Source organism: Schistocerca gregaria, chromosome 10 (assembly GCF_023897955.1).
Source record: "Schistocerca gregaria isolate iqSchGreg1 chromosome 10, iqSchGreg1.2, whole genome shotgun sequence".
Taxonomy (NCBI): Eukaryota; Metazoa; Arthropoda; class Insecta; order Orthoptera; family Acrididae; genus Schistocerca; species Schistocerca gregaria.
This window is the reverse complement of record NC_064929.1, coordinates 216,003,425-216,057,619: the sequence shown is the minus strand read 5'-3', so window position 1 is coordinate 216,057,619 and position 54,195 is coordinate 216,003,425. Positions and strand designations below refer to the sequence as shown.

Genomic DNA, 54,195 nt, shown 5'->3' with positions numbered 1-54,195 from the left:
CATTTAGAAGCTCTTGACTCATAACTTGTATACAGACAAAATGTTGTCAGATTGTTACTACAAATCCTCCCATCATAAATACTACATAAAGAAGAATGTGTGGCGAACCTTTCGTCTGACGTCTTCCCTCTCACCTGCTCACAGAATCGTGCAGCTGAACCCCATGTCGGACCCTACCATAGTGGACGTCGTGCAGCGACATGGCAAGACTCCCGCCCAGGTGCTGCTGCGCCACCGCGTGCAGCAAGGGATAGTTGTTATCCCGAAGAGTGTCAACCCAGAGCATATCCGACAGAACTTTGATGTAAGTACACACGCTGGGTCATTGTTTCATTAGTGATACAAATAACAATTTTTGTATAAAAAGCTGAGTTGTGTTCACCTGTTTCCCTCAGTATTAACAATTATTACCCTTATTTTGTTATTTATTTCCATTTGTGTAATATAAATGACACAGTCCACACAAGAACAAAGGTTGTGGGGTGACCTGACAATACTGATTGACTTAATTATGACAAAATTCTCTTTGGTAACATACTTAAGTAGTAAAATACTCCGCAATTTGGATTTCTGGACAAAGACTTATCAGGAGGATGTTGTCACTGGGAAAGAAAGACTGGCATTAGAGAAGTCAAGAGCAGGTAAATGAAGCAGGCAAATGAGAGAAAATGAAAAATGGTAGGTTTAAGAGAGGTATTAGTGAAATGAGAAATTATTGAAGTGCAGTGGCTGGAGGAACAAGATTTCTGGGTAGGTAAGGACACAAAATCAAACTCGTATTACACAGACGTGGGTCTAATAGTGAATAAGAGAATATGAATGTGGATGAGCTGCTATGAACCACATGATGTATGCATTATTGTAGTCAAGATAGATGCATAACCAACACAAAACATAGTAACGTAAGTTTATATCCCTACTACATCTGCAGATGATTGAGAGATTGAAATAATGCATGATGAGACAAAAGAAATTACTCATATAGTCAAGGGAGACAAAACTAATGAGCACGTGATAAAGTGAAGTGAGCTGAAATCTGCAACTGAAATTAAAATTAATTTTCTTATAGATGGCAAAGGACATGAAAGAGGAACTGAATGGAATGGGTAGTGTTTTGAAGATAGGTTATAAGATGAGCATCAAAAAATCAAAATAAGATTAATGGAATGTAGTTGAATTAAATCAGTAATTATGAAAGTGAATTTAAAAATGCTGGTAAGCATCATAAGCAATACACGTCCAGATGGTACTGAATCCTTTTCTGTACCTCATGATGTATTTTGGGCATCAGATAATCAGATAACCTGATGAAAAATAATAAAGAGAACTGCAAATAATGATATTACACAAGAAATGAGATCTCAATTGAAAAAAATTGTGCACGATTTTGGAAAACATAAGTACATACCATCCACGACGATTACATTCATTGACAAGGACACTGAATAATATTTGTGCAAAGGTCAAGCAAAACATGTGCTGTCGTATACAAAAAATAGACCTAATCAGCAGCTGATTACAGTTATAGTGTCAGATCACCACTAACAATGTCATAATGTAAGCTTGTATGGCTAGAGGGCAGCACTCCTGAAGACGTGTACAACAGAAATATTAATATCAAATAACAACAACTCAGTCAGCACTAATGTGCAAGAATGTCATTTGTAAAGTACAGTACAATAGTACAAGAAATACTATTTACAACACCATCATACAGAACCACATTCGATGTGATTTGTTCATAGTTTCAGCTGAGTGCATCACACTTAATGCAATGTTAATTAAAATAATTATTTTTCGATAAAACAAAATTAATTAAAATAATTAATTTGTTTTTACTAGCACAACTGTGAAAGAGGTTCAACAGTAAAACACAGTGCAACAGTATAGGTTTCATCAAACAAAAATACTGTTAATGTCATCTTTGCATTTGCAAATATGACTTATGAAAAACAATTCACTAACAAAATTACATATGGTCATTAAGAATTCCATAAAAGATACAAAGTTGAACAAAAGATTGGCCAGATTGGGTTTTCTTTCTTTCTTTCTTTCCTTTTTTTTTTTTTTTTTTTACCCGCAAGTAGATCATTGAAAAAATCAAAGAAACACCAATGACCACTTGACATCTGCTCATTTTTTATAAGTCCTGGGTCACCTTGATAACTCACATATATTTCAATTTCTTTGAAAATGTCCAGCACCATTCTTTTAATACCAACAGGCAAAACGGACATGTCACCTTCAATGTTTGTAACCTGATATCAGTTCTCCTTCAAATGATATCCCAATGCACATCCACTACTTACAAACTGCATCCATGTTCATGAAATAGTTCTAAGCCTTGTTGCACCAATTTAACCAGTTTATTTTTCATTCAAAACCCCATCATAATGTTATATTTGCACAAATATAACATTTTCAGTTCTCTTTATTGTTTGTCACCAGATCATCTGATGATGGTCTATGCCGGAAGCGTGTTATGAAATTTTTTTTTGTCATCAGTCTACTGACTGGTTTGATGCGGCCTGCCGCGAATTCCTTTCCTGTGCCAACCTCTTCATCTCAGAGTAGCACTTGCAACCTACGTCCTCAATTATTTGCTTGACGTATTCCAATCTCTGTCTTCCTCTACAGTTTTTGCCCTCTACAGCTCCCTCTAGTACCATGGAAGTCATTCCCTCATGTCTTAGCAGATGTCCTATCATCCTGTCCCTTCTCCTTATCACTGTTTTCCACATATTCCTTTCCTCTCCGATTCTTCGTAAAACCTCCTCATCCCTTACCTTATCAGTCCACCTAATTTTCAACATTCATCTATAGCACCACATCTCAAATGCTTCGATTCTCTTCTGTTCCAGTTTTCCCACAGTCCATGTTTCACTACCATACAATGCTGTACTCCAGACGTACATCCTCAGAAATTTCTTCCTCAAATTAAGACCGGTATTTGATATTAGTAGACTTCTCTTGGCCAGAAAAGCCTTTTTTGCCATAGCGAGTCTGCTTTTGATGTCCTCCTTGCTCCGTCCATCACTGGTTATTTTACTGCCTAGGTAGCAGAATTCCTTAACTTCATTCACTTCATGACCATCAATCCTGATGTTAAGTTTCTCGCTGTTCTCATTTCTGCTACTTCTCATTACCTTCGTCTTTCTCCGATTTACTCTCAAACTATACTGTGTACTCATTAAACCGTTCATTCCGTTCAGCAGATCATTGAATTCTTCTTCACTTTCACTCAGGATAGCAATGTCATCAGCGAATCGTATCATTGATATCGTTTCACCTTGTATTTTAATTCCACACCTGAACCTTTCTTTTATTTCCATCATTGCTTCCTCGATGTACAGATTGAAGAGTAGGGGCGAAAGGCTACAGCCTTGTCTTACACCCTTATTAATATGAGCACTTCATTCTTGATCGTCCACTCTTATTATTCCCTCTTGGTTGTTGTACATATTGTATATGACCCGTCTCTCCCTATAGCTTTCCCCTACTTTTTTCAGAATCTCGAACAGCTTGCACCATTTTATATTGTCGAACGCTTTTTCCAGGTCGACAAATCCTATGAACGCGTCTTGATTTTTCTTTAGCCTTGCTTCCATTATTAGCGGTAACGTCAGAATTGCCTCTCTCGTGCCTTTACTTTTCCTAAAGCCAAACTGATCGTCACCTAGTGCATTCTCAATTTTCTTTTCCATTCTTCTGTATATTATTCTTGTAAGCAGCTTCGATGCATGAGCTGTTAAGCTGATTGTGCGATAATTCTCGCACTTGTCAGCTCTTGCCATCTTCGGAATTGTGTGGATGATACTTTTCCGAAAGTCAGATGGTATGTCGCCAGACTCATATATTCTACACACCAACGTGAATAGTCGTTTTGTTGCCACTTCCCCTAATGATTTTAGAAATTCTGATGGAATGTTATCTATCCCTTCTCTCTTATTTGACCGTAAGTTCTCCAAAGCTCTTTTAAATTCCGATTCTAATACTGGATCCCCTATCTCTTCTAAATCGACTCCTGTTTCTTCTTCTATCACATCAGACAAATCTTCACCCTCATAGAGGCTTTCAATGTATTCTTTCCACCTATCTGCTCTCTCCTCTGCATTTAACAGTGGAATTCCTGTTGCACTCTTAATGTTACCACTGTTGCTTTTAATGTCACCAAAGGTTGTTTTGACTTTCCTGTATGCAGAGTCTGTCCTTCTGACAATCATATCTTTTTCGATGTCTTGACATTTTCCTGCAGCCATTTCATCTTAGCTTCCCTGCACTTCCTATACATTTCATTCCTCAGCAACTTGTATTTCTGTATTCCTGATTTTCCCGGAACATGTTTGTGCTCCCTCCTTTCATCAATCAACTGAAGTATTTCTTCTGTTACCTATGGTTTCTTCACAGCTACCTTCTTTATACCTATGTTTTCCTTCCCAACTTCTGTGATGGCCCTTTTTAGAGATGTACATTCCTCATCAACTGTGCTACCTACTGCGCTATTCCTTATTGCTGTATCTATAAAGTTAGAGAATTTCAAATGTATCTCGTCATTCCTTAGAACTTCCATATCCCACTTCTTTGCATATTGATCCTTCCTGACTAATGTCTTGAACTTCAGCCTACTCTTCATCACTACTATGTTGTGATCTGAGTCTATATCTGCTCCTGGGTATGCCTTACAATCCAATATCTGATTTCGGAATCTCTGTCTGACCATGATATAATCTAATTGAAATCTTCCCGTATCTCGCGGCCTTTTCCAAGTATACCTCCTCCTCTTGTGATTCTTGAACAGGGTATTTGCTATTACTAGCTGAAACTTGTTACAGAACTCAATTAGTCTTTCTCCTCTTTCATTCCTTGTCCCAAGCCCATATTCTCCTGTAACCTTTTCTTCTACTCCTTCCCCTACAACTGCATTCCAGTCGCCCATGACTATTAGATTTTCGTCCCCCTTTACATACTGCATTACCCTTTCAATATCCTCATACACTTTCTCTATCTGTTCATCTTCAGCTTGGGACGTTGGCACGTATACCTGAACTATCATTGTCGGTGTTGGTCTGCTGTCAATTCTGATTAGAACAACACGGTCACTGAACTGTTCACAGTAACACACCCTCTGCCCTACCTTCCTATTCATAACGAATCCTACACCTGTTATACCATTTTCTGCTGCTGTTGATATTACCCGATACTCATCTGACCAGAAATCCTTGTCTTCCTTCCACTTCACTGACCCCTACTATATCTAGATTGAGCCATTCCATTTCCCTTTTCAGATTTTCTAGTTTCCCTACCACGTTCAAGCATCTGACATTCCACGCCCCGAATCGTAGAACATTATGCATTCGTTGATTATTCAATCTTTTTCTCATGGTAACCTCCCCCTTGGCAGTCCCCTCCTGGAGATCCGAATGGGGGACTATTCCAAATCTTTTGCCAATGGAGAGATCATCATGACACTTCTTCAACTACAGGCCACATGTCCTATGGATACACGTTACGTGTCTTTAATGCAGTGGTTTCCATTGCCTTCTGCATCCTCATGTCGTTGATCATTGCTGATTCTTCCGCCTTTAGGGGCAATTTCCCACCCCTAGGACAAGAGAGTGCCCTGAACCTCTATCCGCTCCTCCGCCCTCTTTGACAAGGCCGTTAGCAGAATGAGGAAGTCTTCGGCCGCCAATGCTGATTATTTATCAAAATTTAGGCAGTGGCGGGGATCGAACCCGGGACCGAAGACGTTTTTGATTATGAATCAAAGACGCTACCCCTAGACCACAGGTGAACGTAACAATGGATTTGATACCACCTGAATCTATATTACTTATGTGACTTACCAGCATTTTTAAATTCACTTTCATAGTCACTATAATTATGGTCCACAACTCCAACAGGACTTCAGGTCTAATTTACATTGAACTGAATCAGGAAATGGTGAAAGAATTACTTTAGTAAATGAGACACTAAAAGTAATTGATGAGTTCAGCAATTTGGGGATCAAAACAACTGATGATGGCCAAAGTTGAGAGTATGTAAAATGCAGGCTGGCAATAGAAAAAAGTGTGTTTCTGACAGACAATAAGTTACTAACCTAAGATATAATTTACGATGTTACAAAACCTTTTCCAAAGGTATCTGCTTGGAGTGTAGCCTCACAGGGAAGTGAAATTTGGACATTAAACAGTTCAGGTGTCAAGAGAATAAAAGCTTTTAAAATGTATTGCTACAGAAGAAAGCTGAATATTACATGGGTAGATTGAATAATTAATTAATTGAGGAAAAAAGTAAATTTATGGCACAGCTTCACTAATGGTCGGTTGAGGTTGATACAACATATCCCGACTCATTGAGGAATCGCCAGTTTAACAATGGTGGGAAGTGCAGAGGGGCAAAAGCCCATTCCTGGAATCTGTGGAAGACTTTTACAATTTCAAAATTCACAAACGTTTCTAGAACCAACTCCCTCTTATTCTGCTCAGCTGCATGCAGGAGTAAACAATGGCTTTAGTAAATACTACGCTGTTTGGTAATAAAGCTGTACACAGGCAGTTAGACCACGGTCTTATCACGGCAGTGGTTTTGGCACCATTTCACAGTCCTGGGGGGGATGTGAACCTTTGGAGAACAGCGCCAAAATGAAATAACTGATCTTTCCGCTGTCCCTTTCTCATACAGCACTTAAGGAGCGACAGAAAGGGCTAGTTCCAACACCTAGCATTTGGTTGGATTATATCTGTGTTCTCAATTCCTTCAAGAACGGCTCTTTTGCTTCCACACACATTAATCTCAACAGTAAGTTTGTGCTTTCCCTGTCGCAGCTTGCTGAGACTTCACTGAGTGTTTCACAATAGAGCTACGGTGTACAATAAGAACAACACATTCATGCTCTTATGTACGTGTATTCACCTATACTTCATCTGCAGGCCCAAATACAGAAAAAATAAAATTTCTGTACTCAACATGAGGAAAAAATGGTGAAAAATTGAGGTAAAAAGGGTAATTGGACCTATGTTTTTACTACACACTTCTGAAGTTATGTGGGGTGCAACCCTGTGCAACATCTGGCCACAGAATTATCAGTTCTGTGGTCCAGTTGCCACATCTACAGAATAATGTGGCAAACCGAAGAGGCAAAGGCTATTTTGGTTGAGTCCTTGATGGTTTTCTACCAACCAATCTGATAGTTGTTTCTGACATTTCCTACATCCATATTCATATTAGTAATATAAAAAATGAATCTACCAATAAAATACTAACTAGATCACTTAATTGATTGACCCCTTAATCTACAACCAAATGTGAGACTCATAGTTAAGTACTCAGGTAAAAGGTGGTTATTATGAGCCTGACCCGTGGTACGTCAGTCAGGCGAAATGTAAACTTAATGGGCTTGGCCCACAGTTTGATAGTCGTGACTTGCAATGTGGCCCGCCACACACAGCACAGATCAAGCTAGTGAAATTATCATTATATCTTTGTATCTCACTTAGTTACACATTATTCTCAGTTACTTTGCAAGCTGAAATATATTTCTTAAATATTAGGAATGTATCACCACTAGATGTTTTCAAAATGTAAATGTCACGACGAGAACAGTGAGCATTATGTTGATACTTCTGTTGCCGACAGCGGCGGTGGTGACATCAAGCAACCTGTACGACAAGAGTGTGGGCAATTAGTTATTGAGGATGACACTGCTGATTAAGATCGACTATCAGAGCCTTGAATTTGGGAAGGAATACAAATCAATTCAAAAATCTGTAACCATACAATGACTCCTGGCATAATAAAAAGCAACCTTATGTCAGGTACGTGTAAATAAAAGAGAACTAAATGTACTTAATATAATATTTGATAATATGTTCTGGGACTAATAGCTGAATCATTAATCAAGAATATATCAAAACTAGATTATAAAGAATGAGGACTAGTACTGTACAGAGATTTTCCAGAGAGACAGCAAGCATAACACTGTGCCCAAAGAACCGTGTTGTCCATTATTTAGGAAACTTAAACTATTAACTCTGCCATTCCTATACATATATAAGATTATTATATTTTTGTGCACCAACATGAATTATTTGAGGGGAACCATTTTGTCCACACACATAACACAGAAACAATGAAAATTTTTTGCTTCTCACCCACCACCTCAGATTCTATGCCCAGGGACCTCAATATATGCAAATGAAAATTTGTAAAAATTAAAAGGGGACAAGTTGATGCAGCTGAATTTGAGTCTACTTAAAAGAAAGCTATATGAAGTACTGACACTGAAATGTTACTACTCAGTGGATAAATTCATACAGGGCAAACTGGAAATTTGAGCTGGATGCAATGTGTTACATATTCCAATAAATATCCTTATAGTGTTATTACTTACTGTAGTGCTATTATTTATTCATGTAAAAATCATTGTAGCTGTACAGGGTGTTTATAAATTTATATTGGGGTTTTAAAGCTTTATAATATTTATTACATTAAACTTACAGTTATAAATTATATGTCAAATGACCAAGAGCAACTCAAACCGTTTTACCAAGAACCTTATAAATGTTCACTGGCATAGCAAAGTACGCGATTGGTCGAACATAACTGTACCCGAGCACTGGATAGGCCACAAGGTGCCCAATGACAGGGCACCCACATTCACCCGATCTAACACCGTGCAATTTTTTCTTCGGTGCTTCATCGAACATCGTGTGTACGTGCCTCTGCTACCAGCAGACCTCCATGAATTAAGAAACCAGATTGAAGCAGCTGTTGCTACAATCACTAAAGACACACTTATCAACATTTGGGAAGAACTTGGCTATACACTTGATGTGTCCCGTGTGACAAATGGTACTCACATTGAACATTTATAAAGTTCTTGGTAAAACTGTTTGAGTTGCTCTTTCATTTGACATATCATTTATAATTGTAAGTTTAATATAATAAATATTATAAAGCATTAAATCCCCAATATTCATTTATAAACACCATGTATTGTAAATTTTTGACATGTCTCCTGTATGCAAACCAATTGGATTGCAAATGTACGTCATGAGATGAATAAAACACAATTCACACGTTTTCCTAACATATTGATCCAACACCTTCAAAATTGAGGCTACTGAATCTCCATAAAATTTGCACAAAAAATAAAAAAAAACATAGTGAAACAATGTGGGAGTGCAAGAGATACGAAGTTTCATTACACGTGGCTGTATGTTTCAAACAGTATCACACCATTTAGGATTATTGATTTGTATTGTTGTGTTTTGTAAAAGTGCTAATTAAGTGAATTGTGAACGTATTCAGAAATCAGACTTAAACGATATAGATTTATAGTACACTGTACTGATTGATAATAAACATTTTGTGGCATTTCTAACACAATTATTACACAAGGTTGCAATTAGTTATCAAATATTTCATAAAATTAAACCAACTAGATGTTACACACGTACTTACATTCCATAACTCACGCACAACTGGTACAATGTTGGACCCATTTGCCAAATCACGGAATGGCTCGAAGGTGGGAGATCGTGTTTACATTTTGAGCCCAGGCTGTCAGAACTTAAACCGCAGATCAAGGGGACAAGGTCCAATAAGTTTGTGTACTTCCTGTCGCTTTTATTTCTTGGTGCATGGCATGATCTCAAGCACAATTCATCAGTCCTATGAAAAACTGAACTTTTGGAATCCAGATCCCTTTCTGATGGATTTCTGTGGATTCACACAGCATGGGGAGGTAAAACTGTAGAGCGAGACTGCGGGGTGAATACAGTAAGCAGACTCAAGTGGATATAGGTTGCATCAAATTATTTGGAGATGAGGCTTGCACAGATAGAGCAGAGTGAAAAGAGCCATCAAACCAGTCTTTGGACTGAAGGCTACAACAAATCTCACAGTTGTACTTTTAATACTGTCATTTGCCAAAATGCTGCTACAAGTGCCATCTTAATGTATATGCGCATTTGAAAAATAGTCTCTCAAATCAGATGCATTCCAGATATCTAGTGGTTCGAAGGGAACTGGTTTGGAAGGTTTTGTTCATCTTAATGATGTTTGTGTGAGTCTATGGCTGAAATAATACAGGAAGACAATGAATGATTCTCTCACACCACATTTGGTTCTTTTTTATTAGTCAAAATGACCAGTTTTGAGGTTGTCAATTACATTACCAAATGTTACATTAACTATTATGTTTGATAGTCAAAAATCATACAGACATATACAATGAAGTTGGTTGTGGTTTATTTGTATGTCAGGATGTTGTGTCACCCAGAACCCTCACTGACGGCTACAGGCGGCCTCATTCAGTTGTTAATTGCACTCTAGCAAATGAGAGAGTAGGCAAAACCCAATTGAAGGCCAAGGGACTACATTCACTGTTTGTCGTTTCCTTCTCAGTTTTCAATATTGTTCTCCATTTTTCTTTCCTCCTCTCCAGTGAGTACTCACTGTCCTGTCCATCTCCCAGCTGTTACAGGTAGCACACTCGCTCAGACTGAATGAGAATTTTCTGAGAGACCTCGCCCAGAATTAGACTAGAGTAATTAATAGAAATCTGAACTCACCGCTGCTCGGCACGAGTCCTGTGCCTCGAAAACTTTGCTTCCAGTGCACCTGTTGCTAAAATTGTTCCCAGTTTTCTATAACAGTTGGCTCCTTTCATCATTTGTGCTTCTCGGTCAAATTTCAGATAATATAAAACTTTCAGGTGTTCGATTTCGAGCTGACACCGGAGGACATGGAGAAACTGGACGTGCTCGACAGGGGCCCGAAGGGACGGATGTTCGGCACTGTTGCTGATCCAGAGTAAGTGTTTTTCTTCACTCTGAATAGACTGGCAGATTCGTAAATGCATCATTATCAATTGTCTGTTACCCGTGTTTCAGCAGAATGAGACATCCAGAATACCCTTACAAGGAGCGCTATTAGAACAACAGAGGTTGCTTTACACTATTTACATTTGAGACTTGGACAAGATGTAGGTGATAGTAAGTCTGTACAGTCATCTTTGAGTGGTACCCATAAACACATTATTTACTATTACACTTTTATAATTCATCTGAATACATAATAATTATTTAACGGTAAAAAGACAGGAACAAGAAATACCCTTTGCTTCATTTTCCGTGTAGTAACTGCACTTTTTGATGGGAATAGAATGAAGGAAACCTAGATGCTTTTCAGTACATTAATCCTGGTGCATATATTCGATCCCTGTGCTAAAACTGATACTGAAGGATACTGTTGCGTATCTTTTTTGCTTTACCAGTTAGATTCTTGGGGTAAGTCATCTACTGAAATTGTGTAGGATGCAATATTTAATTTCCTTTTAAAGAAACTAGTCTTCTTTCTCTGCTGTATCAGAAATTTCTGCCAGAAAATGGCACGGTTAGTTCCCCATCTGTCATTCAGCTTTAACTCACTGCAATTAATCGACGCGGCAGAGACTCGACCGAAGATTGCGATACTCGATTTACCAGTTACAGAGTGTGACAGTGGACAATGCCTATGAAGTGTTGTGTGTCGCACGTGGTATTTGTTTGACTGCTGTTGCTCAATGGTTTCGTCATCAGAAATAGTAATAGGTTTTAAAGTACACTGGATTTTGTGTATGATCAACTAATACATTTCTTAGTTTTATTTGGAAATTGATGCATATCACTTTCCTTTGTACATTTGTCAGGTTTATTATTATCAAACCAGGTGTTTCAGATATAATATTGTGATTTTAAAACTATGTAATAGTTGTTTGCTCAAAATTCACATTTGTAAAAAATACAAAAAATGAAAAAGCAAATAAAAACTTTGTTCTACAACTGTTCAATATAAACACAATTTGCCAGTTGATATATGACAGTTATTTCCAGACATTCATCAGTGTGTGTGACAGTAAATGGTGCAGCAAATGTCTCAATAGTTTCCCTAAGGGCAGGTAGGTCAGCTAGTGACGGAGGCACGCACACACATACCCATGAAAGTATCTCTAAAAATCCTCAGACTGGAATGACACATCAGATTTTATGAAAACAGTGACAAAAGAGCTGAGTCACCCAGTCCCCTCCAACTGTGGGAAATAATGTAATTCACTTAATGACATATGGGGTGTAGTGTAACAGTATGGAACTATACAATTTGATTGCTTGTAAAATTCTCCAGTTTGTGTTGCTGTCAAAGAAGACCCACAGCTGTAAGACATCAAGATAGACAATTTGAGTCACATTTGCTACAGTGAATATGAATGGCTCAAAAATTTCTCTCTACGATATGGAACAAAATGCATTAAAATTGGGAAGTTTCATTTGCATTACAATACCACATTGGACTGTGGCTGTGACCTCACCCGAAATCTCAGTTGTGGGGACTGACTGATGTGTGGTGGTGCTGGGAATGTAAGGCTGGAAGGTGTAAATCTGGTTGTGAGTGATGGTTAACCAAATGAATACGACTATGAAATAAAGGTAAGGGCAACAGACTGATGTACACTACAGAATAAGACAAATCAGTGGCAAGTATTTTTGTGTGTATTAAATATGAGGGTGAGTCAAATGAAACATTAAAGATGATTGCACTCCTATCTCTAAGGCATGCACTTCAGAACCTATGTTTACTTGACTTTTTCCCCTTTTTTGTTTTTGTCCATACTACCATCTCTCTAAATATGAGAGGCCAAGAGCCTTCAGTAAAAGGGATTTGTTTCCCAGTATCGGAGATGAAGAAGTGCACATCGCTTCTAAGATATGCATTTTAGAGCCCACGTTTACTAGACTGTTTCCCTTTGAATGATCGTTCCTCCTGGGATACGCTGTCTGTATTGGCATGCACATGTATGAATTCCTGAAGCCTCTTCTGCAAGATGTTAGGTCATCACATGGAAACAATATTCTTATTGTACCATTCTGAACCTAGAAATTTTTTTTCACCTTAGTTGCAGTCCAGAAGATTATGCTGCTGCAGGGCAGAACTGAATGAAAGTATGGAAATATATTGGAAAAGTTGAGATCTGCTTATATCAAACATTAGAAACATTAGAGTTATGCAGAATTTACATCCCCGAGTCCAGATATTCTGACTAATTGTGGAAGGAGTGGTTAATGTGGAATTCTTTCACTTTGATTTTCAATATTTGGGGTTTCCAATTTTCTGCCAGTTTACCAGAAACCTGTATGGATTTTTGCATCAGAGTATGAAACTCAGTTCTGCAGCAGAGAGGAATGCACAGTCTTTCACTTGCAGTACTGTGATTGTGGATTTCAGAGTACAGACTTATGTGGTCATAGGAAGGCCCTGTACACGTTGTCTATATTGTGCGCACACAAAATACCAGTCGAATACCCTCCGTAAAGACTTATTACTCAAAGGCTCGAGTTTTTCGATTTCATTCTGATATGCATTGAATAAAACTTTATTCGAGAACTCAGAACAAATGATTTTTGGAGATATTTTTTCTGAACGTTTTCTCCTTGTTATGATGTACCAAATGTTGGCTGAAAAACAGTATAAATACTTCTTCCACGACCTTAATGTTTGCTAACAGAGGCTGTCTGATGACCATCTCTCTAGTGTGGTATACCAAAATGTAATGTGTAAAAGAAACGAAGAAAGAATACTGAACTGTATTACGCAGTATTGTGCTTATCACCAAATTAGTGATTCTAAGCTTATCACAGGGTAATTCTGTTACTACTCTATCAGTAGTGGAGTGGTGTGATAAAGATAGCATGAAGTGCCTTCTTATCTAGCTGTGAGCTGTGCTTATTTATACAGTCAGACAGGGTGCTTGTAGCTGCTAGGTGCTATTTTATTACTTTATTTTGCTGCATCACTGAAGCTAAGAAAATGACACACAAGCTGGAATACGTCACATTCTTTAATGGCCACAAGATGCCAATTGTCGGCCTGGGAACGTGGCAGGTAAGAGCAGATGACACTGCTAGGTTAATACTGATCAATACTGCAATGTTTCTCCTATTCCAGGGTCCAGACTGAAATTCCCGTATAGCTCTTTTAAACTTATTTAATCCTTTCATCGTCTGTTACTCTCAGTGTGAAGGAGCACCTGGTTCGTACAGATTGAAATTCATTTTAATTTTGTCCATCTCAGTTGCATTAATATACAATTTCTGCTGCAGTGGCTACCGGTTTCATGCTGACACGGCCATTCTCAAACCGTGCACCTTCTTATTAATCGTAACTAGTCATAGGATATGGTGCTAAGAGGCACAAACAGCTTCTGTACAGAAAGTCAAACTGTGGGCAACAAGCACTCTCATAGATGTGAGCCTAAGTGTCTACTGTTGTCCCTGACTGACACATCACTTTCACTTCTCACTATAGGGGTCCTTGCACTGTGTAAGAAGCTCAGTCTCTTTCTACAACCTTCACATATTTCTGTACTTCTTCCAGGCACAACATATCCCAACAGAATCTCCCTGTGTTGCCTTTGTACATTACAGTATCAGCTTTTGTTTTTCTTTCCCTCCTCCTGTAGTCACCGAATGGGGAGGTGGGTCAGGCTGTGGACGCAGCACTGGAGGCTGGCTACCGCCACATAGACACTGCCTACGCCTACGGGAATGAGGCGGAGATAGGCCAGACCCTGAAGAAGTGGTTCGATTCTGGGAGACTGAAGAGGGAGGATGTTTTCATTGTGACGAAGGTAAGTGAATCGTACCATTCACACTGTAAGAGAAGTGTTGTTTGTAACATTAACAATGTCACTGACCTAAGTGGACGACGGGAACAGAGTTAAACTATAAATTACTGGAATGTTTCATTAGACTACGTTTCCACCAGTACTGAAATAAAACCCCAGTGAACTGTCACAGGAACATCACTGTTCATTTTTTTAAAAATATGTATTGTGCCCTCACATGATAGTAATTGTTTTAATTTTTATTACAATGCAATTATCTATGGGTAAGTGTTAAGCAATGAAACATATTGCACTATCCAGTCAGATGTTTCAAACTACAAACTTGGTACAAAGGATGGAAAATAGTTCTTTCTACAGACACCTGTGAAGTTATGCACTTCACAGAAGAGTGAAACACAATAGCCTTTGAGCACAAGGTTAACGCGTAACAATTAGAATCAGTTCCACCATAGAAATAGTAACAGTGTGTGGAAACATTAACTGAAACTACAATGTATCCTCAGTCATGGCCAAAGCAAAAGTATGACTTAAATTCATTGCTACGCTAGGAACAAATGCTCATTCTCAGTTGAAGTGAAGTGAACACACAAACGTACTTGCAAACAGAATGCCATCAGCATCCTTAGAGTCCTGTGTCTAATGGTTGGTGTCTTCTAATTACACAACTTTCATATGTACACTCCATTCTTAGCTACGACATTCTTTTCTGAGGATCAAGTGCACACGATACAAACAATTTTCAAACCATAGAAAAGGGCCACTAGAATAATAAACAAAAATAGTAGTTGAACTTATTGTGAAAATCTCTTCAAAACCCTGCAATTTTCAACTGATTGTGTGAATACATTTATTGCCAGTTGAACACATCAAAAATAATACTGATAATTACTGCATGAACACCTCTGGCTACAAGCATGAAACAAAATCTGTACTGAAGTTACACTTACCAAGAAAAAATAAACACAAAACTTAAAACAGCATTTCTCTACCAGGGAATAAAACTGTACAATATATTGTCAAAGGAGATAAAGAAATTGCTCAAACAAACTTATTTAAAAAGGAATTTGGTAAAAAGTTTAACACAGATAAATAATACATGTATTATAAAAGATCTAGCAGTCTACCTAACATTTTCACACTAAATTTTTTCCTCCTTTTTTTCCTTTTCTGAAAAACCTGTCCACAAAGCTATACAATATGCCATACTAACACCACATCCTCTCCACGAGCTCAACATATCACAAATTACAGAGGAATCTTGAGTCAGTTTTTAGGCTAGCAGATTGGAAACTGCAGTACACAGAATGGTCCGGAAGTCAGCTGGTGGTGAGTGTAGTGTTATGAACCAATGTACGTGGTGTGTGCAGTGACTGGGAGTGAGAAAGAAGGAACATTTTAGCATTAGCCTTTTATCATTATTTAATAATTTATTTGTACAATAGTATTGTTCACTAGGGATAAACTGAAAGAGGCAGCAATGTTTTATAAAGAGTGGCCTTACATTTGGGAGTTCCAAAGCTCCAATATTCGTCCCACTATCCCAATGTAGGTTTTCTGTGGTTCCCTAAATTATTTCAGGCAAATGATGGGATGGTTTCTATTATAAGGCCACAGCTGACTACTCGTGCCATCCTTGTTGTACTAGACCTGTATGTGTGTTAATTTCAGTATATGTGAATTAATTTATTTTTATCATTCTTAAATACCAATACACATTCAATATACTACACGCATTAATGCGAATGCTTCTGGTACAGGGAGGTACACCGGCCCAAGATCGAATGTGACTGGCAGATTAACATTGGTGGGTTGGTGTACCAGTCAGCCTGGATGTGGTTTTTAGGTTTCCCCTCATCCCACTAAGTGAATACTGGGCTGGTTCTCACATTCCACCTGAGATATACACAATGTAAACATTCTGAACACATTCCCAGAGTTGTGGATAGAATTTACTCTAGACATACAGGTTGGATACATTGCTTATGTCCTGGTAGTGGTGGATGAGTAGAAGACTAATGAACTTCACTGTTTGGCCTCCTTAAATACTCAAATCAGAATCAGAACATATCCAACATCCTGTTAAAAGAGATCTACAGATGGATAAAACTACTACTACTACTACTAGTAGTAGTAGTAGTAGTAGTAGTAGTAGTGGGGCACTACAATTTGATTATAAAAGAGATTATATACAAGGTCCTTATACATTCCAGACTACTTCTCAAGTGTGTCCACAATATAACATATAATGGCTTCATACACAAGGCATGCGCAGAAATTAATATTATTCAGTTGTTTAAAAATGTGAAAGGCAATATATTTATGAAAAGGCACAAAGGAATTAAAGACATTAGCTGCCAGTGGGCACTCATTTGTATCAATGAGGAAAGCTGAAAATTCACAGCAGACCAGGATTCGACCCTGGGTCTCCCACTCAGCAGCCAGATGTGGTGACCACTATGCTGCCCGGATACAGTGACCACCACAAGCACGACCGCACAGACTACCCTAGCGTGCCTCCCGCCAGATCCAGACTCTCAACTTGTTCCACACACTACTGATGCACCTCCTCATTAGCCTCACTACTCGTGTTCCTGCAAGAGTAATGAGGTTAACGGGCAGAGTCGCTAAATCAGTAGTGTGCGGTGTAAGTTGAGAGTCCGCGTCTGACGAGAGGCGAGCTGCGGTATCTGTGCGGTCGTGGTGGTCGCCGTGTCCGGACTGCATTGTGGTCACCGCATCTGGCCGGTAAGCGAGAGACCCGGGTTCGAACTCCCGGTCTGGCACGAATTTTGAAATTGTTCCGTCAACATAAATCCTTGTCCATTGGCAGCTACTGTAGTTAATTCCTTTTTGTCTCGATTTATAGTGGCTGCAGAATTAAAATTGTATCTGTTCTTTTGAAAATGCCTCTAGAAGCAGAAACCACATATATATTTATGAAAAATGAACACCAAACACTATTGTGCAACACAGTCATCTGCATTCTCGGTGCACTTTGTGGAGTGAGGAACGAGCTTCTTGATATCTCTGACAAAAAGTCTCCTGCCACCTGTACGGCCCACTGTTTGACGGCACTCTGGACCTCGTCGTCAACAGAAAACCTCTTTCCACTCGTAAACAACTTCGGAGAGGTGTAAAGGTGAAAATCTGAAGGTGCTAAATCGGCACTCTGAGTGGGCTGTTTGATGAAGTCCCAACCGAAGGAATCCGACAGTTGCTATGTTGCTGTGTGGGGACGTGCAATGTTATCCAACAAGCACACTCCTTTCGTTAAAATCCCCTCCTTTTGTTCTGTACCACCCTCTGTAGTATTTTTAGGGTTTCACAGTACTGCGCGGCATTACTTCTTTCCCCTTAGGGCAAAAATTCAATAAGGAGACTCTCATTATAGCCCAAATGACAGAAGACACGAATTTTCATGTCGAAACAAAGGTTTTGAATTTAGGTGACGGTGTGGATTCATGTCACCACAACACCATCCTTTTGGGGGTGTAACAGGCCACTCATCACCAGTCACAACAGAGTCAAAGAACTGTTCACCTCACAGTCATGTCACTCCCATGAGCGAGTCTGCTGACTTTGTGTTGATCTGTAATTTGTTCTATTAACAACCTCACAAAGAATCTTCAAATACCAGGTGTTTCATTAATGACTTTGTGTGAAAGAGAGCTGGCTATTTCTGCAAACATTGCATCGATCTGGCCCAGAATCAATCAATAGTGGTCACAAATCATTTCTTCGTTCTCGTTCACCTTCTCGTCAGTCACAAATGCCCACTTCTCTGTTCACTGTCGACATTCCTTCTGCCATCTTTAAAGGCACGGTATCACTTGCACACATTAGTGCAACTCCTCGTACTACTCCCGTAAACAGTTGTGACAGCATTACAAAAATCTGAAATTGCAAGTTTCTCTTTGCAAGAAAAAACTGGATTATTTTTCTCAACTCACAGCTGTCAGGACTCGGAACAGTGCCACTCATTTCAGCATAACACTACAACAAGAATTTTCAGCTGACTGAGACAAACGAAAGTGCATTCTACAGCTGACACTTCAAATGCAGAGCATTCACTAAAAAGAAGGAAACCTCTTTGAGCAGCAGAGACTCAGCAGTCTCCCTTTGTAAGTCTGTCAAAATACAAATTTCTGGAGCATTGCTCTTCTTTAGAAAATCTACTCTACAGTTTATTTGTGATGCAACAACCAATGCCAATGTCAGCTGCTGATGTAGTAGTTTTGTAGCCACTCACTATCAGAAATTTGTGAGATTAAAAACGTATGGTGTCATGTCACTAATTCTGACTATTGTTATCCATAAGCTTTGGATGATCTGTCTTTAATCACTTCTCAATCCTTTATTATTCTTCAGATTATTCAGTAGCCTAAATACAATTTAGTACATTATAATGAGCCACATTTTTATCTATTTTCAGCTTCCATTCAATGGAAACAGAGCGGAGTCTGTGGAGAAGTACCTCAAGAAATCCCTCGAGGCACTGCAGCTGGAATATGTTGACCTGTACCTCATTCACCATCCTGTAGGTCACCTAGATGTGGATGGCTCCGTTTTTCCAAGAGACAAGGACGGAAAACTTCTTATCGATATGAATACTGATCACATCAGCCTGTGGAAGGTACCAACTTACTATTAACAGCCGGTACTGGTTAAGGTCGAGACGACCAGCCTTGAGCATGGAGTTTCAACGAAGCTCACAATGTGCAGCACTGTCCCCAGAACTGTTTGTGGCCCTACAGTTCTGAGTCGAGTGGAATGTCTGAACCGGAGACTTCAAAAGTTCTCTGATGAGCTAGGGTGCTACTTTCTGGATTTCCACCATAGGGCCAAAAACTGCACGGTCCCCATAAACAGGTCAGGTGTGCACTACACATCAGAGGCTGCTACTCAGGACTGTGTATCGGATGCTCACAAGGGGTTTCTAGATTAGGCAACCCTCCATCCAATTCAGATAATGGTAGCTGTAGGAAACCCAGAAGTATCAGTGTTAGATAGAAAGAAATGTATCCCACAGGTGAGAGTAATAAAATCTTAACAGTAAACTGCTGAACCACTCGCAACAAAGTGGCAGTGTTTGAAGAACTCATGAAAAGCAGTGAAGCTCACATAATAATAGGCACAGAAAGCTGGCTGAAATCTAAAATTGATAGCAATGAGATTTTTGGGGGAAATTTAAATGTATATCAAAAGGATAGGTAAATGGGAAATGGAGGTGGTGTATTTGTCACACTAGACAACGAACTCAAATTCACTGAGGCAGAGATTGATACACTCAGTATCAAGGGTGGGCATAAAATGATAACTGGATCCTTCTATCGCCCACCAGAATCGTCTCCTGATGTAACAGAAAACTTTAGAGAAAACCACAGTTCACTTGTATGTAAGCTCCTCAACCATACTGCAATCACTGGTGGAGATTTTAATCATCCAACAATTAATTGGGAAAATTGTTAGTTATGGGCACGGTAAGACGTCCTATGAAACAATGCTAAATGCCTTCTCTGAAAACTACCTAGAATGGATAGTTCAGAAGCCCATCTGTGATGGAAAGATGCTGGATCTAATGGCAACAAGTAGACCTGACTTCTTTGAGGATGTCCACATCGAAACTGGTATCAGTTACCATGATACAATTGTGGCAACAATGATTATCAAAGAACTAAGGACAACTAAAACAAGCAGAAAGATATATATATATTCAATAAACTAGATAAAAAAATCAACTGGGACCACAGTCGTGTGAGACTGCACTCGTGTGTGCAAGTTGCATTTGCACGAGTGTGTGGATTTTCCATTGCTTGATTTTTACCTATAAATATTTTACTTCTTATTCATACAGAAGGCTTCCGTTTTTTGCTACCTAACTTCTAAGTATGTAAAAGGTTTTGCTAGTTGTGATATATTTGTCACCACAGATATTTTGACAGAACCTTCTTCTTTGCCAATTCTCATTCCTATATTTATCCTCACTCCATACTTTCCTCCCACTTCTACAATCCTCTCCACCGTAAATTCTATTTCATCCTCTGATTCAGTGAACATTCTTTGATCATCCACATACTTAATTGCCTTTATGCTTTCTCCTCCTAGTATTATGCTTATCTTTTTCTTACGCTTTCAACGGGAATTTCCTCTTCGTAAACATTAATAAGAGCTGCAGAAAACCACACTCTTACTTAATACCTCTTCAAATATCCGTCTAACACTGAAATCCTTGGAAAGCTACATTAAAGTAAGTTGATGACTACATAATGTTTCTCTCTCTCTGGAAAATGAAACATTTAGTTCGTACTGAACATTCATATTCAAAAGTCCTAGAATATGTAGCTGTGTGTGTGTTTCTGAATGTGCACATGTGTCAGTGGCCAGTGATTGGTGGCGTGTGAAGGAGGATCGTCTTCAGTCAAAATGTTTAATTAGCTTTTTATATATATTTTTTGCCTTAAGCCTTCAGGCTAGGGAAGAATGGTTGCATGTCACCTGATATTCTGAAGAGAGAGGGAAGCTCCCAAACTGTCTGGTGCATTTGGATGACAAAGATATGGTTCTGTAGTGCTCATACAACAACGAATGCAGATATTTCAATTATAAGCACAACTACCGTGTTCTTTTATTCGGTCTCCTTGGTGCAAACTAGTTACGAATGAAAGTGGCACGTAAAGGGACCGGGACGACTTCGACACATCAAGGGTCCCAGTATCGGCCCCCTTCTCAAATCTGTATTTGTCTAAAGTATGAACAAAGACTTTTTATTTTGTTCAGGTATGCCAGTTTTGTTTCAGGGTTTTTTTCACTAGTCAGAAACTGTAGACAGTCACTTCATTTCACCGTCTTAAAGATCAGTAGAATTAACTGGCCAGGTAACACACTTCAAATTCTGTGTGTTTCTTACCACCCAACTTGGCCAAAATTTTAACACAAAACCAAATTCAAATGTGTGTGAACAACTGAATGTTTTAACAGTGGCACATTGTTAAACAAAGCACCAAACAGACAGAACTGTGGACAACAGCGGAACATGTTGTCAACAACAAGATATGAAACATTGCAAAAGCCACACTCTTTCCCCCCAAAGCCACACCATATATTACGAAAACTCATAACAAACACTTCGTACAAAAAATACATACAAAATTCACTGGTGTCTCTACTGTGCACAGTACCTGCCATACAATAATCTCAATCTGAGAACCTTAATATACAATAGCGACAACAGAACCACCCTCCGCAAACCTCTTTGCGGTCGCCACCTTCTCCGGCCACTGTATAAATAAGTGTCCACCCTCCAGGTAGACCCCGGCTAGGAAGCTCGGCCACACTGCACCTCAACTGTCGACTGCACAGTCTGCCGGGCTCATCGACACATGGCATTCCGTATCAACTTTCGGCCAAATTGATGGCCACCGTCCAATTCCTATCGCCTGCAAATGTGTGTTGCAGTGACAACACTGGCTCACCACACTGCACCCAAAACTAGTCCAGACAGAACCACCTACCAGGGCCGACACAGCTCAGCAAAATGTACGTCACCAGATGCCGCGACTTCCGGCAGTGGCTGAAGTCGTCACAGCCGCTTCTCCCCATCCCACCAGACATGTCCGGACTCGGCCCACAGATATGGACGGCCTCAGCTGCCGTGTCAATCCCGAGCCCTGATGACCCGCCGCAGGCTGGTCCGGCACTGGCCTCTGGACGGTGTCGTTATTGTTGTCACTCGGTACAGCTATATTGCTTCTTCCATCTCGTGCCACCCCAGCTAAGCTCAGAGCATCTCTTCTGCTGCTCAGAGCATCTCTTCTGCTGCTCAGACGCACTAACTGCAGCCTATCACCAGATAGCTAGTGCCAGAGCAGCACTACCACAGCTGGCTTTGTAGGAAGGAATGAATGGAGTTCCAAAATTCAATTTCGTGGTACAAAACATCAAACTGAAAAGAATCATATTTTTTATTTCTAGAGACTGAATGGTATTACTGATGTATACAATTTTTTTCCATTTAAAAATATGTCTATCAAATTTTAATTTATCTTCATGTTATCAGTAATTAATAATAAAATGATGATGTATGTACTAAAAATTTTGATGCACTATTTGTCAATTATCATTCAAAGTTGACAATACATAGATAATTTGCATAAAAGAAAAAAAAAGTTTGCTACCAGAGATAATCGAATTGGTGACTTTCAAATTACGAGCACATACGCTATGCAGTTATCTACCAGTGAGCCTTGCAAAATTGTGGAAATATTTTGCATTTAACAGTGCTCCAAAATCTTTTGAGCTTTAAAGGGGTCTTCTTTAACACTTTACCTTCAAGTCCTGTACGGGTCGGGTCGGGTCGGGGGAATAGGTCAAACAGCGAGGTCATCGGTCTCATCAGACTAGGGAAGGACGGGGAAGGAAGTTCGCCGTGCCCTTTCAAAGGAACTATCCTGGCATTTTCCTGGAGCAATTTAGGGAAATCACCTAAACTGTGATGGCCAGACGCGGGCATTTATGTTCGTATACTGAAACAGGGTAATAGCCTGAGTAACAATTTCAATAAATTTAACAATTGTGATAAAATAAAATTGATGCAAGAGAAGTGTACTGAGGGACAGCTTAAATTTTCAAACTGCTGATAGAATAAATTAATAATGTCCGCACTTTTCACGTGCAAATATGAAGTCGTTCTAGCGAGATGCAATCTTATAACCAGTTAACGTGAAAAAAATATAAATTGTTATATAGGCTATTACACTGTTCCAGTATATGAACATATACTATTTTGTTGAGTGTAATTCTTCCCTTCCACATCACCTTCGTGTGTGGTTGCACAATTATTTTGCTTATTTATTTATATTTTATATGGCAATGTTTTTCTAGTTTGTTTCCTTTGCCATCACAGTTAACATTTACAATTATGTTAGCACTGCACTATCACAGTTGGCATTTACTCCATGTTTGTACTTTACTCTTGACATATAACACCTATTTCAGTATTGACACAAACAGTGTACACACTTTGACATTGATGAACTGTTAAAATCTGATGGTACCATTGTACAACAAAAGCCAGTTAATGAAGAATTTAATGCTGTGGACTATCCACAATACTGTGTGTTTAGTTTACGTTACTTTTTGTTTTTTATTTTTCCTGTCCAGGCCATGGAAGCCCAAGTGGACTCGGGCAGAGCGCGCTCCATTGGGCTATCCAACTTCAACTCCAGACAGGTGAAGCGCATCTGGCAGGCGGCGCGCATCCCCCCGGCCAACCTGCAGGTGGAGCTACACGTCTACTTCCAGCAGCGCGAGCTGGCCGCCTTCTGCCGCGCCCTCGACATCACCATCTGCGCGTACGGCCCCCTCGGTTCTCCGGGGATGGTCGATTTTGTCCGCAGACGGGGTGGTGACACCAGCAAGTGAGACTGCTACATCACAAATTCCTAGCACTTTTCCTGCAGCTCACAGTATATTTTAAAAGCTATCTGTACCACTCGCGTGTTAACTAAATACGTTTGACAGAGTAGAAGCACGCTTTGGAAATTTTCTATCTGTGAAATACGTCCTCCAGTACAATAAACGTGAAATTTTATGCCCCACCATTTGTTATGATAATGCTCACCTGAAGACAAACCGAACCTAATACATACTGATGCTGTGAAGTATCAGTCACCTACAGGGGTTTGACAGAAATATGGACACACTCCAAGAAATGCACGCTTTACCAGAAGTACAGTCCAAAGGTCCTCAATACATTGCAGGTGTCAGTCGAGCTCAGAACAGTATCCTGTATGTTTGTGAGTGCATTGTCAGTGCTTGGTTTTCAAGAGGCAGAGGATGCAGTAAAACCTCATCTTTTAAACCAGAGTGTGGACAAAAGTATGTGTCGAGTAAACATACAAACGGTCATCGAAAAATAAGAGAAGGAAATTATTACTCTGCAGCAGAGTGTGCACTGTTATGAAACTTCCTGTCAGATTAAAACTGTGTGCCGGATCGAGACTCGAAACTGGGAACTTTGCCTTCTGCGGACAAATGCTCTACCATCTGAGACCCCCGAGCACAACTCACGACCCATCGTCACAATCTCGTCTCCTACTTTTCAAATATCACAGAAGCTCTCCTCCGAACTGTGCGAGTCTAGCACTCCTGGAAAAAAAAAAGGATAATGTGGAGATGTGGCTTAGCCACAGACTGGAGGATGTTTCCAGAATGAAATTTTCATTCTGCAGCGGAGTGTGTGCTGTAACGAAACTTCCTGGCATGTCATTTTGGAAATGACCCACAGCTGTGGCTAAGCCGTGTCATCGCTATATCCTTTCTTCCGGAAGTGCTACTCTCGCAATGTTCACAGGAGAGCTTCTGTGAAGTCCGGTAGGTAGGAGACGAGGTACTGGTGGAAGTAAAACTGTGAGGATAGTTCACGAGTCGTGCTCGGGTATCTCACACAGCAGAGCAGTTGCTCGCAGAAGGCAAAGTTCCCGACTGATTCTCGGTCCGGCACACAGTTTTAATCTGCCAGGAAGTTTGAAAAATAAGATGACAATGACTGTAAAAGACATTGCAGAACTGAACATCACCCTCCTGAACCCTGTCAGCACCTGACAACACAAATGGAGCTCCAGAAGCAGGGATTACAAAGCAGGCTGGAATTCAAAAACAACTCGTCAATGATTCGGATACCCGTCAACAGGAAAACATGGTGCTGAGGCCATAAAACTCTGACCATGGACCAATGGAGAAAAGTAATTTGGTCGGATGGGGTCTCATTTCATACTGTTTCCAACTTCTGTCCAAGTTTACATTCCGAGAGTGAAACACGACTGGAGTTATTGATCATTTAGGCAGCCATATTGTGGTATTCTGTGGTTCCGTGGACCCTGTGATTACTAAGGTCACACCCTCCCCCTCCCCCAAAATGGTGAAGCCGTGTTTGAAGGCGATGGGGTCCCTGTTCTCATAGTCCACATCATCAAGCGCTGGTTTTGTGAGCAGGAGGATGAATGCTCACATCTCTGCTGGCTACAGCAGTCAGCGGATATCAGTATTATTGAGCCTTTGCTGGTCACTTTGGAGAGAAGGGTGCATGACCGCTATCCCCTCCAATATCACTGCCTCAAATTGTCAATATTTTCCAGAAAGAAAGGTGTAAGATTCCATTGAAAACCAATAAGATCCATATTTATGTATCCCACAATGACTGGAAGCTGTTTTGAATGCCAACTATTTTCCTGCACTGTATTAGGTACAGTAAAGTGTGTGTTTGTGGTGTTTCCAGATTCTTGTCCACCCCCTGTACCATTAAAAATGTTAACACCTGGCTGTGACCAACAACGTTTGCTGAATTAACACACTGTCATTTTTTTCCCTTTGTAATTCCTGTCCATTTTTAATCTTGTGCCTCACAACTTGTATGTAGACAACATGTTGTCAGATTTTTACTACAAATGCTTGCAGCAGAAATACTGTACAAAGAAGAATGTGTGGTAACTCTTTCCTCTAGCGTCTTCCCTCCCATCTGCTCGCAGAATCGTGCAGCTGAGCCCCATGTCAGACCCCGTCGTGGTGGACATCGCGCAGCGGCACGGTAAGACTCCCGCTCAGGTGCTGCTGCGCCACCTCGTGCAGCACAGGATAGTTGTCATCCCGAAGAGTGTCAAGCCGGAGCGTATCCGGCAGAATTTTGATGTAAGTATGTGTGCAGGGGCACGGTTCACAACACCATTTACTAGTCAAGACACAATGGAATTAAAGATATTAGGTGCCAGTGGGCACTGATCTACAGGGTGGTCCATCTGAGGTTTCAGATGAGATTATCTCAGAAACTATATATTGGGTAAATATAGTGGGAAGTCAAGTTCGTAAGCTCAAAGGGGGACATCAAATGATACTACACGTGACCCCCAGACCCTGCCACCTAGGGTGGAGCAAGGGGGGCAACTCTTAAATGGAAACCCCATTTTTTATTGCTCATTCGGATTCTCCATAAAAAAGTAATCATGTTTTGTCCGAAACATTTTTTAAACTACTTACACAGAGCGCTGAAATTGAGAAAAATTAAAATTGGGGAAGAACTCCAATTTATTTAGAATGATTCGAGAAGGACGCATAAAATCGATGCAAAATGTGCACCAATTCTTTCATTATGCCAAATTAAGCTTTTTTTTTTTTTTTTTTTTTTTTTTTTTTTTTTTTTTTTTTTTTTTTTTTTTTACAAAAAGCATCCTACCTGCCACAGTTTTTGATGGAGGGAGGCGGAACTGTATTAAAATCTCGTTAGGGAACTCTTCACAATTGCATTACTCACCCGACCGTGGCGCTACTGTGGCCAAATAGCAAACTATGGGTCAGTATAAAGGTCAGTCCAATGCAATCAGACGTCACTTCATTTTCAGATTGTGAAACGTAAACATCAACTGATGAAAGTAAATTATTCTTTAGTGAAACATGGCGCACTATCTTCCTACAGAGATTGTTGATATTATGTTAATTTTAGGTGAATGCCATAACAATTATGCTGCAGCTACGCAGTTGTATGTGGATCGTTTCCCAAATAGATGACATCCAAGCAAAAACATTATTCAAAATTGCACTCAATGAGCTCGAAATGGATACATGCACCGTCCACCTCGTCATCGCGAATACAATGAAAATGATGCTTGTACCCTTACCGTTCTTGCCCGTGTTCAACTGGATCCTGAAATGAGTAGTCGTGAGATTCAGAGAAAAACTAGAATACCGAAAACAACTGTTTTGAGGATTTTTAAGGAACATAAATATCATGAGTATCATATCACACTGGCACAGGCATTAACGCCGAAAGATATGCAAATACATGTGCTTTTCTGCCAATGGACCTTGGAAATGATAAGAGGCCACTATGACTTTTTCAGATACGTTATGTTCACCGATGAAGCCACATTCAAAAACAATGGCAAATTAAATCGTCATGATTGGTCCCCTGTCAATCCACACTGGCATTTTTTTTAACCGAAATGTTAATGGGGAATCTTATTAACAACTTCTCCATGATGATTTGTTGGAGCTAATGGAAGATGTTGATTTAGTAACTAGCCAATGAATGTGGTTCCAGTAGGACAGAGAAGCTTCCCATTATGCTAAAAATGTGCAGAACATTTTAAATTTACAGTATCCTGGTCAGTGGACAGGACACAGTGGACCAATTCAGTGGCTTCCACGTTCACCAGACCTAACATCTCCTGATATTTTCATGTAGGGTTATTTAAAAAATATTGTTTATGACAGACAGCCCACAACCTGAAACAATATGGAGGAACACATTCGAACAGCATGTGCAGCCATACCACGGGATGTGCTGTTCAAAACTGTGGACAACTTTCACAGACGATTGACTTCGTGCATTGAAGCAAATGGGGATAATTTAGAACAATTTCTTCATGGCTAATTTCATTAATTAAGCACCCCAAATTGTGACAGGCAAGGGGACTGACACTAATAAAGCACCCCAACATGTCAGAAGCAAGGGGACTCTCACTAATGAAGCACCCCATGGGAACATCATTCTACTAGTCCACATCGTCGTTCCTGGGTAACGGTAGAAGTAGGATACAGTACATTTTGTACAAATATAGCTTAATCTGGCATAACAAAAGATTTGGTGCACCTTTTTTCTTGATTTGATCCGTCTTTCTTGGACAATTCTAAATAAATCTGAGTTCTTCCCCAACTTTACTTTTTTCCTTGATTTCTGCGACATTTGTCAATGGCTTAAAAAAATGTTTCAGACAAAACTTGATTACTTTTTTATGGAGAATCCGAATCTGCAATAAACTATGGGTGTTTCCATCAAGATTTAAAAGTTGCTGGAGGTCACGTGTAATATCATTTGATGTCCCACTTTGAACTTACGAACCTGTCTTACCCACTATTTTTACCCGATCTATAGTTTTCGAGATAATCTCATCCAAAACTTCAGATGAACTACCCTGTATGTCAGTGGGGAAAGTTGCAAATTTAGGGCGGATTAGGATCTGAAACCGGGTCTTCTGATTACTAGACAGATGCACTGACCACTGCGCTATCTGAACACAATTCTCACCACAACCGCACGGGCTACACTAGCACACCTACCGTCAGACCCAATACTCAACTTACACCACACACTACTTATGTAGTGCCCCTGCTCATTAGCCTCATTCAGACACGTACAAAAGAAGAGACACCGCATATATATAATTACAGCAAAGACGGAAAATGGCCCCTTCAGTGCAGATGTGCACCAAACTCAAATTCGTACAGGAATCGGCAAGATGCTGCGAGTAATGAGCCTAATGAACAGGGGCACTACGTTGGTTGTGTGTGGTATAAGTTGAGAATTTGGACCCAACAGGAGGCACGCTAGGATAGTTCGTGCAGTTCTGGTAACCACTGTGTCCAGATGGTGTAGTGGTCAGCACATCTGCCTAGGAAGCAAGAGCCTGCGATCGAATTCCAGTCTGGCACAAATTTTCAACAAGCCCCATTCATATAAATCAGTCTCACTGGCAGCTAATGTCTAATTCCTTTGTATCTCGATACATAGTGGCTGGAAGATATGTTTCATTAGTGATACAAGTAACAACTTCAGTGTCTGAAAAACTGAGCAGTACTCATTGATTTTCCACGATATTGGCAATTACTGCCTTAGTTTTATTTAATTTCTTTTTGTGAAATATGTGAAGTGCAGTCAAATGAAAACAAGACAGATGGAAACAAAGCAAGTAAACTTTATTATTTCAAAAGCAGTCGCCATAACTGTCAATTCATTTGTCTCTGTGGGAGACATGACAGTCAATGCCTTCACGGAAAATGTTTGCGGTTGCCTACGGAACCACGATTCCACCTCTTTTTCCAAAGCAAATCGACGGTCAAAAATGTCTTTCTCGGTGACTCCAAAAATGTGGAAATCGCATGGGGAGAGTGCGAGACTGTACGGAGGACGTATAAGGGCTTTGCAGCAAAGCTTCTGCACCGCAGTCGAAACAACCTCGACAACATGTAGGCCTACCCACAGCTGTGCACCTGGGCACAATCGTGGTTCTGTAGACAAACACAAACATGAAGGCATTGATTATCTTGTCTCACAGCTGGATGTGTGTATTAACAGTTACAGCAATTACTTTTGAAATAATAAACAGTTAACTTAATCTTTTTCATGTGTCTCGCTTTCATTTGACTGCCTACTATAACTATCACAGTCCACAAAGAACAAAGGGTTTTGTGACAAAGGGCAGACTCGACAATAATGTATGGCTTAACGATTGTGAAATCCTATTGGGTAACATACTCAGGAGGAAACTACTCCCATATATGGATTTCCAGGCAGGGACTATTCAGAATAATATCACTGGGAAAGACAGCACTGTCACTCTACAGCTCAGAGTGTGGAACGTTCATCCGTTAATTGGGAGTAAATGAGATAAAACAAGAATGGGTAGGTTTAAGTGAGATATAGTGGAAATTACTGAATTGCAAAGGGCAGCAGAAACAAGATTTCTGGTCAGGAAAGTACACAAAATCAAACAGGGGTGACGCAGATGTATGTCTAATAGTGAATAAAAACATAGAGACATGGACAAGATACTATGAATAGCATAGTGAATGCTTCATTATATCCAAGAAAGATGCAAAACCATCACCAACCATGGTAGTAAAAATTTATATGCCTACTAACTTTGCAGATAAAGAAGAGATTGAAGAGAATTATTCACATAGTTAGGGGAGACAAAAGTTTAATTGTGATGTGTCACTGGAATTTGATGGAAGGAAAAGAAAGAGGAGGAAAAATAACAGGAAGACAGGCTCAGACAGAGGAATGAAAGGGGGAAGCTGCATGATACAATTTTTCACAGAACACAATGTAAACATTGTCAACAACCAGTTTGAGCATCATGAGAGAAAGCTGGACATTTCAAAAAGACCTGGAGGCAAGGGGATGTTTCCAATGGATTACATAATTGTAAGACAATTTCAAAACCAGATTTTAACATGCTAAACATTTTCAGGGCCCCATGTTGGCCCCTATCATTATTTATTGATTATTAGATGCAGATCAAAACTCAAGAAATTGCAAAAAGATTTGAAATTATGGAGACAGGACACGGATAAATTGAAAGCACTACAGACTGTTGATTGTTTCAAAGGGGGCATTAGGCAATGATTGACTAAACAGTGGCAAGGAATACAATAGACTGCAAGTGGCTATAACTGAGATCAAACAGTGAAGGCAGCAAAGAACAAAATAAACAAAATGACAAGTCCCAAAAGAAATCTGTTTGAAACACACAAGATATTGAATTTCATTACCAAAGGGACAAAATATAAACAATGAAGCAGACAAAATAGACTACAAGTGTTTAAAAAATTAGATTGACAAAATGCGAAATGGCACAGTACAAATAGCTCGAGAAGAAATGCCAAGTTGTAGGAGCATACAAGATTATGGGAAAAATTCTGCTTACAGGAAAATAAAAGAGAGCTTTGGAGGAAAGAGAAACAGCTGTGTGAGTACCAAGAGCTCAAATAGGTAAGCAATGAAGAGAAAGCTGAGAGGAGAAACAGACATATGGATAGGCTATACAAGAGAAATGAACTTGAAAGTAGTGTTACAGAAAGGGAAAAGGAAGCAGATGAAGATGAGGTGGTAGTTACGGTATAAGAGAAGAATTTGTCACTGCACTGAAAGACAAGTTAAAAAAGGCACCTGGAGTACATGACATTCTCAGAATCACCGAGATCCTTGTGAGAGTCACCCCTGAAAAATCTATTCCATCTGATAAAGAATAGATACCATCTTTTGAGACAGTAATAAATCTCGTATAACTGTGATCACAGAAAAAAAAAAAGAGGCTGATAAACAAAGAAGACAATAGGCATATTCCGTGCAATATATATGACTAGAGAAATACTGTCCCACTTTTGAGAGGAATGCAATAATCCCAGTTGTAAAAGAAGATGGGTGATGACAGGTGTGAATATTACCAAATTGTCAGTTTAATCATTTGTGACTGCAAACAACTGACACAAATTATTTACGCAAAAATGGAACACTAGTAGCAGCTGACCTCTGACAAGATCAGTTTGGGTTCCAGAGAAGTTTAGGAGCACGTGAGGCAATACTGATCCTACGACTTATTTTACAACTACAAGACAGGTTGAAGAAAAACAAACCAATATTTATAGCTTTTATATATTTGGAGAAAGCTATTGATAATTTTAACTGTAACACATTCTACACAACAAAATTAACATCAAAGGAAAGCTATAATTGAAAAGGGCGAGAGGCAGGATTCTAGCCTATCCCCAATGTAATTTAATCTGCATGTTGAGCAAGTAGTAAAGAAAACTGACAGTAAATTTGGAAAAAGAAGAGAAGAAAAAGACGGAGAAGGAAAAAGACTGTTAGGTTTTCCACTGACACAATTCTCTCACAGGTGGTAAAGGACTCTGAAGACCAGCTGAACGAAATCAATAGTGTCTAGAAAAGGGGTTATAAGCTGAACATCAACAAAACTAAAACAATGGTAATGGAGTGTAGTTGAAATGATTCAGGTATTTACGGAGAGAAATAATTATAATGGCTAAAGTAGTGAGGATATAAAATGCAGAGTCTCTCAAAAAGAGAAAAAACTGTGGGTAGGTGACATAACTAATTCAAGAGGTGCTGAATACAACTGGGGAGAAAAGAAATTTATTGTAAAACTTCACTAAAGGAAGATTTAGATCGATAGAACACATCCGAAGGCATCGAGTATCTATCAGTTTGGCGACGGAGTGGTGTACGGGAGTGTCAGAACTGCAGAGGGGGAACACGTCTTGACTACAGTTTACAGGTTCACGTGGATGTAGGCTGCAGTAGCAGGGGTGACACAACTTGCACACGATGGACTCGCACGGAGAGCTGCACGAAACCAGTCTTTGAACTAAAGACAGCAACAACAAATCTCACAGTTTTAGTTATAATACTGTTCTTTGGCAACAGTAATGTCATTACATGTGTTGTTTTTCCCCAAATATTTGTATCTCTGAATTATCTTTGAGCAGATCTGAAAAATAATTCTACGTCTGTGAGGTGTGTTCAAAAAGTAAGGTGACTTTATATTATTATGAAAAAATATGCACATTGTCCCCTTCAAAGTAATCCCATTCGGACACAATACACTTGTGCCAATGCTTGTTCCGATCCTCGAAGCACTTCTCATACGCACTTTTTGGTACAGCCTAGAGTACTTTAAGTGATGCAGTTTTCATTTCCTCAATCGTTGAAAACTTCATCCTTTCATATGTCTCTTCAGTTTTGGAAACAGAAAAAGTCGCAGCAGGTGGCCAAATCTGGTAACTGTGGTGTCAAGGCATGATTGTCGTGTTGTTTTTGGCCAAAAAATCTCTCACGAGCAATGACGAATAAGCAGGTGTGTCGTCGTGATTCGAAAGCCACGAACTGTTCCGGATATTTTTTGTGTACTGCTTCTCACAAACGACGTATAGAGGTAATACTCCTTATTGACCGTACAACCTCGAGGCAAAAATTCGTGATGCATTATGGTACAGTAATTCGATTGTACTTGGCGTGCTTTTTCGGCGTCGGCTCTCCGAGATGCTTCCATTAAGATTACTGGGCTTCGATTTTGACGTCATAACTGTAAACCCGTGTTCTGTCACCAGTTACAACCCTTTGAGCAAGTCAGGATCATCACTGACACCATTCGAGAGATGAGCGATGCTCGTCCGACAGTTCTTCTGATCAAAATTGAGAACTTTTGGAACAAACTTTGCTCACACACGTCTCGTGCCCAAAATTTCCGAAAAAAATTGTATACCTATACTCTACAAATCACTATAATGTGCACAGAAGAGGGTACATCTCTCTTTACCAATCGTTAGGGTTTCTTTCAGTTCTATTCACATACAATGTGTGGGAAGAATGATTTTTGAATGCTCTGTGCATCCAGTAATTATTCGAATCTTATCTTCACAATCCCTAAGTGGGCGATATGTAGGGGGTTGTAATATATTCCTGGAGTAACCATTTAAAGCCAGTTCTTGAAAATTTGTCAATAGACTTTCTCTGGATATTTTACATCTGTCTTCCAGTACGTCTGTGACACTCTCCCACCGATCAAACAACCCTGTGACCATTTGTGCTGCCCTCCTCTATATACATTCAATATCCCCCGTTAGTCCTATTTGGTACGGGTTCCACACACTCGAGCAATATTGTAGAATGGGTTGCACTAATGATTTGTAAACACTCTCCTTTGTAGACAGATCACACTTCCCCAGTATTCTACCAACAAACCAAAGTCAACCCCATGCTTTACCCACAACTGAGCCTATGTGACCAGTCTATTTCTACAAATTGTTACACCAAGGTATTTGTAAGAGCTGGTCAATTCCAACTCATTGATACTAAGAGTCAAAGGATTTTATGCTTTTTGTTTTCATTTTGTAAAGTGCAAAATTTTACATTTCTGAACATTTAAAGCAAGTTGCCAATCTTTGCATCACTTTGAAATCTTATCAAGATCTGACAGACTATTATGCAGCTTGTTTCAGTCTGTACTTCATTATTTATAACTGCATAATCTGCAAAAAGCCTGAGTTTACTATTAATATTGTCTGACAGGTCATTAATATACAACACTAACAGCAGGAGTCCAATCACACTTCCCGGGGCACATCTGAAATTAATTCTACATCTTACCATGAATCTCCATTCGAGATTTGTTCTCCCTGCCAAAAAATCCTCAATCCAGTCACAAATTTGATATGATTGTACTTTTGACAATAAGTGTAGATGTGGTACTGAGTCAAATGCTTTTAACACATCAAGGAATACTGCATTTACCCGACAGCCTTGATCCAAAGCTTTCATATGTCATATAAGAAAAGTGTGAGTTAGGTTTTTGCATTATCGATGTTCCGAGATTCCTTGCTGGTTGGCATTGCGTGGTCATTCAGTTAAAGGTACCTCATTATTTTTCAGCTCAGAATATGATCTAAGACTCAACAACAAATCGATGTCAAGAATACTAGTAGTTTTGTGGCTCACTTTTACTACCCTTCCCACAGATGGGCGAGATCTGTGCTTTCTTTGAACTATTGTTTGAATGACCTACAATCGACCGTAGTTAGAAGAGGTGCAAAGAAAGCCACAAATTCAGTATAGAATCAAATCAGGATTCAACCGGGGCCTGGAGCTCAGTACAATTATAATGATTTCAGCTGTTTCTCAACACCACTGACACTAATACTAATTTCACTCATCTTTTCAATGTCAAAGTTCATCAAATTGCTTGCGTTATTGACATTTTTTGGTTCAAAGTGAAATCATTTGCAAGGTTTTATTCATATTAACAATGTCTGTGAGGATCTGTGGCTGGCAAAATTCAGGAAGACACTGTTGGTTCTTTTTATTTGTTACCATTTCCAATTTTTCATTACCAAATGTTACATAGCACATGATATCTGGCAGAGTAAAAAAAAAAAAAAAAACACGTCATACAAACCACTGATACAGTGAAGTTGATTGTGACTGGTTTTTTATGCGTTCAAACCCTATCTCAATCAGACCGGTTAATGACTGCGAGAACCCACATTCAACTGTTACTCCCAGTCTGGCAAACGAGTGTGCAAGCTAAGACCATGATCGACATTCAGTTTCAGTCCTTTCTTCTCAGTTTTGAATCTCGTTTTTTTCCGTATCAACATTTTTTATTTTCCTCTCCTGCTCTCAAGTGAGTGACAGAAAGGAAGTGAAAGTACTCTCAAGATCATTACAGACAGCACACTTACTAGGGCTGATTGCAGAACTTCTGAGGAAACCAGCCCAGAATTCAACTAGAAAAATTTATGTAAATCTGAACTCTGTGGTTCTCTGCACGAGTCTGGTGCCTTGACCACTTTCTTTCTGATGTACCTATCATTCCTAATATTTTTCTTCACATTACACAATAATTGGCTTCTTTCATCTTTACAGTTGTGCTTGTCATTCATATTTTAAATCACATAAAAATTTCAGGTATTTGATTTTGAACTGACACCAGAGGATATGGAGAAATTGGACACACTCGATATGGGACCAAAGGGACGGATGTTTGGTGATAGCATTGGTCCGGAGTAAGTGTTTTCCTTCACACTGAGTAGACTGTCAGATTCATCAGCACATTATTTTTGAATGGCCATTATCTGTGTTCCAGGAGATTGAGACATCCAGAATACCCATTCAAGGAGCGCTACTAGAACAACAAAAGTTGCATTACACCATCTGCTTTTGGCAAGTGGACGATGGCGACAAGATTTATGCAGTAGTAAGTTTGTACATCATACTAAAGTTGCACCCGTACTTTTATTATTTACTGTTAACATTTTTATAAACTGTCTAAATATGTAATTATTATTAAACAGTAAAATAAATGGAAGACGAATATATCCTTTGCTTTATTTCTTGAAGGGAAGAGACATGGAAAAACCCAAATGTTTTCAAATATGTCAATCTGTAACACCGAAAATGCAAGATGCATGGCACCTGCTACTGGTATATAATGTTTTTTTTTTAACTGTACGTAAATATTTGTAATTTAAATGCTTTCTTTTGATAAGTAAGGACATTGCTTCACTGTATGTGTACATTTAGGTAGAAATTTGTCAACATTTCATTGTATTTATCTGCATCTTACTGTTAAACTCGGTGATCACTATAGAGTTTAGATATCACTGGTGAAACTTGTAAGCTCTGGGAAATAACCAAAGGAATTATTTGCAGTGCTTGTGCGTTGTAAAATCTTTGGGTAGGGAGTTGCTGCGCAGAGTGCGTGGAGAAAGCGGGCGATGGGTTCCTGCGCTTGTAGTGTGCGGAAGTGTGGTGTTAACGCTCTCGCAGCAGAGAGTACCATTTTCGGCGGCATCATGTACACGTGCCGGCCAGATGTCTCGAGCAGGAGTATGGACAGTGGACAGGTGGAAGAGGCTGTACTGATTACGACTGCCCGTTCCTATAATTAGCCATGACTTGACAGTATGCTACCGTCTTCAACAACAGCAGCAATTCCAGCAACACAGTTCCGACATCGGCTCCGAGTTACGTTGTATGCACAGCACTGAAGTAAGACTGTTCATCGGTAGGAAGTATTAATGGCTAACCCAGCAGCACAACTGAATGTGATTTGATTGATAAGTTTTATTTAAATAATAATCAGTTAAACTCAGGGCGACTGTGTCCTCATTGTCCCCAGACATTGTTACCAAGCAGGATCCTTGTTCCTTTTTTTTCCCTAATGTGTTAACTCAGTGTCATAAGAAACAAATTGAATAGTTACAGCCAGTTTATTATTGAACAATTTCTCTTTTAAGAATTTTAGCCTCAGTCTACTTTCAATCAACTGTTATAAAACAAGCTTCAATATATGACTAAAGAAAAGCAATTTCATTTTTCAAGTTTGAGAATCAATCACTGGAAAAAATCCAAATCTAAAGAAGTGCACAAATTAAGAATGTGAAAGTTTTATTTATTTTACATATAGCTTGGAGCACATGGCTGTTTGGTTTGGTACATATTCTAGTATTTAATTCTGTTCAATTCAGTAAAAAAGGCTCAGTTGTTCAGACGATAATATGAAACCCAATTTGCAAAATAAACAACGGCAAAGTAAAAAGTGCTTGCTTTTCTTCTAAATTTCTTTGATGACATTATGCTGAGGTTACTGAAAGTCATTGTTAACGTAACGAAGTACAGTACTAACATACAGTTTAATTGCGTATTTTCAAATAATTACTCTATTGCTTTTTTCAAAATTTAATGCCAAACATAACGTAAGAATGATTTCTCAGTTTTCTTTATCCTTACATACTCACTTAAAATTAGTGTGAAAAAAAAATTAATTAAAAAAAGCTGTAAATTGTCCTAGTGGGCTGCTGAACATTAATTACTTCATTTTCATTCATTAGTGTAACTTTTGGATTCATGGTCAGTGGTATCCCTTTCTGTCCAGTGTTGTTCGTGAGTGAATGCACAAAATAACTTTCGTTTTCCAAATTATAGCCCCATTCGGCTTAATTACTTTTATTTTTAGTAGGCTTTTCATCAGAAGGGTTGGTTGAACATTTTCCTCCTACTTATCGGCCTCACTTCTTCGGGAAAGATAGCCTTATACAATTGGAAAAAATCCAGTAGGCATACACACGATCCATGGTCATATTTTGTATCGCAAGCAGGATAGGCCAATTAGTAAGAGGGAGGTTACAGATCTTGGAACATTTATTTGCTCACTGTGGTAAACTCACTTGTGTGGCTGTCACAATACTTGTGTATTAATAACAGAGGACAGGACTAGTGATGCACACTTTTTTTTTTTTTTACTTTATGCGCATCATTTTTACCTAAATTTCTGCAGGAAAATGAAGGGTTAATTCCTCATCTGGCATTCGGCCTTAATTCGCTTCAGTTCTAACGGTATGACACCCAATTTGCACTTAATGAGAGCACCAGTGATCCATGATCCAACTGTCACCTGTCATACATGGTATTTGCTTGACAGCTGTTGCAAAATTGTCTTTAGTGACAGAAATAGTGACAGGTTCTGAAGCACACTGGATTTTGTACGTTCAATAAATCCATTTCTGGCTTTTGTTTGAAAATTGATGTACATAATGTTCCCTTGCACTTCCATGAAGTGTATTAATATCATACCATCTGTTTCAAAAATAATATTTATTAATTTTGAGGATACAAAAAAATGAAAAAGCAGCTACTACTATTTTACTACAATTGTTCAGGGTAAGCTGATTGCCACATCAAATAGATAAGCAGACTGTTTCCTTACATTCAGTTGTGTATGGCAGGTGACTGGTGTGAGAACTGTTTCTGCAGTTCCCTAGAGGCTGGTAAGTCAGCTAGTAATGGAGGCATACACACACACATATACATACACAATATCTTTGAAACTCCTAAGAATGAAATCACATGAGATTTTGTGAACACAGCAACAAAAGAGTCAAAGTCATTCAGTCCTCCCAGCTGTGGGAGACAGTTTCAGTCAGTCAACAACATACAGAGATGTAACAGACAGGACCTATGCCATCCGGCTGCTTATAAAGTTCTCCAGTTTGTGTCACAGTGAAACCGAGACCGCCAGCTGTAAGACACCCGGCTAAGCAATTCGAGTCATATTTACTTCAGGGAATAGTTCAAAAATTTCTCTATGAGATACAGCACAAAATATTAGGTCGACTCACTTGCGTTGTAGTATCTGGTCTGAGTGTTGCAGTGACCACCTTCGAAATCTCAGTTACTAAGACAGAACAATTTGTTGTTGTATCTGAGGTATACATTAGGCTGGAAGATGAAAATCTGCTTGCAAGTTGGTTAATCCAATGAATGTGGACATCAAATACATGTTGTGGCAACAGATTGGTCTGTATTACATAATAAGACAAGTTATTGACAAATATTTTGCCGCATATTATGAACGAAGGTGAGTCAAACAAAAACATTAAATACCTTTTTCACATGTCACGTACTGAACAAGAATGGAACATGCATGCCGTTTTTCAACACTGTCTTTCTGGCACAAACAGGAAGAGCACAAACTCTGCTGGAAACAAATTCTCGTGCTTGCACAAACAGCTACCTGTGCACCTCTGCGTCAAAACGCAATTTTTTTCCTCCCGTTGCCTCTCTGAGTAGTCAAAACGTGTCGTGATCACTTTGCATGAGAAATGGCAGGTATGGAAGATTTAGAAGAATATCAAAGTGTAGATTAGTGCCAAATGCAACAGCTGCACGATGGTCGGGTGCTACTATGTTGCAAAATGACGCCTGTTGTCAGACAGCCAAATCAATTTGATCTGACTGCAGGCCAAAGGTGATTTTTTCAACAAATTATCATAAGACATTGGTGAACATGTTTCCCTAAGTGTGTAGTCTTTCAAGATAATGTTTCATTCATATCAAATGAGAATCAGCATGGCCTTCTCTGCAGATGGCTGGGCCCAGATTAGGGATGGGAAAAACCAACCAGTTGAAACTGATACTGGTATTTTAGGTCTGAATGACCAGTAGTTTGGTCTCAGTTATAACAGTTATACTTCATTTTTTAATAATAATCGAGTAAGAAAACTGAAATAGTAACTAGGCATAGCAGCAGTGCTAAAACCTTTCATTTTTAAACAAAAGGAATAATTTTATTCTTGAAATATGAACATATTTGAAATATTGTGTTGTTATAGAAAATGGGAAAAGTGACCAGTGCTGTTTTAATAACATTGTTGAGAGAAATGAGCAACAAACACGTGGCATAAGAATTGATACAGCATTGCTGAGACAATATTGTCCCCATTGTCCTGTGTCGCAGCTTGAGGAAGGCACATACATGCAGTGTGCGAGGCTTGCCCCGTGATGATGAAACGATGAGGACAACACGAACACCCAGTCCCCGAGCAGAGAAAATCCGCAACCCAGCTGGTAATCGAACACAGGACCCCATGAAACAGAGGCAGCAATGCTAGCCACTACACAACAAGCTGTGGACTTTTTAACTACACTGTGAACAACGCTGAAGAAAATCAAATGTCTACTATGTTTTTAAGGTTTTCATTTCACTCATATGTGAATTCTCTGTCTTCATCTGAAAGATCTTTCGTTTGTTCAACATCCATTACATACACACTCAGTCAACCTGTACTGTTCTTATTTCAAAGACAACAAGTTCTTTCACCCAGATTATACCGTCTTTGGATGTTGTCATCACCCAGGAGATAACATGAAATTTTAACAAAGAAAGCACATTGGATTCCAGTTAGAAATTCCCTCTGTGTGAACTGAAAGACGTTTTCTGTTTGAGAGTCAATTTTGATGACAGTGCTTTTTAGAAGTCAGTCCAGTTGGTGATCAAGGCATGGGTTCCAGGATTTCCAGACCAACAGTCACTTACCTTGCTGGCGACACTTGACATGCCGAGCTTTGGTCCCTGGCTTTCTCCGACCGTGAAGCCTACACCTGTGATGTCGTCCTCACCTGCCAAAAGGTGTGGTACGGTTGTGTTCTATGGAAATTACCTTACAGCTGTGTACACAAGTTCTCACACTTTAATTAATTTCCTAAGGCACACCTTTTTGAATGCAAAAATATTCTGTCGACTCCCATCTACACAAAGAGAAACTACCATCCTAATAAACAAAGAGAAATTAGAGCTTGCACAAATATTTGGGTATTCATATTCCTCGAATGCTATTCGAGTGTGGAATGTTCCGTGAACCCTTTGCTAAAGACTTAGCTGTTTGTATCAGAGAAGTGGTGTAGGCACAGATAAAATTTTCCTATCCTGTCATTTGTTACTCTTTTGACTCCCCAGACTTGTTGTGCCTCTTCCCGTTCTTAACCTTTCCAATCCAATTTTTCTATTCACTGTTCTCCTCGCATCTTATTTATTTGATGCATGTACAGGTGTAAGGCATTACAGATTGTTGTGCTACTGTTTTAAGAAAACGCAATATTAGGTCACTTGAACAGTTTTATTATCTTTGACACTAGGTTTTGAACCTACATTGGTGTCCGTTTATGGTTGTTTACAACTCGTTTCTGTATGGTACTTCTTGAACCAGTCTCTTGGGTGAGGTCCAGGTTCCCTCTTGCCTGTTTTACAGTAGAAAATTTCTTCTTCCTCATTGGGTTTGCAGCAAACCACACAGTCCTTTTTTTCTCCATTCTGCATTGTGAACTGCATCTTCCCATTTAGCCTCTCCTCAGTGTCAGACAATAATACTCTTTCTCTTTTCTCTGTATTTGTATTTCTCACCTTGCCAACTAGCTGTTTGATTAGATTTCTTCTGTCCGAAAGGTGAATCTGCAGCAGTTTTTCTACACACACATTTTCGTCCACTGAGTAAAGTATACAACTGTTCAAGACAGGAACTTCAATCAGCCAGAAGAATAATTTTTTTCCATCACTTGTACGATCGCCTTGTAAAACCGTAGCAACCACAGTACTGATCAGCTCTGTAACTGTTCCCATAAAGTTCGTGTATTCCAAAATGACATTGTGTTTCAGGAACTGCACACATTCTTTCTTCCTCCTCGATGTAATATTATTACTCGTTTCACAGGGACCTCGCCTTCTATCAGACTTTTCCTGTGAAATGACTACTATTATGTAGTAGCAGGCACTGGTAGATTCACAAATAAGGGTTTATTATTCCAATTACAAATTGGTTTACGTACAGATCTACAATAACTTCTTACAGCCTGTAACGACGACAGACTCTCATTATGCATCTGAGTCAAATTCAGTTCTGTGTTGTAAACGGGTCTCTCTTTTTACCAAGTCCCACAACCGTGGAACTTCACCACAGATTGAGCTCCACAGCATGCCACACTGTTCTGCAAACTGAGCCCCTGCCTGCCCTGATTTCGCGAGCAGCTGTCTGGTGCCCCAAAATACCTCCAACATAAACCACAATGATCCAAACTTAACCTAATTTCCTACACACAAACAAACAAACACAAATTTCAAGCTTTCTCAACCCAAGCCAGAAATGAAAAATCAGCTAACGATATGACGTGCACAATCTGCACAGAGACTGTACAAATCAGTTGTGAGCAGAGGCATAAATGTGCACTGGAACTTATGTCACAAATATCATCTGTCAGTGCCAAACTGACACTATCATGAGTCACGAAAATGGACAGAAATTAACGAGCCAACCTCAAGTGGAAGCAAATACTGAAACACAATGTGTGGTAATAAAATATCTGTATAGTAACTAAAAATAGCAAGCTTTCTGGGATGGGAGTGCAACAGCTGCTTATATATCGTGCAGTCCTAGGCACCTGAGAAGTAACCAACTTGTCGTAAGATATCAAATGCAGTATAGTGATCACATCTGCTGTGTTTACTGTTATCTTTTATGTCCATCAACAACAACAATAGAAAAGAGGTGTAACACAGCCTTCAGTTGATTTCACAGAAAATGGACTAAACATGTGACATCACGTAACCTGTTGTTCTGCAGGATGTACATCACAACTGATTTGCAGGTGAAATCAATGCCATGTATGGTGAGCGAGCCAAACTGAGAATAATTACTCACCTACTTGCCAGCAGAAGACAGTGTTGGTGCAATGATGTATCTTCCCATGTGGCTGTCAAGAATTATAATTTCATTAGTCAGTAAAAAAAAAAAAAAAAAAAAAAAAAAAAAAAAAAAAAAAAAAAAAAAAAAAAAAACCAGTTTGCTTCAGAATAAACTTTTAGTGCTGGACCTTTTGGGCAATACCGTGGTCTATCACAAAATGAACATTTCTATGTGCCTCAAATAAACAGAAACTCGAGACAGAGATAATTTATTGGCACTCACAAAGAAACTTTCACAAGGATAAATTAATGCAGGTTGACACGTGACAAAACATACAGACAGGGCTGCCGGCACTTGCGGGCATCACGAGCAAGAGCAGGGTGCGCCGTCCGGGTCGTCCGTGCTGTGTACGTCCACCTGCGAGCGCCTGTCGGCAGGGCACATACGTCTATTACAAGTTTCTTTTAATTACATACAGAATTACATTGATAGAAGTTAATAAGATAACTCAAATGAAAACAGTAAATGTGGCACATCCCTCCATTCCCGGACACTAAATCTGACAATAATTACAGGGTGTTTGAATACTTGTTAAAAAATTTAAAAAATATATTGAGAGTAAGTCGTGAGATACCTCCCGACATTGTGACAGACCTCCTTTTGCCTGGTGTAGTGCAGCAACTCGGTGTGGCACGTACTCGACAAGTTGAGCCGTCCGTAATTGCCAAAGCGTTATGTCCCATAAATGTTCAGTTGGTGATCAAATCATTCACTCCAATTGTCCAGAATGTTCATCAAACCAATTGCAAACAATTGTGGCCCAGTGACACGGCTCATTGTCATCCGTAAATATACCACTGTCGTCTGGGAACACGAAGTCCACAAATAGCTGCAAATGGTTACCGATTAGTCGAACATCACCATTCCAGTCAATGACAGGTTCAGTTGGACCACAGAACCCAATGGATTCCGTATAAACACAGCTCACGCCATTATCGAACTAGGGCTGCACCACATTTGAACCACATCATCACCGAAATCTGAACTCTTCTCATCAGACCACAGTTTTCCAGTCATCTAGGATACAACTGACATGATCACAAGCCTGGGAGAGGTGCCGACGGTGATTTCATTTCGTTGGCAAAGGTACCTGCACCTGTCATCTACTGCCATAGTCCATTAATGGCAAATTTCACCACACTATCCAAACGGATACGTCTGTTGTCCATCCCACACCAATTTCTGCAGTTATTTCACCCCGTGTCGCTCATCTGTTAGCGCTGATGACTCTACGTAAACACCACTGGCCTCGGTCGTTAAGTGAAGGCCGGTGGCCACTGTGTTGTCTGTGGTGACAAATAATGCCCGAAATTTGGTATTCTTGGCACACTCTTGACATTGCAGATCTCGGAATATTGAATTCCCTAATGATTTCAGAAATGGATTTTCCTACACACCTATCTCCAACTACCATTCTGCTTTCAAAGCCTCAATTCGTCATTCGGCCATAATCACGTCAGAAACCTCTTCCCATAAATCACCTGAGTACAAATGACAGCTCCGCCAAAGCACTGCCTTTCATCCACTGCATACATGACACTACCACCATCTGTATATGTGCATATTACTATCCCATAACTTATGACACCTCAGTGTAATGAAGATAAAAGGTGAAGAGGAGTCTGTGTAACCAAACAAGAACAAAACTTCTCACCACCTGTTGCCCATTCAAGTGCTCCGGACCCAAAATGGTGAATACTATGGTTGCAAATACTTTCAAAATGACATGTCTGCACTGGCTTTGAAAATGAAATGTGGGTCTAATATATTGTGATCCTGCCCTGTATCTACATGTAATAACACAGTGCAATTTTTACACAGAAACAAAAATTACAATGTTGTGAGCTGCAGATAGCATTTCCACAGTTTCAATTTGACAGCACAATGCAGGTAATTCTCCGGAAGTCCGTATGCGGCACACCGGTAACATTGGTCCGTAGTAGGGTACAGTATATTTATTCCAAAATTCGGTCCAGCGTGATATTCCGTACGGATGACACATCGATTCTTTGAAACAGTCGGTGAGGAACAGTGACATCTCTAGAACCTCGGTCCTGGTCTGGCAGCACCCCACGGGCTTGCCAGTGGTAACATTTGCCAGTGTTCAAGGTCTAACCATTTCAGCCAATGTTCTTCCGACACGATAACAGCCCATTTTGTGTTCAGTCTGGGTGTCCACAGTGAGGAAGCTGGCCATAAAAATCTTTCACAAGACGAGTGCCAACTTCTGACTATTTGTAGCCTTATTTGGATGAAATTGGCCAAGTTGGAGTGGATGCAGATGTAGCTCCTAGTACGTACAATTCTTTTCCAGTTGGCAACACGGTGCTAGTTACAAGTTCTTCTACGAGGGTCCAGTATGTCTGCAAATGGTGCAGGGCTTTTGCTGAGGGTCGCACAGAAGTTCACGATGAAGAACAGAGTGGAAGACCGCCGGTTTCGGATGCAATTGTCCAGAATATCAACAGTGAGCTGCTCGAAGATTGGAGGAACACTGTCTGTGAACTTGTCGAATGCATTCCTGAAGCTTCCCACAGCACAAATGAAAGAACTTCAACAGAAACGTCGGGTTATCGCAAGGTGTGCGCGCTCTGGGTCCCCCGGATGCTGACTGACTGACACAAGGAGCAAAGCCTCGAATGTGCTGGCAAGTTTCTTCGACGACATGAGGGGGTAGGCAAAAGGAGAAGTAGTTGGACTATCATCAAGGGAGACGAAATGTGGGTGTTTCATTACACCCCCCAAAACAAAACAACAATCTCATCAGTGGCGTCACTCCGGTTCACCGCCACCGAAGACATTCAAACAAACACAGTCGGCAGGAAAGGTTATGGCGATTATCTTTAGGGATAGGAAGGAGGTACTCCTCATCGATTTCGTGCAACCTGGTATGACAAACTCAGACAGATATTGTGAAACATTGACCAAACTCCAGTGAGCAATGCAGAATAGCCGAAGAGGACGACTCAAGGTGGGAGTAGTGCTTCTTCACGACAATGCTCAACCCCACATCACTCGGCAAATACGGGAGCTTTTGGAGAAATCTGGGCGGACTGTTATGCCCCATCCCCCATACAGCCCGGACTTAGCCCTTAGTGATCACTACCTCTTTCCCGAGCTAAAGGAACACTTAGGTGGCAAACGCGTCAAGAGCAACGACGAAGTCCGAGTAGAGGTCACATGCTTCCTCGACGGGTTCACAGGAGACTTCTGCGGCTTAGGAATTTTAAAGATGGAGCACCGTCTTCAAAAGTGTGTCGAAAAAATGGAGGCTATATTGAAAAATACCCCCCCCCCCCCCCTCCCATGAACCATGGGCCTTGCCGTTGGTGGGGAGGCCTGCGTGCCTCAACGATACAGATGGCCGTACCATAGGTGCAATCACAACGGAGGGGTATCAGTTGAGAGGCCAGACAAACATGTGGTTCCTGAAGAGGGGCACCAGCCTTTTCAGTAGTTGCAGGGGCAACAGTCTGGATGATTGACTGATCTGGCCTTGCAACATTAACCAAAACAGCCTTGCCGTGCTGGTACTGCGAATGGATGAAAGCAAGGGGAAACTACAGCCGTAAATCTTCCCGAAGACATGCAGCTTTACTGTATGATTAAATGATGATGGCGTCCTCTTGGGTAAAATATTCCGGAAGTAAAATAGTCCCCCATTCGAATCTCCGGGCGGGGACTACTCAGGAGGACGTCTTTATCAGGAGAAAGAAAACTGGCGTTCTACGGATCGGAGCGTGGAATATCAGATCCCTTAATCGGGCAGGTAGGTTAGAAAATTTAAAAAGGGAAATGGATAGGTTAAAGTTAGATATAGTGGGAATTAGTGAGGTTTGGTAGCAGGAAGAACAAGACTTTTGGTCAGGTGAATACAGGGTTATAAATACAAAATCAAATAGGGGTAATGCAGGAGTAGGTTTAATAATTAATAAAAAATAGGAGTGCGGGTAAGCTACTAGAAACAGCATAGTGAACACATTATTGTGGCCAAGATAGACACAAAGCCCATGCCTACTACAGTAGTACAAGTTTATATGCCAACTAGCTCTGAGGATGGCGAAGAAATTGAAGAAATGAATTATGAAATAAAAGAAATTATTCAAATAGTGAAGGGAAACAAAAATTTAATAGTTATGGGTGACTGGAATTCGTCAGTAGGAAAAGGGAGAGAAAGAAACATAGTGGGTGAATATGGATTGGGGCTAAGAAATTGAAGAGGAAGCCACCTGGTAGAATTTTGCACAGAGCACAACTTAATCATAGGTAACACTTGGTTCAAGAATCATGAAAGAAGGTTGTATACATGGAAGCAACCTGGAGATACTAAAAGGTATCAGATAGATTATATAATGGTAAGACAGAGATTTAGGAATCAGGTTTTAAATTGTAGGACATTTCCAGGGGCAGATATGGACTCTGACCACAATCTATTGGTTATGAACTGTAGATTAAAACTGAAGAAACTGCAAAAAGGTGGGAATTTAAGGGGATGGGACCTTTATAATCTGACTAAACCAGAGGTTGTACAGTGTTTCAGGGAGAGCATAAGGGAACGATGGACAGGAATGGGTAACTATATGCAGAAGAAGAAGAATGTATAGCTCTGAGGGATGAAGTAGTAAAGGCAGCAGAGGATGAAGTAGGTAAAAAGATGAGGGCTGCTAGAAATCCTTGGGTAACAGAAGAAATATTGAATTTAATTGATGAAAGGAGAAAATATAAAAATGCACTAAATGAAGCAGGCAAAAAGGAATACAAACATCTCAAAAATGAGATCAACAGGAAGTGCAAAATGGCTAAGCAGGGATGGCTAGAGGACAAATTTAAGGATGTAGAGGCTTATCTCACTAGGGGTAAGATAGATACTGCCAACAGGAAAATTAAAGAGACCTTTGGAGAGAAGAGAACCACTTGTATGAATATCAAGAGCTCAGATGGCAACCCAGTTCTAAGCAAAGAAGGGAAGGCAGAAAGGTGGAAGGAGTATATAGAGGGTTTATACAAGGGAGATGTACTTGAGGGCAAAATTATGGAAATGGAAGAGGATGTAGATGAAGACGAAATGGGAAATAAGATACTACGTGAAGAGTTTGACAGAGCACTGAAAGACCCGAGTCAAAACAAGGCCCCAGGAGTAGACAACATTCCATTAGAACTACTGACGGCCTTGGGAGAGCCAGTCCTGACAAAACTCCACCATCTGGTGAGTAAGATGTATGAAGCAGGCGAAATACCCTCAGACTTCAAGAAGAATATAATAATTCCAATCCCAAAGAAAACAGGTGCTGACAGATGTGAAAATTACCAAACTATCAGTTTAATAAGTCACAGCTGCAAAATACTAACGCGAATTCTTTACAGACAAATGGAAAAACTGGTAGATGCGGACCTCGGGGAGGATCAGTTTGGATTGCGTAAAAATGTTGGAACCCTTCAGGCAATACTGACCTTACGACTTATCTTAGAAGAAAGATTAAAAAAAGGCAAACCTACGTTTCTAGCATTTGTAGACTTGGAGAAAGCTTTTGACAATGTTGACTGGAATACTCTCTTTCAAATCCTGAAGGTGGCAGGGGTAAAATACAGGGACCGAGAGGCTATTTACAATTTGTACAGAAACCAGATGGCAGTCATAAGTGTCGACGGGCATGAAAGGAAAGCAGTGGTTGGGAAAGGAGTGAGACAGGGTTGTAGCCTCTCCCCGATGTTATTTAATCTGTATATTGAGCAAGCAGTAAAGTAAACAAAAGAAAAATTCGGAGTAGGTATTAAAATTCACGGAGAAGAAATAAAAACTTTGAGGTTAGCCGATGACATTGTAATTCTGTCAGAGAAAGCAAAGAACCTGGAAGAGCAGTTGAATGGAATGGATAGTGTCTTGAAAGGAGGATACAAGATGAACATCAACAAAAGCAAAACGAGGATAATTGAATGTAGTCAAACTAAATCGGGTGATGCTGAGGGAATTAGACTAGAAAATGAGACACTTGAAGTAGTAAAGGAGTTTTGCTACTTAGGAAGTAAAATAACTGATGATGGTCGAAGTAGAGAGGATATAAAATGTAGACTGGCAATGGCAAGGAAAGCGTTTCTGAAGAAGAAAAATTTGTTAACATTGAGTATAGATTTATGTATCAGGAAGTCGTTTCTGAAAGTATTTGTATGGAGTGTAACCATGTATGGAAGTGAAACATGGACGATAACTAGTTTGGACAAGAAGAGAATAGAAGCTTTCGAAATGTGGTGCTACAGAAGAATGCTGAAGATAAGGTGGATAGATCACGTAACTAATGAGGAGGTATTGAATAGGTTTGGGGAGAAGAGAAGTTTGTGGCACAACTCGACTAGAAGAAGGGATCGGTTGGTAGGACATGTTTTGAGGCATCAAAGGATCACAAATTTAGCATTGGAGGGCAGCGTGGAGGGTAAAAATCGTAGAGGGAGACCAAGAGATGAATACACTAAGCAGATTCAGAAGGATGTAGGTTGCAGTAGGTACTGGGAGATGAAGAAGCTTGCACAGGAAAGAGTAGCATGGAGAGCTGCATCAAACCAGTCTCAGGACTGAAGACGACGACGACAACAACAACAACAACACAACAACAACAACAACTGAAAAATAAACAAAAGTGTAAGCTTTTTAACAATGTATAAATTAATAACAATAAACAATGTTTTTTATTTGTAAAAAATGTGGGAACCTTACTTTTGGTACAATCCTGGTACTAGGAGCTTCTATTACACACTGTGGAGGGACTCACATTTATGTCAGAGTCTGGGTCATGTGAGGATGTTCCAAAGCGTGAAGACAATACACTGGTGAACCAAATAATTATGACCAGCTGCTAAATAGTTAGCTTGTCCGTCTTTGGATTGAAAAACATCACTGATTTTGTGTATCACACATCTGAAACTTTGTTGGTAAGTTTGTGGAGGTACGTAGCATTGGATGTCTACACACAGATCACGTAATTTGAATAAATAATGGGCCGCTGATTTGTGCATGTGGTGAAGAAGCCCGATAGTGACCCAAATGGTTTCCGTAAAATTTACATCAGGGGAATTTAGTCGACGAAACATCAACTATATTCACTATAATGCACCTCCAACCACTGTTGCACAGTTCTGGCTCCAAGATGTGGACAACTATACTGCCAAAAGTTGAGACTGCCATCTGGGAAGACACCAATCTGGCACAAAGGGGTGCTGTTGGTTTGCAGCTGTCAGCATGCCTTTGATCACTACCACAGGTCCGTGCAAGTGCAGGAGAATGTTTCCTGTATCATAATACTGCTCCCACTAGCATGCATCCACAATGTGCTGCACGTTCTGAGCTGCTGTTCAACTCTACGAGGGCATTTCTGGAGAGGACCGTCGACCTTTGTGGAGATGACCGTCATCCTCGTGTGGCAAATATGCGATTCGTCCAAAGAGCCAATATTTTTCCACTTAACTGTCAAATCGGTATGGTCCTGTGCCCATTGCAAGCTTAACAGAAAATGTCGTCAAGTCGACAATTGAAAACATAGGGGTGGTGGGTGGCAGAGCTCCATATTCGAAAGTGTACAATAAAGAGTGTGGACCACCACAGTCCTCTTTCCACAGATATGCTCTTTCTGCTGAGATGCCACAGATCACCATGTATCCTACTTTACAGAGCTGACAAGCTTCCGAACCCCACGTTCTGTGAAGAGTTGAGTACGTCCAACCGAAAAGTGTGTAGTGGTAGTTTCACTGCCATACCTCTTTTAGTAGATACTCGTTCACGAGATTTGTGGAATAATAATGTCCTTTGACAAAGTAGCTTATCTCAATGGATTTCCTCATTTCCAGCTCATATTTTTGCTAGCGTGATCCCCCATCCACCTCTGCTGCACGTTCCGTAACACATCACATGTCCACAATGTCACCAGGTGGCATTCCAAATTTTGGCAGGCACGGGTTGTAACGTTTTGGCTTAGCAGCATATTTTCGCTACTGTTGTGACATGTAACAAAGTTACAGGTAAAAATGTAAGTCACAAGCCAAAGAAATTGCCAAAGCAAATAAATTGCAGAACTGAGAATTGTCCCGGATTTGGAGTGTCAATCAGAGACAAAGGCGACGTCAGGAGTGCCAGATATGGCCGCTCCGATCCACAGCGAATGTAGACCGACTGTCGGCTAGGGCCAGAGGCCGGCTGGCGAGGACGCAGTCATCTATGGGACAGTGGTAGATTTTTTATTTGATTTTTTTTTACTATTAAAAACAGTCTTGATCAAGATTTATTTCTCAATGTGACCAATTTCGACCACTACTGTGGTCATCTTCAGACCATTGATTAGGAACCTCTTTCTGTTGGAAGTATATTGTCGGGGGGATTCGAGGTGACTCAGACAGAGCTGTTCGGTGTGACGAACGGCAGTGTGCTTTACACGTAGATAAATGCGAGTTAATCTCTGGTGCACGTGTACACTGCTGGAGAGCTGTTAATGGTCCTCTTCTGGCGGTTTCAGTCAGTCTTGAGGCTGCAAATGCATGCAGAGCACAGCACCAGTAGAGAGTGTCCATTGGAGTGGCTGGCTGCATTTTTGTAGCCTCAGGACCAGCTGAAGTGACCATTAACAGTTGTCAACCACAGTGGACAAGTGCCTCACAGGTTTAATGAGGACGTAAAGGAGAAACGTTCCTGTCTAACGGTTGAATACATTATTGACAGTATACTGCTCAACTGTGACATGTCGATTACATATGTTAACATAATGTCAAAAAATGAGGAGGCAAGGAATGAGCACATATCAGTTATAAGCACGTACAGAACACTCGTGTGACCTATTCCCCAGTACTGCTCCTGCGCTCAGGATTGGCATCACCTCAGATTAATGGAAGGCACAGTAGCAATCCGGAAGTGTGCAACTAAGTATATTACTGGTCAGCTCCATCAAGACAAGTGTTACGGAAATACTCTGAGCTCAGACGGGAACCCTTTGAGGGAAGCTGAGGATATTTCCACAAATTGCTATTTTGAGAAGGTTTAGAGAACCAGTATTTTCAACAGACTGTTGATCCACTGAACTGCTTAAGAAACAGCAGGAGGAGAAGCAACAAGCTTTTCTACGGCAGTTGTTTGCCCCCTAAGATACATAAATAAACTGATCACTGTAATTATCAGGTTGAACAGATCGGCGCTAGTCATAATTTGTTGTCAGTACACTTTAAAGAAGTTGCTTGCAGAGGTTGCTTTGGCCTGTTAATGCAGAACTGCATTAGTTCCACATCCCTGTAAGCTCTTTTTCACAACAGAGCTTATGGAACAAACATACTGATATCTTATAAAGCTCACTGTGAAGAAGTAGGAGAGGCTAGGTCCACAGTGAGACACACCATCAATTCTTTTTGCTACAGGCAACATATCTGTCATTGAAGAATTCAGTAACTGTGTCAATATATAAAAGTTTTTGTGTACTTTTTATTTTTCCATTTCAGTCACACACGTATTTATAATATGATTAGCTTTGGTTGAAAGTGATCATCTTCAGACTTAAAAACTCAAGCAAGCAAAATGTTGTTTAGTGTAGAAAATACAGATCAGAACATCATCACCCGGCACTCCGACACACAGTTTCTACGCGACACGACAGGTTGCTCGTGCCAATTTGCAGGTCTGAAGCCAATTGTGTTAGTTAATATTGTGTTCAATGGATCGTTATGCACGATAAATCATAATAATGTGGAATGAGTCATTCTACATTACATTGCAAATTAATTTGTGATTATGGCTAGATGCTCAAATTTACAAGGATTTGTTTCTTTTTGTGATCAAAAGTAGTCTTACTGTGAAAAAATGTGGAACTGAGAGGGAAGCATAACCAGTAAGCAATAATTTTAAATTATCTTTACCTTAGTCCATGTGCAAGTAGAACTGGAAAGGGAACGACTAGTGATGGTACATCAGGCACTGTACGGTGGCTTGCACAATATGGAATATGTGCCTACATATAATATTTGTCAAATTCTGTTTCCTCTCTATAATCCACAGGAAACACTTTCCTCCCATAACCCTGTTCACTTCATTCTAGGGGAAAAGGAACAGAGGGGGAGGGGGAGGGGGAGGGGGAGGTGGAGGTGGAGGGGGAGAGAAAGTGGAAATTTTGAGGTAGTAAAGATAGTTAACTAGGATATCTAGGACAACAAATTCACTGTCCTCTTCACACCTGGAAATGACTGGGTGTGTAGGGGGAGGGTCAAAAACATTGCTTTCATCAAGTCTTACCTATTTTGGTTTCTTCAGAAGCAACCATCCAACGACTGGCCCATATGCGCAGAATTATTACACTTGTAATACATACTAAGATGGTATCTGATCTATCGGACATGGCCAAAAGAACAGATACCATCGGTGACCATGCAGCTTGTTAGAATGAAATTACAATGAAATGAACACCCTTAGACGCTTACAGGCATTGACATACGTCAACAGGGACAAATGAAAACGTGTGCCCCGACCGGGACTCGAGCCCGGGATCTCCAGCTTACATGGCAGACGCGCTATCCATCTGAGCCACCGAGGACACAGAGGATAGCGCAACTGCAGGGATTTATCTCTGGCACGCCTCCCGCGAAACCCACATTCTCAACGTATTGTCCCACACTACATTCGTAGTACATGACATGACAATGTAGCAAAAATAATACATCAACAACTTGCCATACAACATAAACTAATAAAACAACATGTTCCCACATACAAATATGCGACACAAAATGTACTGGAGAATGATGAATACAAATTATACTGGAACAGCACCATTATAACAGATAAAACAACACCACATAACAAACCCGACATCATACTCACCAATAAAAAGAAGAAATTAACACAACTAATTGAAATATCCATACCCAATACAACAAATATACAGAAGAAAACAGGAGAAAAAATTGAAAAATACATCCAACTGGCTGAGGAAGTCAAAGACATGTGGCATCAGGATAAAGCTGACATCATACCAATTATACTATCAACTACAGGAGTCATAACACACAATATCCACCAGTACATCAATGCAATACGGCTACATCCAAACGTATCTATATACAACTACAGAAATCTGTAATTATTGATACATGTTCAATTACCTGAAAGTTCCTAAATGCAATATAACATATACCGTACAGTTAAAAGGAAGTCACGCTTGATCAAGGTCCGGACCGAGAGGCGAGGTAGTGGCAGAAGTAAAGCTGTGAGGACAGGACATGAGTCATGCTTGGGTAACTCAGTTGGTAGAGCACTTGCCCGCGAAAGGCAAAGGTTCCGAGTTCGAGTCTGGGTCCGGCACACAGTTTTAATCTGCCAGGAAGTTTCATATCAGCACACACTCCGCTGCAGAGTGAAAATCTCA

The 54,195-nt window shown here is 40.1% G+C and overlaps 1 protein-coding gene across 1 annotated transcript; it reads left to right on the top strand.

The window, feature by feature from the left end:
• The first annotated feature begins 13,750 nt into the window (after positions 1–13,750).
• Positions 13,751–36,110, top strand: LOC126293333 (1,5-anhydro-D-fructose reductase-like). The gene is made up of 7 exons (XM_049986522.1): positions 13,751–13,923; positions 14,501–14,668; positions 19,098–19,298; positions 23,825–24,081; positions 26,191–26,350; positions 35,703–35,800; positions 35,881–36,110. The coding sequence occupies exons 1-7, from the start codon at positions 13,849–13,851 to the stop codon at positions 35,921–35,923; spliced, it is 1,002 nt and encodes a 333-aa protein (XP_049842479.1). The 5' UTR covers positions 13,751–13,848; the 3' UTR covers positions 35,924–36,110.
• Positions 36,111–54,195: the final 18,085 nt, after the last annotated feature.

Bases quoted from the DNA above. Each gene is read 5' to 3' on its own strand.
- LOC126293333 (XM_049986522.1), top strand. From the start codon at position 13,849: ATGACACACAAGCTGGAATACGTCACATTCTTTAATGGCCACAAGATG. The intron at 19,299-23,824 runs GTACCAACTTAC...TTTCCTGTCCAG, and splicing joins ATCACATCAGCCTGTGGAAG to GCCATGGAAGCCCAAGTGGA. The intron at 24,082-26,190 runs GTGAGACTGCTA...ATCTGCTCGCAG, and splicing joins CGGGGTGGTGACACCAGCAA to AATCGTGCAGCTGAGCCCCA.